General features: G+C 42.5%; 2 protein-coding genes across 14 annotated transcripts in view; one reads left to right on the forward strand and one right to left on the reverse strand.

Moving 5' to 3' along the window:
• Positions 1–8,450: 8,450 nt before the first annotated feature.
• anxa11a (annexin A11a) lies at positions 8,451–35,642 on the reverse strand. Its single transcript, XM_071393558.1, has 15 exons — positions 35,504–35,642; positions 20,341–20,582; positions 19,715–19,803; positions 18,934–19,149; positions 18,569–18,656; positions 15,386–15,480; positions 14,749–14,862; positions 14,457–14,547; positions 14,248–14,327; positions 12,376–12,432; positions 12,087–12,180; positions 11,235–11,330; positions 9,721–9,779; positions 9,368–9,490; positions 8,451–9,219 (listed from the first exon to the last, which is right to left on the reverse strand). Exons 2-15 carry the CDS (start codon positions 20,570–20,572, stop codon positions 9,160–9,162), a joined length of 1,494 nt encoding a protein of 497 aa, XP_071249659.1. The 5' UTR covers positions 20,573–20,582; positions 35,504–35,642; the 3' UTR covers positions 8,451–9,159.
• Positions 35,643–46,820: 11,178 nt separating this feature from the next.
• Positions 46,821–72,089, forward strand: part of washc2c (WASH complex subunit 2C) — a 34,226-nt gene continuing 8,957 nt past the window's right edge. For 7 of the 13 annotated variants that reach the window (XM_071393559.1, XM_071393567.1, XM_071393562.1 and 4 more), the window contains exons 1-21: positions 46,890–47,034; positions 47,663–47,806; positions 48,085–48,249; positions 48,842–48,937; positions 49,025–49,198; positions 51,728–51,821; positions 57,070–57,131; positions 57,286–57,339; positions 57,646–57,738; positions 57,960–58,062; positions 59,424–59,489; positions 60,138–60,262; positions 60,449–60,521; positions 60,829–60,882; positions 61,166–61,357; positions 68,646–68,818; positions 69,058–69,159; positions 69,317–69,409; positions 69,614–69,715; positions 69,807–69,908; positions 71,909–72,078. In XM_071393559.1, the coding sequence (XP_071249660.1) occupies positions 47,663–47,806; positions 48,085–48,249; positions 48,842–48,937; positions 49,025–49,198; positions 51,728–51,821; positions 57,070–57,131; positions 57,286–57,339; positions 57,646–57,738; positions 57,960–58,062; positions 59,424–59,489; positions 60,138–60,262; positions 60,449–60,521; positions 60,829–60,882; positions 61,166–61,357; positions 68,646–68,818; positions 69,058–69,159; positions 69,317–69,409; positions 69,614–69,715; positions 69,807–69,908; positions 71,909–72,078 (2,237 nt within the window). In that variant the 5' untranslated portion in view covers positions 46,890–47,034. Of the gene's footprint in view, positions 47,035–47,662; positions 47,807–48,084; positions 48,250–48,841; positions 48,938–49,024; positions 49,199–51,727; positions 51,822–57,069; positions 57,132–57,285; positions 57,340–57,645; positions 57,739–57,959; positions 58,063–59,423; positions 59,490–60,137; positions 60,263–60,448; positions 60,522–60,828; positions 60,883–61,165; positions 61,358–68,645; positions 68,819–69,057; positions 69,160–69,316; positions 69,410–69,613; positions 69,716–69,806; positions 69,909–71,908; positions 72,079–72,089 lie in introns of all 13 variants that reach the window. The other 6 variants (XM_071393565.1, XM_071393572.1, XM_071393564.1 and 3 more) reach the window with 5 other exon arrangements.

The raw sequence follows: 72,089 nt of genomic DNA on the forward strand, positions 1-72,089 counted from the left end.
AGCAATTTCCAAATGCCTGAAGGTACCACGTTCATCTGTACAAACAATAGTACGCAAGTATAAACACCATGGGACCACGGAGCCATCATACCACTCAGGAAGGAGACGCCTTCTGTCTCCTAGATATGAACGTACTTTGGTGTGAAAAGTGTAAATCAATCCCAGAACAACAGCAAAGGACCTTGTGAAGATGCTGGAGGAAACAGGTACAAAAGTATCTATATCCACAGTAAAACGAGTCCTATATCGACATAACCTGAAAGGCCACTCAGCAAGAGAGAAGCCACTGCTCCAAAACCGCCATAAAAAAACCAGACTACGGTTTGCAACTGCACATGGGACCAAGATTTTACTTTTTGGAGAAATGTCTTCTGGTCTGATGAAAGAAAAATATAACTGTTTGGCCATAATGACCATGGTTATGTTTGGAGGAAAAAGGGGGTAGCTTGCAAGCCGAAGAACACCATCCCAACCGTGAAGCACGGGGGTGGCAGCATCATGTTGTGGGGGTGCTTTGCTGCAGGAGGGACTGGTGCACTTCACAAAACAAATAGCATCATGAGGGAGGAAAAATATGTGGATATATTGAAGCAATATCTCAAGACATCAGTCAGGAAGTTAAAGCTTGGTTGCAAATGGGTTTTCCAAATGGACAATGACCTCATGCATACTTCCAAAGTTGTGGCAAAATGGCTTAAGGACAACAAAGTCAAGGTATTGGAGTGGCCATCACAAAGCCCTGACCTCAATCCTATAGAAAATTTGTTGGCAGAACTGAAAAAGCGTGTGCGAGCAAGGAGGCCTACAAACCTGACAGTTACACCAGCTCTGTCAAGAGGAATGGGCCAAAATTCACCCAACTTATTGTGGGAAGCTTGTGGAAGGCAACCTGTAACGTTTGACCAAAGTTAAACATTTTAAAAGCAATGCTACCAAATACTAATTGAGTGTATGTAAACTTCAGACCCACTGGGAATGTGATGAAAGAAATAAAAGCTGAAATAAATCATTCTCTCTACTATTATTTGGACATTTCACATTCTTAAAATAAAGTGGTGATCGTAACTGACCTAACACAGGGAATTTTTACTCGGATTAAATGTCAGGAATTGTGAAAACTTAGTTTAAATGTATCTGGCTAAGGTGTATGTAAACTTCCGACTTCAACTGCAGATACAATTAGTATTGTTTAAAAAAAAAAAAAAAAAAGTTTTGTGAAGGGAACAAACCTAAACTAAGCAAAAAAGAAACATCCTCTCACTGTCAACTGTGTTTATTTTCAGCAAACTTAACGTGTAAATATTTGTATGAACATAAGATTCAACAACTGAGACACAAACTAAACAAGTTCCACAGACATGTGACTAACAGAAATGAAATAATGTGTCCCTGAACAAAGGGGGGGTCAAAATCAAAAGTAACAGTCAGTATCTGTTGTGGCCACCAGCTGCATTAAGTACTGCAGTGCATTTCCTGCTCATGGACCACACCAGATTTGCCAGTTCTTGCTGTGAGATGTTACCCCACTCTTCCACCAAGGCACCTGCAAGTTCCCAGATATTTCTGGGGGGAATGACCCTAGCCCTCACTCTTCAATCAAACAGGTCCCAGACATGCTCAATGGAATTTAGATCCGGGCTCTTTGCTGGCCATGGCAGAACACTGATATTCATTTCTTGCAGGAAATCACGCACAGAACGAGCAGTATGGCTGGTGGAATTGTCATGCTGGACAGGGTCATGTCAGGATGAGCCTGCAGGAAGGGTACCACATGAGGGAGGAGGATGTCTTCCCTGTAACGCACAGCGTTGAGATTGCCTGCAATGACAACAAGCTCAGTCTGATGATGCTGTGACACACCGCCCCAGACCATGACGGACCCTCCACCTCCAAATCGATCCTGCTCCAGAGTACAGGCCTCGGTGTAACGATCATTCCTTCGACGATAAACGCGAATCCGACCATCACCCTTGCGACGGTGGGTTTGTGACCATAGGCGACGTTGTTGCCGGTGATGTATGGTGAGGACCTGCCTTACAACAGGCCTACAAGCCCTCAGTACAGCCTCTCTCAGCATATTGTGGACAGTCTGAGCACTGATGGAGGGATTGTGCGTTTCTGGTGTAACTCGGGCAGTTGTTGTTGCCATCCTGTACCTGTCCCGCAGGTGTGACGTTCAGATGTACCGATCCTATGCAGGTGTTGTTACACGTGGTCTGCCACTGCGAGGACGATCAGCTGTCCGTCCTGTCTCCCTGTAGCGCTGTCTTAGGCGTCTCACAGTTCCAACATTGCAATTTTTTGCCCTGGCCACATCTGCAGTCCTCATGCCTCCTTGCAGCATGCCTAAGGCACATTCACGCAGGTGAGCAGGGACCCTGGGCATCTTTCTTTTGGTGTTTTTCAGAGTCAGTAGAAAGGCCACTTTAGTGTCTTAAGTTTCATAACTGTGACCTTAATTGCCTACCGTCTGTAAGCTGTTAGTGTCTTAACGACCGTTCCACAGGTGCATGTTCATTAATTGTTTATGGTTCATTGAACAAGCATGGGAAACAGTGTTTAAACCCTTTACAATTAAGATCTGTGAAGTTATTTGGATTTTTACGAATTATCTTTGAAAGACAGGGCCCTGAAAAAGGGACATTTCTTTTTTTGCTGAGTTTATATTTTCTCAATTCCTGATGTAACACCAACCCTTGTCTTATTGCTTTGTATTCAGCCTAAAGTCTTCAGAAATGGTCTAAAATACATTTTTGCGCAGCAATATGTCTTTCCTTGCACTTCCAACACAGCTTATCCATTTATTTTGTGACCATATTACTTGCAACACTACAATAAGAGTTGAGAGGTTGGCTACTTTTTCCATTCACTTCACATCACATCCTCTACTTCTGAGGCACTCCAACGGAGAAGCATATGAGTGTCTTCCATTCCCTAATGCTATGAATAACTTCTGTATCATGGCCATCAGATACATCTTAGGTTTTAAGAATTCAGAGAATCCCTAGAATGCCCTGGAAGTCAAATAAATAGAAGATTCTAAGAACTCTGTGGATTTGTAAGAAATTCTAGAATGGATGCCCTGGCTTTCTCCTTGCCATGTATGGATTGTTGCTGGGCTGATGGTGTCTGTGTATGGAAGGTCATGTTAGCCTTCATTGACTGCACACTTTTACAGATATTCCGCAGGGCTGAAAATATTCAGCTAAGACCCTGGCTTCTCAATCTAAATATATCACCAGATTTCCCTGTATAAGTTTCTAAAAAAGGCTTAAAATCTGTTTCTCAGTAAGTGGTTTTAGGAATAATGCTGCACTACTCACACACAAATTCTGATTGCAGTAGAAAATATCAGTCTGTAAAAATAGACAGGATTAGTTATGAACAGATGCCTGAGGTTCTTTTCCAGCTACAGGGACAAAAAATCATCCCAAAACAATCAACTTCACAGGGATAATGCTTTTGTGACTGGCTGTGTGACTAATACCTATATATTTACATGGTAGTTAGTGTATATAGGAAGATAAAGTGTACGTACAATGTAGTTACACATTTTGGCTTTTTATCAACCGCTAATACAAACATGGTCTCTCAGTGAGCACGGTCTGTGAACTGCACTGAGCTACAAGGCATTATTGCCATCTAGGGGCCAGAATGAAAATAACATGTATGGCAGGTAAATATTGTATCATAAACATAATTCTAATCATATATGCACCAAATTAACATTGATCACATGTATTAACTATTGGCCTCTTGATTATGCCTGAACTCCATTCCCAGTGTCTTCTGTATTGGAGCAGAGTTTATTGACCAGTGTGAAGAAAAGGGTCAAGGGAAATGTCATTTTTTAAATTCACATTTATCATATCAAGCACCACCAACACATGTGAAAAGGGCAGTGTTTCCGATGACATCCGGTGTATCATATGATTTTAATCAACTAAGACCTTTGGCTACTTTTGTCTACTCATAGTTGATTAATAAAATCATGTGATGCACACCAGATGATGGCATCGTAAACACTTCTCCTCATTGATCTTTTTGACTACAAAAGAGAGGAACATGCCTTTTTCAAATATATTGATGTTGGGGTGCTCCTGGAGATGATGAATATGAATTTGAAAAATCATGTAATGTCCCTTCAAATGTGTGGGGTGAGTCATCCCTGAACAGGAGAATGATTTATCATGTGGAAGATAGTCAGTGGTAACGTCTGCAGGACCAGACCCCAGCCCAGTGGATAGAACCCTCATTAATAAAAACATACTCAGGTACAGCCTATGGATGAATTATGTGATGGCTTATGTGACCCCCCCCCTCCCCCCCTCTGCTACTTGGAACCCTACTAATCCACGACTGGTCTATCGACGTCACCGCATGAGGAGGCAAAAACAGTCTTTCCTCCATCGCGACGTCCCTCTAAGGCCCTTCTGCTAGCTTGCTAGCCCCGGCCTGCTAACTGCTAGCTTGCTAGCCCCGGCCTGCTAACTGTCTGAATCGCCGTGTCCCCAGCCAGCCCAACCACTCACTGGACCCATACGATCACTTGGCTACGCATGCCTCTCCCTAACATCAATATGCCTTGTCCATTACTGTCCTGGTTAGTGATTACTGTCTTATTTCACTGTAGAGCCTCTAGCCCTGCTCAATATGCCTTAAACAACAATGTTGTTCCACCTCCCACATATGCGATGACATCACCTGGTTTAAACATCTCTAGAGACTATATCTCTCTCATCATTACTCAATGCCTAGGTTAACCTCCAATGCACTCTCTTCCTACCATACCTTTGTCTGTATATTATGCCTTAAATCTATGCTATCGTGCCCAGAAATCTGCTCCTTTTACTATCTGTTCCGAACGTGCTAGACGGCCAGTTCTTATAGCCTTTAGCCGTACCCTTATTCTACTTCTCCTCTGTTCCTCTGGTGATGTAGAGGTTAATCCAGGACCTGCAGTGCCTAGCTCCACTCCTACTCCCCAGGTGCTCTCATTTGTTGACTTCTGTAACTGTAAAAGCCTTGGTTTCATGCATGTTAACATTAGAAGCCTACTCCCTAAGTTTGCTTTATTCACTGCTTTAGCACACTCTGCCAACCCGGATGTCTTAGCCGTGTCTGAATCCTGGCTTAGGAAAACCACCAAAACCCCTAAAATTTCCATCCCTAACTATAACATTTTCTGCCAAGATAGAACTGCCAAAGGGGGCGGTGTTGCAATCTACTTCAGAGATAGAGCTCTGCAGGCTGTCTTACTATCCAGGTCTGTACCCAAACAATTCGAGCTTCTACTTCTAAAAATGCAACTTTCCAGAAACAAGTCTCTCACCACTGCTGCTTGCTATAGACCACCCACTGCCCCCAGCTGTGCCCTGGACACCATATGTGAATTGATTGCCCCCCATCTATCTTCTGAGCTCGTGCTGCTAGGTGACCTAAACTGTGACATGCTTAACACCCCGGCCATCCTACAATCTAAGCTTGATGCTCTCAACCTCACACAAATTATCAATGAACCTACCAGGTACAACCCCAAATCCGTAAACATGGGCACCCTCATAGATATTATCCAAACCAACTCACCCTCCAAATACACCTCTGCTGTTTTCAACCAAGATCTCAGTGATCACTGCCTCATTGCCTGCATCCGTAATGGGTCTGCGGTCAAATGATCACCCCAAATCACTGTCAAACGCGCCCTAAAACACTTCAGCGAACAGGCCATTCTAATCGACCTGGCCGGGGTATCCTGGAATGACATTGACCTCATCCCGTCAGTAGAGGATGCCTGGTTATTCTTTAAAAGTGCCTTCCTCACCATCTTAAATAAGCATGCTCCATTCAAAAAATGTAGAACCAGGAATAGATATAGCCCTTGGTTCACTCCAGACCTGTCTGCCCTTGACCAGCACAAAAACATTGTGTGGCGTTCTGCATTAGCATTGAATAGCCCCCGTGATATGCAACTTTTCAGGGAAGTTAGGAACCAATATACACAGGCAGTTAGGAAAGCTAAGGCTAGCTTTTTCAAACAGAAATGTGCATCCTGTAGTACTAACTCAAAAAAGTTCTGGGACACTGTAAAGTCCATGGAGAATAAGAGCACCTCCTCCCAGCTGCCCACTGCACTGAGGCTAGGAAACACTGTCACCACCGATAAATCCACGATAATTGAGCATTTCAATAAGCATTTTTCTACAGCTGGCCATGCTTTCCAACTGGCTACCCATACCCCGGTCAACAGCCCTGCACCCCCCACAGCAACCCGCCCAATCCCCCACCATTTCTCCTTCACCCAAATTCAGATAGCTGATGTTCTGAAAGAGCTGCAAAATCTGGACCCCTACAAATCAGCCAGGCTAGACAATCTGGACCCTCTCTTTCTAAAATTATCTGCCGAAATTGTTGCAACCCCTATTACTAGCCTGTTCAACCTCTCTTTCGTATCGTCCCCTCTTCAAAGGGGGAGACACTCTAGACCCAAACTGCTACAGACCTATATCTATCCTACCCTACCTTTCTAAGGTCTTCGAAAGCCAAGTTAACAAACAGATTACCGACCATTTCGAATCCCACCGTACCTTCTCCGCTATGCAATCTGGTTTCATAGCTGGTCATGGGTGCACCTCAGCCACGCTCAAGGTCCTAAATGATATCATAACTGCCATCAATAAGAGACATTACTGTGCAGCCGTATTCATCGACCTGGCCAAGGCTTTCGACTCCGTCAATCACCACATTCTTATCGGCAGACTCAACAGCCTTGGTTTCTCAAATGACTGCCTTGCCTGATTCACCAACTACTTCTCTGACAGAGTTCAGTGTGTCAAATCGGAGGGCCTGTTGTCCGGACCTCTGGCAGTCTCTATGAGGGTGCCACAGGGTTCAATTTTCGGGCCGACTCTCTTCTCTGTATACATCAATGATGTCGCTCTTGCTGCTGGTGATTCTCTGATCCACCTCTACGCAGACGACACCATTCTGTATACTTCTGGCCCTTCTTTGGACACTGTGCTAACTAACCTCCAGACGAGCTTCAATGCATACAACTCTCCTTCCGCGGCCTCCAACTGCTCTTAAATGCAAGTAAAACTAAATGCATGCTCTTCAACCGATCACTGCCCACACCTGCTCGCCCGCCCAGCATCACTACTCTGGACGGTTCTGACTTAGAATATGGGACAACTACAAATACCTAGGTGTCTGGTTAGACTGTAAACTCTCCTTCCAGACTCACATTAAGCATCTCCAATCCAAAATTAAATCTAGAATCGGCTTCCTATTTCGCAACAAAGCATCCTTCACTCATGCTGCCAAATATACCCTCGTAAAACTGACCATCCTACCGATCCTCGACTTCGGCGATGTCATTTACAAAATAGCCCCCAACACTCTACTCAACAAATTGGATGCAGTCCATCACAGTGCCATCCGTTTTGTCACCAAAGCCCCATATACTACCCACCACTGCGACCTGTACTCTCTCGTTGGCTGGCCCTCACTTCATACTCGTCGCCAAACCCACTGGCTCCAGGTCATCTACAAATCTCTGATAGGTAAGGCCCCGCCTTATCTCAGCTCACTGGTCACCATAGCAGCACCCACCCGTAGCACGCGCTCCAGCAGATATATCTCTCTAGTAACCCCGAAAGCCAATTCCTCCTTTGGCCGCCTTTCCTTCCAGTTCTCTGCTGCCAATGACTGGAACGAATTGCAAAAATCACTGAAGCTGGAGACTCATATCTCCCTCACTAGCTTTAGGCACCAGCTGTCTGAGCAGCTCACAGATCACTGCACCTGTACATAGCCCATCTGAAAATAGCCCATCCAACTACCTCATCCCCAAACTCATTTATTTATTTATCTTGCTCCTTTGCACCCCTGTATCTCTACTTGCAAATTCATCTTCTGCACATCAATCACTCTAGGGTCTAATTGGTATATTGTAATTACTTCGCCACCATGGACTATTTATTGTCTTACCTCCCTTTTCTTACCTCATTTACACACACTGTATATAGATTTTCTTCAACTGTATTATTGACTGTATGTTTTGTTTATTCCATGTGTAACTGTGTTGTTGTATGTGTCGAACTGCTTTGCTTTATTCTTGGCCAGGTCACAGTTGTAAATGAGAACTTGTTCTCAACTTGCCTACCTGGCTAAATAAAGGTGAAATATATATTTTTTTAAATAAATATGACTTGTCTACAAAATCATATTGCTGTGACTGCTTTCAAATAAAGGTTATTGCAACTGGCACGGTTTTCTCCTTTGCTCACTGACTCCACAAATAACAGGCCAAGAACATCAGCCATTTGTTGAAAATGTCAGGGGCCTTGGGTCAGAAACAGGAAATAGTGCTCTTCCTTACCTCAAGACTAAAACACAGTATGATGCAACACAACATTAGCATGGATGAAATCCTCAGTAGGGGAAACAACAGCGGTTTTTCTCAACATTTATTTTCAGATGTAATATTAAATCAGAGCACCGTTACTGAAATGTGATGCAATGAGATTTTAGTTAGAAGTTAGATTGACAGATATGCTCAAAGAGATTGTAGCAAACAGCGGACAAAAAAACACAATGATAGTGTACACACACACCATATAAACACAAATATAAACTGAACATTTTGGTACTTTAGCTGCTAAGTATTCTGACTTCAGAGTCATGTATTTAACATTTTTCAACTAAACCAATTACTACTTAGTTAACTTTTACAATTACATATGCATAATATTGGCACAGGCTTGTTAAAATAAAATATATTGATTTAAATTCCAATTCTAATCTAATCAAAGTTGCACGTTGCACCTTTAGGGCATTTTTACCCTGACTAAGTTATAATATCCAGCACTGATATTACACTTATGGAAAAACATGTACTTTCTTGCTCATACAAAATATAGAAAAGGAACAGCTTTTATGATTGGAGGTTCTCATATCATAACATGTGCTAAAAGTTGCATTGAAGAAAATGGATGGCATGGCATGCTGTATTGCTGACTGTGGTGCATGCATAGATAGATAGATAGGAATATATATATATATATATATTACTATTATAGGCTAGTCAGTAAATGGGTATATATGTAAACATTGGAGATATAGTGTGGGGGACGTCCTGTAAAGAAAGCTGACATGGTTCCTCTAGTCGCTCCCTCCACACAGCTTTAACAGCAGTTTCTTATAGTCCCCTGAAGTGTCTCCCTGTCATAGACAACAACAAACACATCAACAAACTAGTCCAGAACATCATACTAGAATGCCTAACCTGCTCTATAGCAGTAGCATTACTGGAGGTACTGGTGTGTGTATGTGTGTTTGAATTTGTGTAGTGATGAGGAGAGATACTTACAGAGATGTCTGTGTAGAGCGACTTGCCAAATGTCTTGGCGTATTCCTGACGGATATCCAACATGTCCACCTCAGAACGGGTCACCATTATCCGAATCAGGGTTTTGTCCTTGGTCCCGGCCCCCTGAGAAAACACGCACACGCTGGACCTTAGCACTTATTTAAAGAGTACAGTTATCAGAAGCAATTACTGTAATAACAATGTAATTTCATTGGGACTGGGAAAGTGAAAATGTAGTGAGTGTAAACAGTGTTCACTTATCAGTCGTGGACAGTTTTGTTGTTCTGTATGTCCAGTATGTTGTAATCAGTCCAGACAGACAGACATACAGACAGAAACGGGGCGTGTCTTACCTTCATGGCCTTGTAAAGTCTCTCTGCAAAGTAAGCGGGTGTGTTCTTAATACACTTGACTGGAACACGGAGAGAGCAGAGGGTTAGAATTAACATTAGTAGGCGGGCGCTAGTCTTCGGAGGGAGAGACTGATAACATGGCCCAGTCTGTTTGTGCTACAATGCCAACTCCTAGTCAGTCATTGTCATGCCAAATGTTTAGCTTGAAAATGAAAGCTATTGAGTTTGCAAGAGCACAAACAGACTTGAGACACGGTGACTGATACCGTGTGTTGAAGGAAACTCTCAAAAACAAACAAAGCTAACGGTTAAAAATAATATGAAGGGATAAAAGTGAAAAGATTGTCAAGTCATATCTGAAACTGGAACTTGAAAATACTCTGAGTGTACAAAACATAACAAATATTGAGTTGCACCATCCCCTTTTGCCCGCAGAACAGTCTCAATTCGTCAGGGCATGGACTCTACAAGGTGTCGAAAGTGTTCCACTGGGCTGCTGGCCCATGTTGACACCAATGTTTCCAACAGTTGTGTCAAATTGGTTGGATGGCCTTTGGGTGGTGGACTATTCTTGATACACACGGGAAACTGTTAAGCGTGAAAAACCCAGCAGTGTTGCAGTTCTTGACACAAATTGATGTGCCTGGCACCTACTACCATACCCCTTTCAAAAGCCCTTAAATATTCCATCTTGGACATTTACCCTCTGAAGGGCACACATACACAATCCATGTCTCAATTGTCTCAAGGCCTAAAAATCCTTCTTTAACCTGTCTCCTCCCCTTCATCAAAACTGATTGAAGTGGATTTAACAGGAGACATCAATAAGGGATCACAGCTTTCACCTGGATTCACCTGGTCAGTCTATATCATGGAAAGAGTACATAATGTTTTGTATACTCAGTGTATATGAAAATATACGAATGTAGTTTGATAAACACAGTCAGAAGCGTGAAATACATTTTTAAACATCACATCAACATGACTTCTGTACGGACAAACATCATGCATAATGGAACAAGCAAACAACACATCATTACTATGAAGTGTGTATGGAGAGTGAGCATCTCTTGATACAAGGTCAGAGAACAACAACGATGTCATCCAGTCAAAATAATCTAAAAGCATGTTACTGTACCATTAACCGGAGCAACGATAGCCAAGTGAAGGAAAACAACAACAATTACTCATTCAGACAGCAACAGTGTGACAACTCACATATTGTTATAGCATCTTCTATAACATATTTTCACAATAAGAATGAGTAAGCTATGGGTGTTAACACATTCGGCTTAAAAAGAAATTCCCAGCTACTGTTAAGTCAAACCCCATACAGTAATTGGGTGGAACAATTGTTCAAGGTTTTATTGGGTAATCCCCTACACATACATCTGGGTATTCCACTCTGTGTGTGTGTTGTTATGGGTGTGACATAGAGTGTTAGTATGTGTTTGCGTAGAGACGTGTAGGTGTGACCTGCATGGGTGTGTGTTCACCAAAAGGTGTCCTCTTACCCACGGCCACCATTCCACTCTCCAGGTCTCCAGACATTTCTCTGTCGATGCTCTTCTCTAGATCTCTGCCACACATCTGCTGATACTCATGGAACACTGCACACATGCACGCACACGGGCACACACACACACACACACACACACACACGGATAAGGTAGTGGCAAAAGCTATGAATCAAGATGAGTGGACAGCACCAGACGACTGATATTTCATATACACTCAGTGGCCATCTAGTACCGGGTCAGACCCCTTTTGCCTCCAGAACAGCCTGAATTCCTTTTTTGTAGCTGATAGGAACGCAGTGTGGTCGTCTGCTGCAATAGCCCATCCGTGACAGGGATTGACGAGTTGTGCGTTCTGCACACCACTGTTGTACTGCACCGTTATTTGCCTGTTTGTGGCCAGCGTGCTAGCTTGCACGATTCTTGACATTCTCCTTCGACCTCTCATCAACAAGCTGTTTTCGCCCACAGGACTTCCGCTGACTGGATGTTTTTTGTTTGTCGCACAGTTCTCTGTCAACCCTAGACACTGTCGTGCGTGAAAAGCCCAGGAGGGCAGCCGTTTCTGAGATACTGGAACCGGTGCGCCTGACACTGAAGACCATACTACGCTCAAAGTCGTTTAGGTCACTAGTTATGCCCATTCTACCGTAGATTCGAACAGTAACTGAATGCTTCGATGCCTGTCTGCCTGCTTGCTTTATATAGCAAGCCACGGCCACGTTACTCACCGTCTGAAGGAGTGAACCATATTCGTGAACGGGTGGTGTACCTAATAAACTGGCAGTGTACATTTAATTGATATTTGACTTCTGTTGTCACAGTACCATTGCTCTACCCTGTAGTTACCTGCTCTGAGGTGGGGTTTGCTCCTGGCGCACAGGATGGCATTGAACTTGGACTCATCTGTTCCCACCTTGTTCTCTCCAGCAGCATACAGGGCCTGGACAGAGGGCACACAATACACACAGGCATCTTTCAATGAGTAGGTAGAGATTTAAAATATGCCGTGTAGGGTCCTGAGTTTTTCCTGCTCAAATTTAATGAAAAACACCTGTCCCTAAGTATGTTGAAGACACAATACAGTATGTAAATTAGACAACACAAGGTTCATTATAGATAAGAAATGGCAATTTACCTGGGCATCTTGTTTGGCTACAGAGATGTCCACTGTCTCTCTTTCATCTCGATTACCCTGAGAGCACAAACACAACACATAATCAGGGCCGGCTGCAGGCATAGGCAACATAAGCGAACGCTTAGGGACCCCGACTGGAACTGCTGAGAGTTAGAATGGTAGAATACTCAACGTGCAAGTTAGACATTTGGTTGTGCATCAGCAGTTTTTCTCTTGTTTTTTCAGTCACAGACAGTCACTCAATTAACCATGTCAGCTAAAAATGAGGTTAGTAAATTAGTCCAGCCAGTTATCTAAACCTTGTAGTGTTAATGGCTGAATACTGATCGAGCACGCAGGACCCTGACCTCCAGGGGGCCCCATTGATTTTGTTAGTCACTCTCACTCAGATATCACTAATAAGTTATGGCAAAATGTGTAGAATTGCAGGAAATTTGCTTTAAAACTTCAAAAAGGTATCTCTGCCTCATGGCACAATGAGTAGAATTGTATGAAATTTGTTACAAAACCGCACAAATGTATCTCTGAATTGCATGAGTAGAATTGCATGAAATGTGTTATAAAATTGCAAAAAGACCTCTCCGCCCCATGGCAAAATATGTATAACCTGAGAAAGCTTGCATTAAAACTGCAACATTTTCTCTACACCCCATGGCAAAATGTTTAGAGTTGCAGGAAATGTACTTTAAAATAGCATTTTTCTCTCTGCCGTCAAGAGAGGGGCACTCAATTATTTTGCCCGCTTGGTGGGGGGCCCCACAAGGAGACACGTTCTGTCTCCTAGAGATGAACGTACCTTGGTGCGAAAAGTGCAAATCAATCCCAGAACAACAGCAAAGGACCTTGTGAAGATGCTGGAGGAAACAGGTACAAAAATATCTATATCCACAGTACAACGAGTCCTATATCGACATATCCTGAAAGGCTGCTAAGCAAGGAAGAAGCCACTGCTCCAAAACCGCCATAAAAATTCCAGACTACAGTTTGCAACTGCACTTTGGGACAAAGATCTTACTTTTTGGAGAAATCTCCTCTGGTCTGATGAAATAAAAATAGAACTGTTTGCCATAATGACCATGGTTATGTTTGGAGGATTAAGGGGGAGGCTTGCAAGCCGAAGTACAGCATCATGTTGTGGGGGTGCTTTGCTGCAGGAGGGACTGGTGCACTTCACAAAACAGATAGCATCATGAGGTAGGAAAATTATGTGGATATATTGAAGCAACATCTCAAGACATCAGTCAGGAAGTTAAAGCTTGGTCGCAAATGGGTCTTCCAAATGGACAATGACCCCAAGCATACTTCCAAAGTTGTGGAAAATGGTTTAAGGACAACAAAGTCAAGGTATTGGAGTGGCCATCACAAAGCCCTGACCTCATCCTATAGAAGATTTGTGGGCAGAACTGAAAAAGCGTGTGCGAGCAAGAAGGCCTACAAACCTGACTCAGTTACACCAGCTCTGTCAGGAGGAATGGGCCAAAATTCACCCAACTTATTGTGGGAAGCTTGTGGAAGGCTACCCGAAACATTTGACCCAAGTTAAACAATTTAAAGGCAATGCTACCAAATACTAATTGAGTATGTAAACTTCTGACCCACTGGGAATGTGATGAAAGAAATAAAAGCTGAAATAAATAACTCTACTATTTTCATTTCACATTCTCATCTCACATTCTTAAAATAAAGTGGTGATCCTAACTGACCTAAGACAGGGAATTTTTTACTAGGATTCAATGTCAGGAATTGTGAAAAACTGAGTTTAAAAGTATTTGGCTAAGGTGTATGTAAACCTCTGACTTCAACTGTATGTACTGTATGTATATGTATTTCTAATGTATACATTATTCTACATCTATGGGACATAGGCTGTACCTGGGCCAGAGAGATGAGGAGTCTACGGAAGTGTCCTGAGGTGTCCCCACTAATGGCATCTTCCAGTGACTTCTTATTCTCTGAAATAACACACACAGCTTTCTTACACAGCACAGTACAGAGCAGTACACTTCTCATATTTATTTCAAAGGTTTTTACCTCAACGCTATCTGTAGTCCCTGTAGTGTGTGTCTACCTGAGGAACTTACCTGTTTTGTAGACCATGCTGATCTCTCTGATCTCTGCGTTGGAGCGAGAGGACAGGATCTCTATCAGACAAGCCTCGTCTGTCCCTGCACCCTGTCAGAACATACAGTAGAGAACAGTTGGTAGGTTTACGACATGAGTATTACTATTTCTCTGTTCATTAAACTAGTTTAGCTAGTTGTGTCAAACACAAAACAAAAACATTCCACTTGTTTGCACGTACGAACGCAAACACACACACACACGCTAAGAGAGAATATCCATGTCAGTGATTATAAAAACCCTTTCACAAACCTTAATGGCATCTTTGAGTTCGTATGCATCAAGCTGGGCTGGGGTCTTCAACATGGCCAGCACCAGCTTCTCAAAGTTCCCTGACAGCTCTGACTTCAGATCCTTAACCAGATCCTAGGAAGGTAAGGGGATACAAGCTTGGTATAATTCAATGCTAACCAAGTAATTCTTGAGTTGGGCTGGTGCTCAGCGGTACAGAGAACAAGCACTTTCACTGTTCTATAACTTGAATATCGGCACCGTCATTTTCTGTACTGCTTGAGTACTGGCACCTCTTTTAGAATATTGGCTGTAAAATATGATAAGTAACGGCAAATATATAGAAAGAGTACCGGCACCCAAAATGAGTGGCGGGACCTACTTCAGTCCACTTCAAGCATTAATGCTATCTGTGTTCAACTGCTGTGCCATGTGTGTTCCGGGTACTGCTATAATGGGGTCTGAGGGAATCAAGTCCTCCAGCTACGTCGTTTACTGGCAGAACCATCAGCTGCTGTTAGATATACCCTCTGACCCTCCCTGAGCCTCACTTATACAGATCATTGTATGATGCTGTAACACTCATTATATTCATTTGTTCCATAATAGCTCAACTTAGATAAATAAGGTATCACGTTTTTAAATGTAACTGTATTACCTTTCCGTAGGAAGTTTTGAAGGCCGCGAGCATGGGAACACGCTGTATGTTTGAGCGACTCCCTAGCAGGTCTATGATGGCCTGTTCATCAGTACCTGTAGAACAAGTTCCCTGTCAGAACACATATTCAAAACTGCCCATCCATTTCCCTTCATGAGTTTATAAAAAAAATTGTTTTACTAGTATAGCTCAGCAAATATCATTACCAGGTCTTCATACATAATTAAGTCATTCAAAGATTGAGGCTCAATGATAGAAGGCAATGTAATTGCTAGTGTTGAATTTACCTATCCTTTCCTTTCAGATCTACACAAGTGCGTATTGTATAAGGTTACTGACAAGGGGTTGTTTCTGGACAGGGCCTATTCTCTCGTGACATCTGGCCATTAAGCATGTAATATTTGTTTCTGGTTCCAAGATTAGATAGGGCTTAATGTATGCTCGGCCCTTATTTATGTGCTCTGACACCTGGAGTTGTTAGACAGGAGACAATGCCAGAGGACTAGTCAGCCCTTCCCCCCTCCGAGGGGCCAAAATGTTTCTCTCTGTTACAGTATTCAGAAGACTGACTATTGAATGTGATTGAATAATACTATAGTATCCATGTTTGGTATATATCTGAAACGTGTTCACTGAGGATAACTCTGATGCTAATTATGTGCATGTATGATCTCTGTGGTTATTTGTATCTGTACAGGGAGAAATCTGAATTACTATATGGAAAAAGGTTTTATGGTCCTCTCAGGAATTCTGTCATATTTACACTGGTCTCATCCCCCACAGAAGCATTTAAATGCTGTGACACCCTGCGGAGATTGGGCCTTGGTGGTCAGGTTACACTGTAAACTATGTATCGTTTGATTGATCAAAGGTGATTGGTTCTGGGTTGAAAGGATACACCTTCAGATGTTATAAATGAAATTAAATGCCTTTGTTCTGTCTCTTATCCTGTATCCAGTCCATGGAGGAAGGTTGTATGATCAATTCTCATTTCCTCAGCTTCTAGGCCTCTGGCTAGTAAGCATCTCCTTGTCCATGCTTTGCCTTGTAAGTTAACCTTAGAATCTACACTACCGGTCAAAAGTTTTAGAACACCTACTCATTCAAGGGCTTTTATTTATTTTTAATATTTTCTACATTGTAGAATAATAGTGAAGACATCAAAACTATGAAATAACACATATGGAATCATGTAGTAACCGAAAGTGTTAAACAAATCAAAATATATTTTATATTTGAGATTTTTCAAATAGCCACCCTTTGCCTTGATGACAGTTTGCACGCTCTTGGCATTCTCTCAATCAGCTTCATGAGATAGTCACCTGGAATGCTTTTCAATTAACAGGTGTGCCTCCTTAAAAGTTAATTTGTGGAATTTCTTTTCTTTTTAATGCGTTTGAGCCAATCAGTTGTGTTGTGACAAGGTAGGGGGGTATACAGAAAATATCCCTGGTAATAATAAAAGACCAAGTCCATATTATGGCAAGAACAGGTCAAATAAGCAAAGAGAAACAACAGTCCATCATTACTTTAAAACACGAAGGTCAGTCAACACGGAAAACTTAAAGAACTTTGAAAGTTCCTTCAAGTGCAGTTGTATAAACCATCAAGCGCTATGATGTCTCTCATGAGGACCGCCACAGGAATGGAAGACCCAGAGTTATCTCTGCTGCAGAGTATCATTTCATTAGAGTTACCTGCCTCAGAAATTGCAGCCCAAATAAATGCTTCACAGAGTTCAAGTAACAGACATCTCAACATCAACTGTTCAGAGGAGACTGCGTGAATCAGGCCTTCATGGTCGAATTGCTTCAAAGAAATCACTACTAAAGGACACCAATATGAAGAAGAGACTTGCTTGGGCCAAGAAATACGAGCAATGGACATTTGACCAGCGGAAATGTGTCCTTTGGTCTGGAGTCCAAATTGGAGATTTTTGGTTCCAACCGCTGTGTCTTTGTGAGACGCGGTGTGGGTGAACGGATGATCTCTGCATGTGTATTTCCCACCGTAAAGCATGAAGGAGGAGGTGATATGGTGTGGGGGTGCTTTTCTGGTGACACTGTCTGTGATTTATTTAGAATTCAAGGCATACTTAACCAGCATGGCTACCACAGCATTCTGCAGCGATACGCCATCCCATCTGGTTTGGGCTTAGTGGGACTATCATTTGTTTTTCAACAGGACAATAACCCAACACACTGTGGGCTGTGTTAGAGCTATTTTACCAAGAAGGAGAGTGATGGAGTGCTGCATCAGATGACCTGGCCTCCACAATCCCCCGACCTCAACCAAATTTAGATGGTTTGGGATGAATTGGACCTCAGAGTGAAGGAAAAGCAGCCAACAAGTGCTCAGCATATGTGGGAACTCCTTCAAGACTGTTGGAAAAGCATTCCAGGTGAAGCTGGTTGAGAGAATCCCAAGATTGTGCAAAGCTGTCATCAAGGCAAAGGGTGGCTATTTAAAAAAAATTGAATAGAAAATATATTTTGATTTGCTTAACACCGTTTTAGTTACTACATGATTCCATATGTGTTATTTCATAGTTTTGATGTCTTCACTATTATTCTACAATGTAGTAAATAGTAAAAAATAAAGAAAAACCTTTGAATGAGTAGCTTCCCATGACCATTCCTTAGTCAGCTAAACGCATTATACTCGATTGCACATGGTTTAACTATAGTATTTTGCATATGGCTAATTATCTTTATGATTCAGATAAACATTTTATTGGCCAATTGCTTAGTCTTATTACGAGTCGCATGTGAGGTATTTATAATATCATACACACTGTATATACAAATGTCAAATATTGCTGGCCAGTACACTAACTCAATCACTGGACCAATGTATAAAAGGTTAGGGGCTGTTTCTGGACAGGGTCTAACTCACTCACTAGACTCCAGTATAAGGGGCTAGGGGTTGTTTCTGGACAGGGTCTAACTCACTCACTAAACTCCAGTATAAAGGGCTAGGGGTTGTTTCTGGACAGGGTCTAACTCACTCACTAGACTCCAGTATAAGGGGCTAGGGGTTGTTTCTGGACAGGGTCTAACTCACTCACTAGACTCCAGTATAAGGGGCTAGGGGTTGTTTCTGGACAGGGTCTAACTCACTCACTAGACTCCAGTATAAAGGGCTAGGGGTTGTTTCTGGACAGGGTCTATTTAACCAACTCACCAAAGCCCTTCATGGCTTTCCTCAGAACCTCCACATCTCTCAGTGGGTCTGCTCCCGGATGATCCTTGATGCTTCCCCGGAATCCTCTCTGAAAGAAAAGGGAATTAATCCGGAATGTAACCTGATTGCTTTACACTGTCAGTGTTATTTACCAGTAAAAATCCTGGCAAAATCTCTTATAATTGACATCTCAAGAAGAGTAAGAAAAAAATAGAAGCCCAATCAATATTAGTGCAGAACATTTAGGTATTCAGTTTAAACCCTTGGATAAAGTATGGACCCTTAACCAGATGTATGCCTGTCCTAAAATGGTATTTTGAAGGACTATTGTCACAATAGGGTTAAATCTTCCCAGTGTATCTTACATTGATGGCAGGAGAGACTGGAATGGCTCCACCTCCAGGCATGGACGGGTTGGGCGACGGGGCTTGAGGGTACACTGGCATGGGCTGATTAGGTGCTGGTCCTCCTCCGTAACCAGGCATGGAGGGGTTGGGTGAGGGTGCCCGTGGGTAGCCAGGCATGGGCTGGCCTGGATAGCCCATGCCTGGGCCTTGAGGCTGGGGCATCTGTCCTCCTGGCTGGGGGTACATACCATAGGGCTGTTGGTTAGGGGGCTGGGGGGCAGGGTGGGGGTATCCACCAGAGGTGAACATGGCTGCGGAGATCGGGTTGGCATGTGATTGGAGCAGAAGTGGGCATCCAATAAAATGTGCAGGAAGCTGATTGGTTTCAATTAATCTGCAACCAAAGCTGTTTTGTAGATAATCAATTATGTATTATAGATGTTGATTAAACATCTGCTTTTGTTTTTTTAATAAAGAGAAAATAAAAGGCAATGCAAAAAAGAAATGATACAAAACATGGAGTTTTGAAGGATTACAACAGTGAAAGAGAAGGTTGCAGCAAATTATTATGTTTTTGAAGCACTATCTGAGCTAACAAACATACGCTACATTATTTTAGTCATGCGAGAGAGACTATTAAGGAAGGTTAACAAGAAAGCTGCAACATAGATAGATATGAGAAAAAGATGACCTGGGTAAAAAGTCTTATCGGTCAATAATTGGGTTGTGATTTCCATTATTGGCTGTGCAATTAAGGGGGGGGGGGGGGGGTTGTACTGTATTTTCATGCCAGACTTACCATGGCTGGGAGATTGCCTGCGTTGAATCCAGGGTTGGACAGATTATCAAGACCAAAGGTGGGGAAACCAGCACCACCTCCCCAACTATCTGTAACAGATGACATAGATGGGCATGCCACTAAACTGTTTATGGCAAATCACTGACAAATTGCTATGTACTATTACTACTGTTTTACAACAGTTTGGACAGTTTTGCTTTGATGTTGTGGTTGTATATGATTGTAGTCAACCAATCAAGTAATTGATTAATCAATCAATCAATACATCCTTCAATCAGCTGTTACCAGAAACCAAAGGATAATTGTTCTGTTTTAAATAGAAATAGAAAGTGCTTAAACTTCATACTAGAGAAGTTTTAACAAATATCTGGTATTGCTGCTAGGGCAGAGAGGTAAAGAAATGGGTCAGTATTAAATTGGCTTTGGACTAGCAATAAACACACTTGCCAATTCTAGTCAGCAGAGTGATACTCAGGGCACACAGAATGGGAGTACTATGTCAGTCACAAGTTGGTCTGTGAGTGTTGTCTCAGCACAGCGGAGGTTGTTAGGAGAATAAAACATATAAAACATGCTGCATGTGCATGTGCATATATTAGGCATGATCTGTTGTCCTGAGGCCTTACCTGCTGGGGGTATGGCTGGGTACCCTCCAGCTCCAGGCTGTGGTGGATAGCCACCTGCTTGAGGGGGATAGCCACCTGCCTGGGGTGGGTAACCTCCTGCCTGGGGTGGATAACCTCCTGCCTGGGGTGGATAACCTCCGGCTTGGGGTGGGTAACCTCCGGCTTGGGGTGGGTAACCTCCTGCCTGGGGTGGATAGCCTCCGGCTTGAGCGGGGTATCCTGGATAACTCATGGTTTATGGTCTGAAATAAGGAAAAATATCTAAATATAAGGCCTATTTTTTATATGTAAATGCATTCTGTTTGGAGTTTTTCTGTTCCGGGTTAGGTTATGATGACAGGAAAATGCAGTGGGCCACTCCCCTCTCCATGGAGTTTAGCTGGGGAGAAGAAACATGGCTAAATTCCTCAGGATGACCCATTAAGCAGGAACGAATCGTGGTTTCCTTGGCTGATGGTTTAATTTTTAACATGATCAATTTATGGGTAACTGTGTATAAATGGAACAACTACATACAAGAAATTGAGTATTTTCCTGAAGTTTACAAAAAATAAACTCAGAAATAATATTTTTGGGACACATACAGTGCCTTCAGAAAGTATTAATACCCCTTAACTTATTCCACATTTTGTTGTGTAACAGCTGGAATTCAAAATATATATTTTTTCTCACCCATCTACAGACAATACCCCATAATGACAAAGTGAAAACACTTTTTTTGACATTTCTGCACATTTCTTGAAAATTAAATACAAAAATCTCTCATTTACATAAGTATTCACACCCCTGAGTCAATACATGTTAGAATCACCTTTGGCAGCGATTACAGCTGTAAGTCTAAGATTTTCACACCTGGATTGTAAAATATTTGCATATTATTCTTTTTTTTATTTATTCTTCAAACTGTCAAGTTGGTTGTTGATCATTGCTAGATGGCCATTTTCAAGTCTTGCCATAGATTCTCAAGCCAATTTAAGTCAAAACTACAACTGCTGAAAGGTGAATTCCTCTCCCAGTATCTGTTGGAAAGCAGACTGAAACAGGTTTTTCTGAAGGATTTTGCCTGTGCTTAGTTCCATTCCGTTTCTTTTTATCCTAAAAAAACTCCCTAGTCCTTGCTTATGACAAGCATATCCTCCATAACATGATGCAGCCACCACCATGCTTGAAAATATGAAGAATGGTACTCAGTGATGCGTTGTGTTGAATTTGCCACAAACATAATGCTTTGTATTCAGGACTTAAAGTAAATTTCTTTGCCACATTATTTGCAGTTTTACTTTAGTTCCTTATTGCAAACAGGATACATGTTTTGGTATATTTTTTATTCTGTACAGGCTTCCTTCTTTTCACTCTGTCATTTAGGTTAGTATTGTTGAGTAATTACAATGTTGTAAAAAAAAAAAAATGTATCCCCTTTTCTCCCCAATTTTCGTGGTATCCAATCGCTAGTAATTACTATCTTGTCTCATCGCTACAACTCCCGTACGGGCTCGGGAGAGACAAAGGTCGAAAGCCACCCAATTTTCGTGGTATCCAATCGCTAGTAATTACTATCTTGTCTCATCGCTACAACTCCCGTACGGGCTCGGGAGAGACAAAGGTCGAAAGCCACGCGTCCCCCGAAGCACAACCCAACCAAGCCGCACTGCTTCTTAACACAGTGTCGGAAGAAACACCGTGCACCTGGCCCGCTTGGTTAGCGCACACTGCGCCCGGCCCGCCACAGGAGTCGCTGGAGCGCGATGAGACAAGGATATCCCTACCGGCCAAACCCTCCCTAACCCGGACGACGCTAGCCCAATTGTGCGTCGCCCCACGGACCTCCCGGTCGCGGCCGGCTGCGACAGAGCCTGGGCGCGAACCCAGAGACTCTGGTGGCGCAGCTAGCACTGCGATGCAGTGCCCTAGACCACTGCGCCACCCGGGAGGCTCAATGTTGTTAATTTGTCCTCAGTTTTCTCCTATCACAGCCATTGAACTCTGCAACTGTTTTAAAGTCACCATTGGCCTCATGGTGAAATCCCTGAGCGGTTTCCTTCGTCTCCACCAACTGAGTTAGGATGGACGCCTGTATCTTTGTAGTGACTTGGTGTATTGACACACCATCCAAAGTGTAATTATTAACTTCATGCTCAAAGGGATATTCAATGTCTGCTTTTTTTTGTTTTTACCCATCTACCAATAGGTGCCCTTCTTTGAGAGGCATTGGAAACCCTCCCTCATCTTTGTGGTTAAATCTGTGTTTGAAATTCACTGCTCGACTGAGGGACCTTACAGATAATTGTAAGGGGGGGTGGTCTGGGGGATTTACCCCAGAATATTTTAGATACATTTTTCCTACAATTCTACACTGTTTAACAGTGGGAATCCATTTTTATGAAGAGAACACAACAATTTAAATAAATTACACTATATATACAGGGTATGTGGACACCCCTTCAAATGAGTGGATTCGGCTATTTCAGTCACACCCGTTGCTGACAGGTGTTTAAAATCGAGCACACAGCCATGCAATCTCCATAGACAAACATTGGCAGTAAAATGGCCTTACTGAAGAGCTCAGTGACTTCCCACCTTTCCAACAAGTCAGTTCGTAAAATGTGTGCCCTGCTAGAGCTGCCCCAGTCAACTGTAAGTGCTGTTATCATGAAGTGGAAACGTCTAGGAGCAACAACAGCTCAGCTGCAAAGTGGTAGGCCACACAAGCTTGGTTGTTGAAGCGTTGGTTATACATTTATTGCATCTGAGCTCCTAGAATGTGCGGCTCTCCTTTTCTTTTTCAAGTGTTCTACTCCGCTAGCCAGCACCTCGCATAAACTGGTGTGCATTTCTTTCGTCTCCAGGACACACAAGCTCACAGAACGGGACAGTCGAGTGCTGAAGCGTCTGTCCTCAGTTGCAACACTCACTACAGAGTTCCAAACAGACTCTGGAAACAACATCAGCACAAGAACTGTTCATCGGGAGCTTCATAAAATTGGTTGCCATGGCTGAGCAGCCGCACACACAAGCCTAAAATCCCCATGCACAATGTCAAGAGTCAGCTGGAGGGGTGTAAAGCTCGCTGACATTGGACTCTGGAGCAGTGGAAACACCTTCTCTGGAGTGATGAATCACGCTTCACCATCTGGCAGTCCGACGGACAAATCTGGGTTTGGAGGATGCCAGTAGAACGCTACCTGCCCCAATGCATAGTGCCAACTGTGAAGTTTGGTGGAGGAGGAATAATGGTCTGGGGCTATTTTTCATGGTTCAGACTAGGCCCCTAAGTTCCAGTGAAGGGAAATCTTAACACTACAGCATACAATAACATTCTGGACGATTCTGTGCTTCCAACTTTGTAGCAACAGTTTGGGTTAGGCCCTTTCCCATTTCAGCATGACAATGTCCCCATGCACAATGCAAGGTCCATACAAAAATTATTTGTCAACAATTGGCTCAGCTTCTTCTGGGTTAGGGGAGGGTTTGGCCCGCCGGGATGTCCTTGTCCCATCGCGCTTCAGCAACTCCTTGTGGCATGCCGGGCGCATATAAGCTGACTTCCGTCGCCAGCTGTACGGTATTTCCTCTGACACATTGGTGCGGCTGACTTCTGGGTTAAGCGAGCAGTGTGTCAAGAAGCAGTGCGGTTTGGCAGGGTCGTGTTTCGGAGGATGCATGGCTCTCGACCTTCGCCTTTCCCGAGTCCGTACGGCAGTCGCAGCGATGGGACGAGACTGTAACTACCAATTGGATATCACAACAACAACAAATAATAATTAATAAATGATTTGTTGAGATTACTGTGGAAGAACTTGACTGGCCTGTACAGTGCCCGGACCTCAACCCTGGCTGAATGTAACAAAGTCCCGCGAGCAATGTTACAATATCTAGAGGAAAGCCTTCCCAGAAGTGTGGAGGCTGTTATAGCAGCAAGGGGGGACCAACTCCACATTAATGCCCATGTTTTTGGAATGAGATGTTCAACAAGAAGGTGTCCACATACTTTTGGTCATGTTGAAAACGTGTTTTGATGATGAGATGACTAATCTATTCCCTTCCCTGAAAATCCCACCCCCATTAATTAATTGACAGGTCTAAAACCCTACCAACCCTGTCACAAACATACCACCCCGTTCCCTGAAAATCCCACCCATCGTGATCAATTGACCAGTCTGAAACCCTACTGACTCTGTGACTCTCACAAATATCCTGCCCTTGCCCTGACAGTCCCACCAACAGTGATCAATTGACAGGCCAAACTGTTAAGAATGTGGCCAGGATAACGCATGACAATGAGGAAATTAAATTGGAAATGTGAGGAATAATATTGTTTTACCCAATAAGGATTTGAATTGTGTACTTGGTAGGTTAAAAAGCATTGTTAAATTGCACATTAAGTTTTCATATTCTTTCTATCACAAATAATGCTATCACAATTACAAATGTGAACTTTGATAGTGGTTCACACCAGTTACAAATGTGAACTGTCAACTTGAAAATGCAAACTGGAGCATTTAAATTTGGTCTTTGATTATGTTCACATAAAAATAATATAATGTATTATTATTATTATTGCACATGCTCTGCGGTTTTGAGGCCGGTTGAACGTACTGCCAAATTCTCTAAAATGACATGAACGCGGCTTATGGTGGATAAATGAACATTAAATTCTCTGGCAACAGCTCTGGCGGACAATCCTGCAGTCAGCATGCCCATTTAACTAAGTCAGTTAAGAACAAATTCTTATTTACAATGACGGCCTACAGGGGAACAGTGGGTTAACTGCCTTGTTCAGGGGCAGAACGACATATTTTTACCTTGTCAGCTCGGGGATTCAATCCAACAACCTTCCAGTTACTGGCCCAACGCTCTAACCACTAGGATACCTGCCGCCCCAGATTGCATGCTCCCTCAAAACTTGAGACATCTGTGGCATTGTGACAAAACTGCACATTTTTGAGTGGCCTTTTATTGTCCCCAGCACAAGGGGCACCTGTGTAATGATAATGTTTAATCAGCTTCTTGATATGTCACACCTGACAGGTGGATGGATTATTTTGGCAAAGAAGATGTAACGATTTTCGTCTGGAGAAGGAGAGGAGGACCAAGGTGCAGCGTGGTAAGTGGTCATATTTTTTAATAAAATACGAAAACACTTGACAAACAGCAAAAACGACAAATGAACAGTCCTGAAAGGTTAAACAAAACACTAAACAGGAAATAACCACCCACAAACAAAAGTGGGAAAACAGGCTACCTAAATATGGCTCCCAATCAGAGACAACGATAGACAGCTGCCTCTGATTGGGAACCACACCAGGCCAAACACACAGAAACAGAAAACCTAGACCTACAACATAGAATACCCAGACATAGAATACCCACCCACATCACACCCTGACCAAACTAAAAATAGAAACATACAAAGCAATCTACGATCAGGGCATGACAGAAGAAATGCTCAATAACAGAGATTTTAACAAACTTGTGCACAAAATTTGAGAGACATTTCTGAGATCTTTTATTTCAGCTCATGAAACATGGGACCAACACTTTACATGTTGCCTTTAGATTTTTGTTCAGTGTATATTGCCAAGTTATCATTAGCCTACTCATTGTGTAACTATTACTACTTGTATTACGTATTTTACTTTTCTATAATTCTCTATTTCTTTCTCCCTGCATGGTTGGGAACGGACGAAAGTAAGCATTTCACTGTTAGTCCACACCTGTTGTTTACAAAGCATAAACAGGAATACAATTTGATTTGTAACCGCGATTCGGCCATGGTGCACTGCTGAGCTCGCATATGGGGCTCAGCCAGGACCATTACCTTTGTAACTGCATAAAAACATTTTACCAATGTGATTTAACCGATTGAAGTTGGAAAATAGACGGCAAGAAATGCCGTATGGTGTTAAATGCCTGTAAACCGCTTGTGGAGGAAAATTACACTTTTATACTTTTTAAATATACCACAACGTTGTTGAATAGTAGTTTCTGATTGGCTAGAAGGGAATTCAATAATGGACATTGAAAACCAGATAACGGGACAGTTGGAAAGGTTATCGGGACACCTTGCAATCATGAAGCAATATGCGCCTACACATACATGCAGACCTTACTTACACATACATGCATACCTTACTTGCTACAACGTTATAGAAAGCTAAACCAACAACTACACAAGCTGAAATTATATACATTGTAAACGCCGGTCCAACGAGGAACAAAAACGTATCGATTTGTTTTTGCAGAGACCATCGATTGATGACCTAACGTGGTGAGTGATGAACATGAATGTCTCTGGTCCCTCAAGTGATGAACATGAATGTCTCTGGTCCCTCAAGTGGCTCTATGCTGTCAAATCCTTCCACATGTTTCTAGTTTGACCAGCTGTTTTCAGGAACGGGCGTCCTCCATTATTGCCAAGGCAATGTACAGAACGTCGACGTTTATGCCTTACATTTCATATTGCTTCTAGGCTAGCATTTGATTTCCAACAGTGATGGTTTGTATAAACTTTGCTCTCTGCCTGTCTGACCTCGGAAACAATATTTCACTTTTGAAATTCGATCTCGCCCCAGTAACGTTACAGAGAATGCTGTGCCCGAACGAGATAAACTTTTCTGATTCAGGTGAAATCATGCAACAATATTATCATATATGCAATTGAATGTAAATAAAAACCTATGAAAACAGACAAAAATTGAGCGTTTACTGCCTTTCCAGCTGTAGAGTTTGTAACTTTAGTTGGCTAAGTGAGAAGACGTTAGCCAGCCTGCTGCATAGCAACCAATGATTTTGCACAGATTAAAGTATTTGTTTTTTTTGTCCACAGATGGAAGGATGAAATAGTATAGATTTGCAGCCAACATTGCATAACGCATTACAGGCATCACAAGCATAGCTATGTAAATTATGTGACAGTGAAGCTTTTGTGATTGGACAGTAAGCATTCTGGCGATTGACAGAAAGCAGGACGCACTACAGGCATTACAAGCATAGTTATGTAAATTAAGTGACTTTTGCATTCTAGGCATTGTTCTTGACCCTGATTCAAACGGGCTATTTTGGCACAGTGTTTCAGAGGCTATAAGTCGGTGCTACCCCTGCTCCGGAGCTGGGCCAGCTAACCCTGGGTTGGTGCTAGCCCACTTTAGAATGTGCAAGTGTGAACACTCGCTTAACCCCGGGCTAAAATCTCCCTTTGGCAATGGAGGCTCTTAGCCCTTGGCTGGTAAAGTGTGAACACGCCTTGAATTTGCTCGTGGTGCACACAGTTCAAATTATATGTAACACCATTGGACCAACACCATAGGACATGAAACAATTATACACATTTAACAGCAGCACAACAAAATACATAATTGTATTTTGCAGTTGCCGTTTCAATTTAAACACCAGTGGTGCATCTAGTGATTTCTAACTGCACTGAACCAAATCAGTGGTGCACTGGAGCAAAGCAAAACTTTGAGTGGGCAAAAACATTAATCTTGAGGTGACTGGGGAGTGGGTGCAAAATACAATCTGTTGATTGTTATATCATATATAAAATTCACATATCTATTTTAATACAGACTAGCTCAAAACATTGCTAATAATTGAAAATGACAAATTACCCAATGGATCATGATCATTTTCTGGTAAAAAATGTGGAATGCCAGAACATACGTTTGCACCCCTATTTTGAAAGTGTGGTGTTTGCTGCATTGCTCAGACACCTACAGTGGCAATAAAAAGTATGTGAACCCTTTGGAATTATCTGGATTTCTGCATAAATTGGTCATAAAATTAGATCTGTTCTTCATCTAAGTCACAACAACTGACAAACACAGTCTGCTTAAACTAATAACACACAAATTATATTGAATACATCATTTAAACATTCACAGTGTAGGTTGGAAAAAGTATGTGAACCCCAAGGCTAATGACTTCTCCAAAAGATAATTGGAGTCAGGAGTCAGCTAACCTGGAGTACAATCATTGAGACGAGATTGGAGATGTTGGTTAGAGCTGCTCTGCCCTATAAAAAACCCTCACAAAATGTGAGTTTGCTATTCACAAGAAGCATTGCCTGATGTGAACCATGCCTCGAACTAAATATATCTCAGAAGACCCAAGAATAAGAATTGTTGACTTGCATAAAGCTGGAAAGGTTTACACAAGTATCTCTAAAAGCCTTGATGTTCATCAGTCCACGGTAAGACAAATTGTCTATAAATGGAGAAAGTTCAGCACTGTTGTTACTCTCCCTAGGAGTGGCTTTCCTGCAAAGAAGACTGCAAGAACACAGCACAGAATGCTCAATGAGGTTTAAGAAGAATCCTAGAGTGTCAGCTAAAGACTTACAGAAATTCCTGGAACATGCTAACATCTCTGTTGACGAGTCTATGATACGTAAAACACTAAACAAGAATGGTGTTCATGGGAGGAAACCACGAAAGAAGCCACTGCTGTCCAAAAAAAACATTGCTGCACGTTTGAAGTTCGCAAAATAACATCTAGATGTTCCACAGCGCTACTGGCAAAATATTCTGTGGAGAGATGAAACTAAAGTTGAGTTGTTTGGAAGGAACACACAACGTGTGGAGAAAAAAAAGGCACAGCACACCAACATCAAAGTCTCATCCCAACTGTAAAGTATGGTGAAAGGGGCATCATGGTTTGGGACTGCTTTGCTGCCACAGGGCCTGGACAGCTTGCTATCATTGACAGAAAAACAAATTCCTAAGTTTATCAAGACATTTTGCAGGAGAATGTTATTGTATGTGTCCACCAATTGAAGCTCAAAGAAGTTGGGTGATGCAACAGGACAATGACCCAAAACACAGAATTAAATGAACAACAGAATGGCTTCAACAGAAGAAAATATGCCTTCTGGAGTGGCCCAATCAGAGTCCTGACCTCAACCCGATTGAGATGCTGTGGCATGACCTCAAGATAGTGGTTCACACCAGACATCCCAAGAATATTGCTGAACTGAAACAGTTTTGTGGATGGTTCAAAATTCCCCTTCCTAAGAAGGGCTTTATACATACATTTGATTTGATTTTAAGTTATAGAATGTTCAGATAGTCATATCTGTACTACACCATACATTTATGTCTGTCAGATAGAATAGGGAATCATGTCAGCTCTATTCATTCTATTTCATGTCACTGACTACACCCAAGGTGTGCTAACATAAAAAGCACATTCAGTACAAAGTTCAGCAGGGGTGTCAAACTAATTTTATAGTATAATATTTATGGATTTAAGGACTACATAACTGTTATTACACCGTCACCCATTTAATCTACATTCTTAGAAAAAAAGTGCTATCTATAACAAAAAGGGTATTTTGGCTGTTCCCATAGGAGAACCTTTTAATTAACCCCTTTTGGGTTCCATGTAGAACCCTTTCCACAGAGGGTTCTACATGAAACCCAAGAGTTCAACTTGGACCCAAAAAGGGTTCTACCAGGAACCAAAAAGGGTTCTCTTTTGGGGACAGTCACAGAACCATTTTTGTCTAGGAGTGTACCGTACGCACACAAGTCTTAGACCACAGCCTAAAATGAAACTAAGAGAGAAAGCCAAAGTCCAAACACCAAAGACTCAAGCAATCAACCATGCTTCTCATTTATCTAACCTATCTACAACTAATACTAATTTCAACACATTAATACTAATTTCAATGCATTTCTCTTTCTCCTATCAGTGGCCTGAGGCCTATACATTTCAAGTAAACAAGCACCAGTGTAATACAGGAGTGAAATTGTGACACAAAGACATCAACATAAGAAACCAAAGCATTTGACCAGGACACAAGCTCAGCATACTCACCAAAGCCCATAGGCTATTAACATCCTGTATAATAATCAAACCACAAATCAATATGGCAAATACAGCCTAAATTAAGAAACAGGCTACCAACTGGAACACAATCGCTCTGATACATTAGAATGAAATGTGGCACCTTTCTATTGATCAAACGTAAGGAACGTTACACATGTATACAGATCGGTGTATAAATAGAAGTAGCCATATGAGATCCATATGTGTAAGGCCCTGTAAAGCACACAAATGTTTGCTGGACGAATGGGAGTAGGACTTGTGCTGAAGTGTGTGGGCATATTCCTCATGTTCAATATAGAGGTTGACCGATTTAAATCGGCATGGCCGATTTAATTAGGGCCGATTTCAAGTTTTCATAACAAATCGGTAATCGGCCTTTTTGGATGCCGATTACATTGCAATCCACGAGGAGACTGCGTGACAGGCTGACCACCTGTTACGCGAGTGCAGCATCAAAAGGGCCTTGTGGCTGCAAGGAGCCAAGGTAAGTTGCTCGCTAGCATTAAACTTATCTTATAAAAAAAACTATCAATCTAAACATAATAACTACACATGGTTGATGATATTACTAGGTTAACTAGCTTGTTCTGCGTTGCATATAATCAATGCGTTGCCTTTTAATTTATCATCGAATCACAGCCTACTTCAAGTTGATGATCAAAAGCGCATTTGCAAAAAAAGCACAATCGTTGCAAACAAGTACCTAACCATAAACATCAATACCTTTCTTAAAATCAATTCACAAGGATATTTTTTTTAAACCCTTATATGTAGTTAAAATTAATTCATGTTAGCAGGCAATATTAACTCGGGAAATTGTGTCACTTCTCTTGCGTTCAGTGCAAGCAGAGTCAGGGTATATGCAGGAGTTTGGGCCGCCTGGCTCGTTGCGAAATGTTGAAAGTCCATTTATTCCTAACAAAGACCGTAATGAATTTGCCAGAATTTAACATAATTATGACATAACATTGAAGGTTGTGCAATGTAACAGCAATATTTAGACTTAGGGTTTCCACCCGTTCTATAAAATACGGAACGGTTCTGTATTTCACTGAAAGAATAAACTTTGTGTTTTCGATAATTATAGTTTCCGGATTTGACCATATTAATGACCAAAGGCTCGTATTTCTGTGTGTTTATTATAATTAAGTATATGATTTGATATTTGATAGAGCAGTCTGACTGAGCGGTGGTAGGCAGCAGCAGGCTCGTAAGCATTCATTCAACAGCAGCTCTTAGCAATGCTGGGATGCACAGCGCATTTTATGACTTCAAGCCTATCAACTCCCGAGATTAGGCTGGCAATACTAAAGTGCCGATAATAACATCCAATAGTCAAAGGTATATGAAATACAAATGGTATAGAGATAAATAGTCCTATAATTCCTATAATAACTACAACCTAAAACTTCTCAACTGGGAATATTGAAGACTCATGTTAAAAGTAACCACCAGCTTTCATATGGCCAAGCTTTCCACCTGGCTACCCCTACCCCGGTCAACAGCACTGCACCCCCCACAGCAACTCGCCCAAGCCGTTCCCATTTCTCCTCTTCCCAAATCCAGTCAGCTGATGTTTTGAAAGAGCTGAAAATTCTGGACCCCTACAAATCAGCCTGGCTAGACAATCTGGACCCTTTCTTTCTAAAATTATCTGCCGAAATTGTTGCAACCCCTATTACTAGCCTGTTCAACCTCTCTTTCGTGTCGTCTGAGATTCCCAAAGATTGGAAAGCAGCTGCAGTCATCCCCCTCTCCAAAGGGGTTTACACTCTTGACCCAAACTGCTACAGACCTATATCTATCCTACCCTGCCTTTCTGAGATCTTCGAAAGCCAAGTCAACAAACAGATTACCGGCCATTTCGAATCCCACCGTACCTTCTCCGCTATGCAATCTGGTTTCAGAGCTGGTCATGGGTGCACCTCAGCCACGCTCAAGGTCCTAAACGATATCATAACTGCCATCAATAAGAGACATTACTGTGCAGCCGTATTCATCGACCTGGCCAAGGCTTTCGACTCTGTCAATCACCACATTCTTATCGGCAGACTCAACAGCCTTGGTTTCTCAAATGACTGCCTTGCCTGATTCACCAACTACTTCTCTGACAGAGTTCAGTGTGTCAAATCGGAGGGCCTGTTGTCCGGACCTCTGGCAGTCTCTATGGGGGTGCCACAGGGTTCAATTCTTGGACCGACTCTCTTCTCTGTATACATCAATGATGTCGCTCTTGCTGCTGGTGAGTCTCTGATCCACCTCTACGCAGACGACACCATTCTGTATACTTCTGGCCCTTCTTTGGACACTGTGTTAACTAACCTCCAGACGAGCTTCAATGCATACAACTCTCCTTCCGTGGCCTCCAATTGCTCTTAAATACAAGTAAAACTAAATGCATGCTCTTCAACCGATCGCTGCCTGCACCTGCCCGCCCGTCCAACATCACTACTCTGGACGGTTCTGACTTAGAATATGTGGACAACTACAAATACCTAAGTGTCTGGTTAGACTGTAAACTCTCCTTCCAGACTCACATCAAACATCTCCAATCCAAAGTTAAATCTAGAATTGGCTTCCTATTTCGCAACAAAGCATCCTTCACTCATGCTGCCAAACATACCCTTGTAAAACTGACCATCCTACCGATCCTCAACTTCGGCGATATCATTTACAAAATAGCCTCCAATACCCTACTCAACAGATTGCATGCAGTCTATCACAGTGCCATCCGTTTTGTCACCAAAGCCCCATATACTACCCACCAATGCGACCTGTACGCTCTCGTTGGCTGGCCCTCGCTTCATACTCGTCGCCAAACCGACTGGCTCCAGGTCATCTACAAGACCATGCTAGGTAAAGTCCCCCCTTATCTCAGCTCGCTGGTCACCATAGCAGCACCCACCCGTAGCACGCGCTCCAGCAGGTGTACCTCTCTGGTCACCCCCAAAACCAATTCTTCCTTTGGCCGCCTCTCCTTCCAGTTCTCTGCTGCCAATGACTGGAATGAACTACAAAAATCTCTTTAACTGGAAACACTTATCTCCCTCACTAGCTTTAAGCACCAGCTGTCAGAGCAGCTCACAGATTACTGCACCTGTACATAGCCCATCTATAATTTAGCCCAAACAACTACCTCTCCTCCTACTGTATTTATTTATCTTGCTTCTTTGCACCCAAGTATTTCTACATGCACATTCATCTTCTGCACATTCTACCATTCCAGTGTTTAATTGCTATATTGTAATTACTTTGCCACCATGGCCTATTTATTGCCTTACCTACCTTATCCTACCTCATTTGCACATGCTGTATATAGACTTTTTCTACTGTATTATTGATTGTATGTTTGATTATTCCAGGTGTGTTGTTGTATGTGTCGAACTAGTTTGCTTTATCTTGGCCAGGTTGCAGTTGCAAATAAGAACTTGTTCTCAACTAGCCTACCTGGTTAAATAAAGGTTAAATAAAAATGTTTAAAAACTACCTTTCAACATGGAATAAATAAGAGAATAGCCTAGGCCGGCGCTTATAATAAAGCTTTGGGAATAGCCTATGTAACAGTATAGCTTCCGTCCTTCTCTTAGCCCCTACCTGAGCTTAAACCAGGAACCCTCTACACACATCGACGACAGTCACCCTCGAAGCACCGTTACCCTTAGCCCCACAAAAGCCGCCGAGCAAGGGAAACAACTACTTCAAGGTCTCAGAGCGAGTGACGTCACCAATTGAAACGTTATTAGCGCGCACCCCGCTAACTAGCTAGCCATATCACACCGGTTACATTCACCCCCCTTTTGACCTCCTCCTTTTCCACAGCAACCAGTGATCCGGGTCAACAGCATCAACGTAACATTATAGCTCTCGCCCCTACCTGGGCAATGGGTAACGATGCTTCAAAGGTGACTGTTGTCTATGTGTGCAGAGGGACCCTGGTTCGAGCCCAGGTTGGGGCGAGAAGAGGGACGGAAGTGAAACTGTTACACCTACACTGCACTGTGACCGAATGACAGCAACTCAAGATAGACTGAAGCAAAATAGTGTTTATATTTTATAAGTCAATACCGAAACCATGCGAAAATAAAGTTACACCACTAGACTTTTTATGCATAAAGTAGCCAGGTTAACTTTATTTCACACTTTAAGTTGTAATTTTGCTACATTGTCAAGGTTCCGCACTAGGCCTACTAACGTAAACTCACCCCATTCCGTACAAATGTCCGCAACCGCTACATTCAAACGAGGCTACAAAGAAAACTAATGGGACTGTAGCGACTGTGTTGACTTCAAAATCGGGGGTGTGAACTAGGTTTCTATTCAAGCGTTGATCGACATGGTAATGGCTCTATAGTATTGGAGAAAAGTTGAAAAAACGGACCCTCCGTTACATCGTGACGTGTCATGTCGTAACATACAGTACGCATAAAGCAACTATTTCTGTCTTACAATCTCTCTCCACCAGGTGTAGCACTTCTCTCATCGTTTAAAAACAAGAAATGGACAGTGACTGGGGTAAGAGGGATACCTAGTAATTTTTTGCGTCATCATTGCATGCGATCATCATTCTCAAAGCCGCTGTTTACTTCTAAGATCACTTTAGCACCGCCCTAAAAACCCAATTCAAATTCAACACAAACCTTCAAATAGGTATGTAATGACACATTATATAAACTCTTGATAGTGTTTTATTTACATTTTAGAGGCGATAAGGTGATAAGTTGGACAGATCGAGTGAAAAAAAGCAATTTTCCCACACAACATCTCTCCTTCTCACTATCACGCATTAGTTTCGCTTTCCCACCCGCCATTTTTAAAAAGACCTGACGGGGCTCATTGCCTGCTTGAATTATGCAGAAACGGGCAGCGTTTAGGTCATGTAATTGATAATGTTGGAAAGGGGAGAAATTGTGCTTTACAATGGTATTGACATTACAGTTGATCTGGAAGTATTACGTTTTTGGGGCGCTAAAATAAGGGCAATTGTACGGACCAAGGCGATGTACGAGTTTACGTGAGTTTACGTTAATCGGAAGAAGAAAAGCAAATTTACCGAAGCTGCCTGTCGTTGTCAGGCAAATTACTCAAACATACATTTCAAGTTCTATAACTAACCATAGGCCTAGCCTACTTTATCATGTTCTCAGTGCAATGAGACATTTTGTTATATTGTGTATAGCCTTCGCGCAAGAAGGCTCGCTAGTAGAGAAATTAATGTATCCAAGCGATGTGTCAAAAACCCGAAAAATGTATTATGCACTATCGCTACTGGAAACGATCGATATATTATAGCTAGTTCAGCTTCGATTTAAGCAAAACATGCATTTAGTTTGTCACTTACTTTTGGTTTGCTAGACGTCTCTTCCTGCCCGCGCTGGTCTATCTTTCAAGCTCAGTCCCTGTATGTATATAACGAAGGTGGGTGGGACTCCTCATACTTTCCAACGCAGTCTCTCATTAATTACTGCACAGTGGTAACACTGGTGCACTATTGAATGTACAAACGTATGACAGTGACGTGTTAGGTGAATCATCGAGATAGGGAAAAAGTGACAAATGACACATTTGCTCAGTCATATGCATATGATGCAATGAGAGGCCACCAGAGAAGAGACGCCGCCTCAGCAAGAGGGTTGACAAACATGTCGAGTAGTTTTGATATCGCGTGTTTGTCTTCAGTTTTTGCTAGAATTTGACTACGATAGCTTCTTGTCATGGCCGGAAATTAATCTCTTTAATTTCTACCAGACACTTTTTTTTTTAAATCTGCCACTTATGAAATCTGTTATACGCTTTATAATTGTAAACACGGAGTCAGTGGTAGGCTACTTGACATTATAAATATGGTACATATTGTGTAACCTTAATCCATGATTATTCTTAAAGTATAATAATATTAATAGGTTATTCTTCTATCTGCCATGGTGGCAAGTGACCGGAAATGTTTGCCTGCCACATCTAACATTTACCCTATATTTGGCAAGTGTTAATTTCATTCCCTGTTCTAGCTAATAGATAGAATATTTATTTAGAAAATATTAAACCTAGTCTATGTATCCCACTGGGTTTAGAGTGCTTATTTACAGTAGAGAATAGTCTGATAAACACTTTAAGGCACAGGGAGTTTAAAATGTTTCTGAAAGCATCCCAAATGACTGTATTTGCTTTTCCAGATCCTTACCAAATAATCTCATGAACTAATCATCTATATTCATATTCAACTAATCACCTGCAGATGAGCCTGGTGTGGTGGAGGTTTCTGAGGAGCCAGGTCCTATTTCAAAGACCCTCCATGATGCCCAAACACAGCGGTCAGACCCAGCAATGGAGGACCACAACTACTCCAAAGGACCTATCATTACATGTGGCATGACGACTGCACCAGCCCGAGAGGTCCCCGTCTGTTACAAATGTTACATTGAAAGATGCAGACTGTTTGCTGAACACAGGGATTCCACTACTAGAATTCAACACTCGTGTCTTGCTTACAAGTTTTTGCCCCCACATCATCAACGATGCCAGTTGTAGACCAAATTCTGTTGACACTAATGAAACTTAGACAGAACTTTGTTGTAGCTGATTAAGCAAGACTCTTCAAAAGGTCACCCGGTCAGTTCTGTAAAATCATGAAATTCTGGATAGATGTCATTGCTAAGCACACAAAGGATATCATTCCATGGCTGCCTTGTGAGACAAAGGCTACTAAGCCACAAGTTTTTCAGGAACATGACTGCGCAGAAAGTGTTTTGCAGAAGGCTTAAAATCTGGACTCAAGAACTGAATCTTAGTCACTACTATAACATGCGCTGAGAGTCAGAAAGCAAGTTCAGGGGGGGAGTGTTTGAATAAAATAAACAGACCATAATGCAAACCAAGAACAACACACAGACAAGAAACAGAAACAATGACAGCTGGTGAAGAAACCAAATGGATTGACATATATAGGGCAGGTAATCAAGGAAGTGATGGAGTCCAGGTGATTCTGACGATGGTGACAGGTGTGCGCCATAACGAGCGGCCTGGTGACCTAGAGGCCAGAGAGGGAGCACACATGGCAACTACTATGCCAGTAATGCTGTAAAATATATTGTTGCAACTGCTCCATCAGGAATGGTTGTGTTCATTTTAGAGGCTTATGGTGGGAAATGTAGCGATAGGTTCATAACACAGAACTCAGGGTTTCTCGACCATTTGCGTGCTGGAGATGAGGTGATGGGGGACCGTGGCTTCACAATTAGGGACTTGCTAGAGGAACGTAATGTACGCTTGGTCTTACAAGCATTTACACGGAAGCAATGCCAGTTGACAAATGAGCAGGTTACTCGCGCACGACGCATTGTTAATGTCCGAAATTCAAGTGCAACGAGCAATAAGGCGTCTTACGGTGTACAAGATTCTCTCACAAACTGTGCCTATTAGTTTGGTCCCTAAATTTGCCAACATACTTAAAATTTGTGCAGCTCTTGTAAATCTGAGAGGAGAGCTTATTTCTAGCAAATAGACACAATGTCTAACACAATCAACATGACAAACATGCACTGATCATTTATGTATTACAAAAATGTACATCACTTTATTCCTATTAATGAACTGCAAAGTATCAGCATTTGTAACATTCTCTTATTCCAACTGTTACCTGTATTTGTTTTATATCATTGTTTTGTCAGCTCACACAACTGCCTGTACCAACTTGCCTATATTAACTGGTTCTGTCCTATGAAAAATAAACTGGTGAGAGATCATTACACTGTGTTTGTGTAGGTATATCTCTTAATAAATTAATTATCTAATATATTAGTATCTTATGTATCATTTAATATATATATTTATTAAAACAGTACTTCTTGAAGTAAGTCCACGCTCAAACTAATTGAATTGTGTATGCTCAGCATATTCAATCTACTGCTCACCCCCATTTACTTAAAGAGATCAGGTACTTTGGGCAGAGATGTATCTTCTTTTCAGCCAACCGAGGTAGCATGTGTAAAAAGTAGAACTTCTGCAGCTGTTGCACATGTGCAACTGTGTAGTCTTTATCAAATGGAATGTACACTTCTATGTGCTTGCTTGGTGTCCAGACAACCAGCTTGCAGCTCTGTAGGCCCAGGCACATCATGGTCACTTGTGTCTGAAAGAAGGAATAAAGCACATTGCCACACAATTCTGATTAGTATGAGTTTACAATACAATGTTCAATACTTGTAATAATACAGCTAATCATCTATTTTCTTAAACATTTTTACCCACCTGAAGGTAGTATCAATTTTTTCCATTGGGACGAATTAGGTACTGTCCACCATCCAAGCTTTTGATGTCACCATTTGGCCGACTCAGAAATTCTGTAAGAGATGTGGAACTCTTGAAGGGGCACTTGATCTCAAGGAGCTGTGTTGCATCAAGGATCCTATCTGGGCTGGCTCCCAACCAAGGATGGGCAGGGTGCACCACCAGGCCTCTGTTCTCCACAACATGCCCTCTGCTCTCCAGGAGTGTGATGACATTGACCTCATTTTCTTTGCCATGCTTTGTTGCTGTATTGCCAGTGAAGGTTGGGTACAAATGCTCATATACACATTTTTTGGGGATCTGGTGTTTCGTTTGGGGTTCTCGTTTTGCTGTGCTGGCTGTTAGACACAGCCTCCAAGCATCATGCCATAGCTGTGAAGCACTTTGGGTCTTGGTTTCCTTCATCAATGTAACTGCTTGTACGGGGGATAATTTGATGTAGGCCTCATAAAACATTGTGCACTTCCTACAGGTTAGTGTTGTGCTGTGCTCAGTATGACAGTGTGTTCGTGTAGGCTGAATCATGTTGGCGTGGGCCTGCTTTGCTGCTGTTGTCTACATCTGCAACTTAGCTGAAGAAGACCATTTGATCCAAACCTCTATTTGAGTACCCGTTGTTCTGCACTTTCATGTCATTTTTGGTCGTTACTTTCCTGACCTTCCACAGAATTGCTGCAGCATGACTACAAGAGCGTCCTGGCCCTGCAATACATGAGCAACCCACTGTCTGTATGACACCTGTCGTTGATGCGAGTACCCACGCCTTGTGATGAGATGTGCGCAGGCTTTGACTCGGCTCTATGTCTGCTTTTAGGTAGACAAGGTCGTCTCCAGCATCCTTCAATAACACACAACCGACTTTGTTACTGTGTAGATATTAGTACGCCTCCGAAATTTTTAAGTTGCTCATCACCTTACCATCGCAAGCTACTGATTCAACAAAGTAAGTAAATATGCTACCGTACGTGATACGAGGTCACCTCATCACGTCACCTTCCCAACCAACCATCAATTACGGAGGGTAAAGGTAGGCTAATGTTACCCTTCTTGATCTCCGTCAGGTTGTGTTCCCACATCATTATTAGTTTGGCAAGCTGTTCATGAATGAATGAAGAAACCATTTGTTTACTTCGAGCCGGAAATAATGCCCATAATTCGCGCAAGGCATCATGGGACACGGGAAACTCGGATAAGCAGATGACCGGCCCCTAGTAACATCCCTAGCAACCTATCAGGACACAGGTCAGGGAGAGTTTGAGAGGCAGATTTATGGTACACCTAGACACTCAGGCTCTGGTTATGGGGGATGGGAGTGGAGTGTGCAGCTCAGGGTTGTGAGGTGCTTATAACAGTCACTGGCAGGGAATTTGTAACAATAGCATTGTGAATTATTTTGTTTAAGCTACTCTGGAATAGGCCTATTTCATTCACAGTGGAATTGAAGATCTACTATAGACTACAGCGTAGCCTAGAGGACAATGTAAAGGTAGACTCAGCAAAATGATGTTGCCATGAGCAGCACCGCAGATATTGGGATAAGCGAGATGCAAGACTTCGCTCCCACACTGTCACACACAGTATCTGCACATGTGCATGGGTTCGCTTAGAGCGTGGTAGGTACGGGTCCAAAACAATGAGAGAGTTTAGACTCGCGCTTCAACGCTCTTAGTTGTTTTGGAAATTGACCCACTATGCTGTTTATTTTGAGCCCCTACGTCAGTCATATCGCTGAGTCTACCTTTAATGATGACAAACAATTTATCAAACAGAATTTTGTTACAAAAAAAATAGGACCGGTTGTACTATTTAATGGTTTTGATATAATGATTTATTTCAGAAATTCTGACATAGATAAAGATGTAGTATATTTAATTCAACTGCTAATAATACTAGGTAAATTTCATATTCACAAATGCAAATGGTCTAATTCAAAACCTAACTTTCTTCATATAATGAAGAAATAAATGAATTTAAACAATATGGCACTACTTTAATTAAAATGAAAAACAAAAACGCAATTAAAACTTGTATTATTAATGAATATGATTTGTTTGTTTAGGATTCCTTGAAAGGTAAATAGTTTGTATGTATGCTTGTTTGCATGTGACTATTCCTCTTTTGTTTGTTGATATTTGTTAATAAAACATATATTTTTTTAAATGACAAACATAACACAATGAAGAATTTGTTCAGTAAATGTGTAAGTGTAGGTTATTATGCTGATTATTCAGGTTATTCTCAGCTGGTTATTTAGAATAGGCCAGGTCAGCTTTTATTTTATGAAAAGAAAGCTTTGTGTTTATTTTGTGTTTATTACAAAAGTATTACATAGGTTATACATGAGGCATACCATCAGGCTTATATTGGCGAACACATTGGGAGGGATCTTAGACCATTCCACCATACAGAATCTTTCCAGATGATATCCTATGTCTGCACTTAAGGACTGCCCTATTTGATTCAAACCACAGGTTTTTAATGGGGTTCAAGTCCAGAGACAGATGGCATTGTGAATTGTTGATTTTGTGGTCAATTAAACATTTACTTTTTGATGTGTGCTTGGGGTTATTGTCTTGCTGGAAGATCCACTTGCGGCCAAGTTTCAACCTCCTGGAAGAGGCAATCAGGTTTTTGGCAAAAATGTGCTTGTACTGGGAAAAGTTAAGGATGCCATTGACCTTGATAAGTGCCCCAGGACCAATGGAAGCAAAATAGCCCCTTTAACATCAAAGATCCACCACCATATTTTGCAGTAGGTATGGGGTCATTTTCTGCATATGCATCCTTCTTTCGACGCCAAACCCACAGGTGTGCGTGGCCAAAGAGCTCTATTTTTGTGTCATCTGACCACAGTGCCGGTTCCATTTCAAGTGCCAATGCCGTTCAGCAAACTCCAGGCGTTTACATTTGTTGGATGACATGAAAATAAAGCTCTTTGGCCATGCACACCAGTATGGGGCTATTTTGCTTCCACGAGTCTTGGAGCCCTTGTTAAGGTCAACTACGTCAATAATTTTACCCAGTACCAGGATATCAATGTTAATTTTGACAACAATAACTATGCCAGAAAATATTTTTATGACTATGATTTATTTATTTGTATTTATTTTTTTACCTTTATTTATGATAAAGGCAAAACTCTGATAACAAGACAAGGTGCCTTGGGGAAAAAAATATAACTATTACAAATACTTTTCATTTTAGTCAACGAAAATGTGACGAGACGAGAATTCCACGTGAGACTATTGGACATTTAATTTGGCATGAACCTCCTTTTCATCTGTTTTGTTCATGCATGCAGAATATTTCATGCAATCCTCTCATTGGCAGAATTGACATCTTTCAGGCGGTCACTTCAGTCACCCCTCAATCTTTTGAACTGATGCGAAGCCAGGGCACTTCACTAACTAATAGGATATTCCTGCAATACAATAACCCCAAGCACACATCAAAACCCACAAAGAAATGGTTAATTGACAACAATTTTTTTTTTTTGCAATGGCCATCTCAGTCTTTGTACTTGAACCCCATTGAAAACCTGTGGGTTGAATTGAAGAGGGCAGTCCACAAGCGCAGACAAAAGATATCAAGGATCTGAAAATATTCTGTATGGAGGAATGGTCAAAGATCCTTCCCAATGTGTTATCTAATCTCATAAAACATTTTAGAAAAAGGCTCAGTGCCGTTATCCTCACAAAGGGAGGGTGCCCAAGTATCGAAAACAGTGGTGCCAATAATTTTGACCCCTAGCTTGTTGAGAATTGTTTTCATTAATTGTTAAATAAACAATTTTTCTTTCAAATAATGTCATTTTACATTTTTGGGGAGCATACAATTAGGTCAGTATTTGTTTTATTTATTTTATACGGTCTTTTTTGTTCATCTTTATCAAGGGTGGCAATAACTTTGGTTGTGACTGTACGTTATCCACTGAGCTATACATAAAATGAAATCAAATTCTGAAATTATACCTATAGGGGACCACATCAGAGGCATACTTACTTGGTTTTGATCAGTTCAATTGCTGTTTTAAAGCTAAATTAATGTAATTCTACATATTTTGCCATGGGGCAGAGAGGGAAATGTGCAGTTTTATAGCTAAGGGAGCGGTCGAAATGTACACAATTGTTACCCGGAGGAAAATGGTGGAGGGTCATGCTTTTTCAATTTCAGTCAGGGGGAGGGAATATCATTTTTTTATTTAGTCCAGGGGAGGGTAATGTAATCGATGAAATGTCATATTGCTCAGTGTTTGAGAATTAGTTGCTTATTATATCTCGATGTGTGACCAATGCTGCCCCTCATCCCTGACTCTCTGCTGGGCATACAATATCAAGTGCGCCTAGTGTGGTCTCAATCAAATGATCAATAGCCTATACTATAGGCCTAGGCTCTATGAAGATCATGCTCGGAGAAGCACAGGGCAAAGTTATATTTCTAAGAAAATGTACTTTCCTGAGTTTTTGTACTGCTGGGATAGTGTAAAACTAGGATATACTGCATTACACACTGCAATGAATAGTCAATCTCAATCATGAGCCCTGGCTAGCCCTGCCCTTACTAATGTAGGCCTAAAGCCTTTTGTGCTGCCTAACCAATGGCTGTGCTGTGTAAGGTGGCACTTCAGGAAGCGAGTCAAAGGCTTCTTCCAAAATATATTTTTTACTTGTACAAAAAAATCAGTCAGGAACAAGCCAGATAGTCTAAAAATCATTTAGGCTATATTATTATTATTTCAAGGCCATAGCCTGCCATTTAAGAAATAAATTGTGAAGCATTTGTGTCACGCCACAGGCTGGCAGGAGCGCTCAGCATTTCAACAACACATCAATAGCATTTATGCATTTATTTTTAATGCTTTTATTTAACCTTTATTTAACTAGGCAACATGCCTATACATTTTGCCTTCAGGCTGTATAAAATGAAATGTAAAAAAACAACAACATTTTATTAAATACTGAAGCAAAAAATCCTTATTAGGCTATACAGTCATTTTAAAATGCCTTTGAAATCACTTTTAGAAAAACAAGTTTGGCCAGTCTGTTTTGAGGATCATGTGATGAGCCTTGTTTGTTCATTTAGCCTAGCAGATGATCTTATATCCCCATGCCCACAGTCAACACAAATCTATTTTGTAAGAACAATATCATGGAATAAAATAGAATAAATTTGAGAATTATAGTTTCCCAAATGAAAAAAAGTACAAGTGCATATAGGCCTACTGTCACACCCTGACCGTAGAGATCCTTTTTATGTCTCTATTTTGGTTGGTCAGGGCGTTAGTTTGGGTGGGCATTCTATGTCTGGTGTTCTATGTTGTCCTTGTTTTGTATTTCTATGTGTTTGGCCTGGTATGGTTCCCAATCAGAGGCAGCTGTCTATCGTTGTCTCTGATTGAGAACCATACTTAGGTAGCCTGTTCCCATCTGTGTTTGTGGGTGGTTGTTTTCTGTTTTGTGTGTATTCCTTACAGGACTGTTTCTTTTCGTTCTCGCGCTTTGTTGTATTTTGTTCATTCAGTGTTCAGTTTATTTAATAACATTAAATATGAACACTTACCACGCTGCACCTTGGTCTTCTCCTTCTCCCGACGACGTTCGTTACACCTACCTGATGATATGCAGCTGCTGTTGTAAAAAATGAATGGCATTTTCTCGAATTCATTGATGATCAGATACTTCAGTTGTAACTGGTTCTGTTGCGCTCAATTTTTACAGTTGATAGACAACTTTAGCACTGTTCCAAACCAAGACTATCCTCTTTTTTAACAATAGCCTGTATAGAAATCTAAATATCACTTGTGCTCATTACACAGGTGCACCATGTGCTGGGGACAATAAAAGACCACTCTAAAATGTGCAGTTTTGTCACACAACACAATGCCACAGAGGTCTCAAGTTTTGAGGGAGCATGCAATTGGCATGCTGACTGCAGGAATGTCCACCAGAGCTGTTGCCAGAGAATTGAATGTTAATTTCTCTATCATAAGCCACCTCCAACGTCACTTTATGGAATTTGGCAGTACGTCCAACCGGCCTCACAACAGTAGACCATGTGTAACCACACCAGCCCAGGACCTCCACATCTGTCTTCTTCCCCTGTGGACTTGTCTGAGACCAGCCACCCGGGCAGCTGATGAAACTGTGGGTTTGCACAACCGAATAATTTCTTCACAAACTGTCAGAAACTGTCTCAGGGAAGCTCACTTGTGTGCTCGTCGTCCTCACCAGGTTCTTGATCTGACTGCAGTTCGGCATTGTCACCGACTTCAGTGAGCAAATGCTCACCTTCGATGGCCACTGGCACACTGGAGAAGTGTCCTCTGATCATCGTTGTCAGTGATCACCGTTGTGTCGTCGGAAAACTTAAAGATTGTGTTGGAGTCGTGCGTTGGCTACGCAGTCATGGGTGAACAGAGAGTACAGGATCGGACTAAGCACGCACCCCTGAGTGGCCCCCGTGTTGAGGATCAGCATGGCAGATGTGTTGTTGCCTAACCTTACCACCTGGGGGTGTGTTTCAAATAAGGGCTGTGTTTTGTGTAGGCTTACCCTGGTGTGACATTTTGATAACCATGTAAATCTCTCTTGGACAAGGTAACTTTTATCATTATATTCAGCTCTATTTACTCTCAGATTCAAAAATGCTAATTAGAGTCAAAGTAGACATCATGCAAAACTACAAATCCCTGCTGACACCTTTGCTAACAGATATTGTGTCAATTTAAAATGTGAACAAGACAGTTCACATTATTGTCAATTTACAGAAACTGAGCCAATTTATTAATTACTATATTTAAATAACATTAGATAGTTAATCCAAAGATTCTTAACTTTACCTCGATTCGACAGTCGTGTCCAGATCATCATGGCATTTGAATATTGTATATGGGCTACTAACAGCTTCCTACACTTAGTTTTATTTTCTTACAGTATACATATCTCCCCGGCATATTACATAATTTATGCAGTAGCATACAATATATTTTTGGACTCACCTTGTTGTGCTGTGTTCACTTTTTTTGTTGTTGTTACTTTTACACCTTTTTCTCTCCAATTTTGTGGTATCCAATTGGTAGTTACAGTCTTGTCTCATCGCTGCAACTCCCGTACAAACTCGGGAGAGGCGAAGGTCGAGAGCCGTGTGTCCTCCGAAACACAACCCAGCCAATGTGTCGGGGGAAACACCGTACACCTGGCGACCGTGTCAGTGTGCATTGCGCCCGGTACGCCACAGGAGTCACTGGAGCGCGATGAGACAAGAACATTCCTGCCAGCCAAACCCTGCCCTAACCTAGACGACGCTCGACCAATTGTGCTCCGCCCCATGTGTCTCCCAGTCGCGTCAGAGGCTGGACGCAAACCAGGATCTCTAGTGGCACAGTTAGACCACTGCGCCACTCGGGAGGCCCCGTGTTGTGCTCACTTGAACAGGAAGGTGGCACGGTGGTCCTTCGTGGGCAAATTCTGTCATCAAACTGTCATCAAAGTCTGGCATTCTCTGGATTTATGGTGCTTTCAAGACAACTGGGAACTCGGAAACAAACAAGGTTGAATCATAATGTCAGTGATCTTTAGGTCGGAGCTCTAGAAAGAGGCCCTAGTTCCTGACTTGGAATTCCGAGTTGGATGACCTTCAAAACGTATTTTCCCAGTCGGAGCTGGGATTTCCCAAGTCTGAGATTTCCCAATTCCGAGTTTCCAGTTGTTTTGTACGCAGAAGAAGTCATGCTGGATTGACAGCATGACCAATGTTGAATGTTTCTCCTTTTAATCTTGAAAAAGAGACCCTTAAACCCAGACTTGGACCACACACGCACTCCACTGAATAGCAGGATAGTGATTGTTTTGCAATGCTTGCAGTTAGCCACTGATTCCTTCCAAACCACTCATTGTTGAATTTGCGATTTCCAATTTATTGTGTAATGTCCAATGGCTCTATAATTTATCTTCATATGACAAGGATTGAAAAGGATTTGCCAGTAGATTATCGACTTGATTCATAATGATGACTGCTGACTTGCTAGCTAAGATTTTGAAAGTGTGTATGTTGACATGATCAGTCCAATCAAAGCTAGGTAGATATAACGTGATTTGACGTAATTTTATCTGTGGCCAATGACCTTGAGCCTTCTTGGATTATTATATATATTTTTTTACAGTACACTGCTAGCTATGAATTCTATCTGATGGTGTTTGCATGTTTAGGTAAAAAGACAAATAATGTCCCGTTCGGAACACTGACAAGTAGAGAGCTTTTTTTGTTCAATCTGATTGGGTGGGCTTGGCTCCCCGGTGGGTGACCCAGGCCCACCCGTGCCTACGTGGCTGTTGTGTATTATTTACATCCACCATAATGTATTGATCACGTTAGAGAATGTTATGCGGTATTGCGTTGGTGTTGCCCCGCCACATTAGTCAGGTGACTGCGGTCAGCTGATTGTCTCCAGACAGACAGAACATGGCCGACCTGTCAGAAGCCCAATGAGGAAACGGTCGAGTTTAGCATAATCGATTCTCTTTTCACGTCGTTTGGTTTGGGCTCATATTTTACTATCGTGGACAACATTTGCCAACAGTAACTAAGGTGAGTTTAATAAGAAGATCCATGTAAGTGCGAGAGTAGGCTCTCAATTAATCACTGCCTAGCTAACGTTAGCTAGCTAACTGTTAGCTCGTGTGATTACACATATAGAAGGGTTTATACATATCTTTGACTTTAACAAGCCAGTCTCAGGCGGTACATAAACATTCACTCAACTAACTATCTAACTAGCATTCCAAAGAACATTTTGCGAAAGCTTTTGACTTCCAAATGAAACCTTGCACTGCTGTGTTCGTAGTTTGCTAACTAGCTAATCTGGATTGCATGCAAGAAAGAGGCCGGTGGTGGCAGCTCATTTAGCTTGCATTTGCCAATGCATGCCTGTCGCTTATAAATTATAATTTGGGGTTATTTTCGACAGATCAGGGATGTAATCTATTCATTACGTCTTGCAACGGAAACCGTTTATCGTTTAAGAACCGAACGAAACGGGGAAGGACCTAACTGAATTTATCCAATAGAAACTTTAGTTTTCCGTTTGGAGTAAACCGTTTCCAACAGGCGAAACTTTTTGCAACAGAATCGGTTTTTGCAATTGCCACGCTGAACCCCCGTTTGAAATGTTTTCTCCTGTTTATTACCATTGAACAAGCCCCACATATTGTTTCAGATGAGCGGGTTGCCGGATGGCATGGCGAATGTCCCCAGCCAGAGCAACCACGCCGGGGAGGATGGCCAGGTGTGGGAGAGACCCTGGACACTGGAAGAAATGCGACAGACCAGCGCCAACTGGTCCCTGGCTGCAGACTCAGGGGTAGGCTAATTGGCATTTGTTTATGGCTTTAATTTAGGCTAGTATCTCCTGAGTTATTATTCAGTCTCTGATTACCTGCCTGTTTTGTCTGCATTCAGCAATGTGTAATCCTCTTAATCTACATATTATGGGTAGAGGAATCACACAGCATTGTAAACATAATCTCTTCCATGCGAATGCATTACTAACTATTTATCTTAGGGCCGAGCTTGTGGACAATCAGATACACTATTGAATAGATGAAGATGAAACTGATGTTGGTATCACCTCCTCCACAGCTCTTCCTGTTCCTGCAAGACTTCTCCCAGAGAATGCTGTCAAAGACTCATGAGATAGAGAAGCAGCTGGATGGACTGATCAGGGACACAAAGGCCACAGACTGCTGCCTGCATACCGTTTTCAACGACTTCCTCATGCTTTCCAACACACAGTTCATTGAAAACGTATGTTGTGGTGTGAACAGGAAATACCATGGTTGTGTTCGTTAGATAATTTTAACGGAAGAAAATGGACTGAAACAGAGAGTCTTGTCATGGGACCGTGTTCACAAAGCTTCTGAGTAGGAGTACTGATCTAGGATCAGTTTAGCTTTTTAGTTCATAATGATTAAGGGTAATTTGACAGATCCAAGATCAGCACTCCTACTCTAAGATGCTTTGTTACAGATTTTTTCGTTAATTTTACTATGGTGTGCCTAAATGAACACAACCCATATCTTGTTCCTCTGTTGAGCTAGGTGCCCCTCTTCTTTAGATGATGGTTGTGCTGTGTTTGACATTTTCCAGACCTTTTGAAATTTAACAAGCTTTTAACCTAATTAAGAAAATATTAATCGTGTTACATGGTAAAGAAAATGTGAAAGTCATCCCCCTGGGACTATGAGGAACTGAGTCCTCTTGTATTTAATCATGTGGTTACTGATGGTGGCTCCGCTGTTTGCTGACTATATCACAGAGGGTGTTATGTTTGATAGATTCTAACTCATTATTGTATTGATTGTGTGATGTTACTGATCTTTTTATTTGTTTACCTCAGAGAGTGTATGATGAGGAGGTGGAGGAGCCAGTGCCAAAGGCTGAGACCTTGGAGAGACAACCTGAACTGGTAAATAATCTACCTGTTCCTTCCCGGGTATGTCGTTTTTTGTGATGTCACAGGTCTACACATAACATCTTAATTTCCTCCCTTGGGTTAATGTTAAATTCAATTCCCCCTCAGGAGAAGACTCGTGAGCAGAAGGAAGCTGAGCTTATCCCTAAGGTCCAGGAAGCAGTGAACTTCGGTCTGAGGGTGCTAGACTCTGCCTTTGAACAATTGGACATCAAAGCAGGAAACTCTGACTCGGAGGACGAGGAGGCCACAGACAGAGTGGAGCCAATACTAGAGCCCAAGGTGAGGGTGGAATCATCTGGAAACATACAGGATTACAGATGAAATTCAAGTTACTTATGCCTGCAGATATCATGTTAGGATTAATACTAGGGGTGTAATACGTGTATTCGTACCAAACCGTTTGGTACAGGGACCTTGGTTCAGTCCTCACTGTAAACCCGAATTAATACTTAAAAAAAGACCTAGGCCTACCTATTCCTTCCCTACCTAACCTATGCCTATGCTATGTTGTATGCCTCTTGAGTAAATCTGAGCTGAAAAAAAATGTCACGCTATTCTGTTAAAACCACTAGTCTATGGGCACGTTGTAATCAAAATGAATGTCTTAATTGGCGCATTTCAAACTGTCCTTTTGTGAGGCACAGCCGGAAACTTGTTCTGTATGATGGCTAATGGTGGGGTTGACAAAACAGGAGGATTCTCCATCGTTTCCAGTTTGGGAACGTTCTGGCCTTCCCGTAGATTACAACGGCGATGGACAGAGAGTCTGTCGCCACAGCTCAACGAGAATGGTCTATGTAGCTGCCATCACCTCAAACATGTTGACACATTTATGCGAACTTCAACCCAGTATTCCTACCACCGGAGCAAAATAACAACACAACTTTGTCTTCCCTCTGTGTTCAAGCAGCTGATTCTGACCTGTCCAAAGAAATTACAAGGGCGATTAGGTATGTTTATTTCCATGAATATGCGGCCATTCTCGGTGGTTGAGAAGAATAGGGGGTTGTAACACCTCGTGAAAGTGCTCGAGCCACATTACGAACTTCCAGCTCTTACACCCATTTCATCAAACAGGTAGTACCCACTCTATATAAGAAAGCTAAAGCAGAAGTTGTCAAAGAATTGGCCAATGCACCCAGTGTTCCGCTTACTACAGATGGATGGACCTCCAGGGCTACAGAGAGCTACTTAACAGTGACAGCCTCCTGACGCCAGAGTGGGAAATGAGAAGGACCGTGCTACAGATACACCCCCTTTATGAGAGTCACACAAGTGTGCAGTTTTCTCTTTGTTAGAAAACATTATAGCATAGGCCTATACAATGTCTGAGCCATGTTTACATATTGATTTCACACACATATTGCACTTTATTTTAGTGTTGTTGATGAGCAATCGTGTGTTTACAGTTAAGAAAATACAACGTGTGGTATTCCTGATTTGTGCTCTTATAAGCATTATAAACTGGGTGGTTTGAGCCCTGAGTGCTGATTGGCTGACAGTGGTATATCAGACCGTATACCACATGTATGACAAAACATTTCTTGTTACTGCTTTAATTACATTGGTAACCAGTTTATAATAGCAATAATGCACCTCCGGGATTTGTGTTATATGACCAATATACCACAGCTCGAGTTTAAGAACAGCCCTTAGCAGTGGTATGTTGGCTATATACCACACCCCCTGGTGCCTTATTGCTTAATTATATGACTCATAATCATACTTTTGGCCATTTAGTGTATGTTAACACTGCTTCAAATTAGTGGATTCGGCTACACCCTTTGCTGACAGGTGTATAAAACCGAGCACACAGCCATGCATTCTCCATAGACAAACATTGGCTCGTACTGAAGAGCTCAGTGCCTTTCAACGTGACACCGTCATAGGATGCCACCTTTCCAACTAGTCAGTTCGTAAAATTTCTGCACTGCTAGAACTGCCCCAGTTAACTGTAAGTGCTGTTATTGTGAAGTTGAAACGTCTAGGAGCACCATGCGCAATGCCAAGCGTTGGCTGGAGTGGTATAAAGCTCGCCGCCATTGGATTTTGGAGCAGTCAACCCGTTCTCTGAAGTGATAAATCTGGCATTCCAACTGACGAATTTAGGTTTGGCGGATGCCAGGACAACGCTACCTGCTGCAATGCTTAGTGCCAACTGTAAAGTTCGGTGGAGGAGGAATAATGGTCTGGGGCTGTTTTTCATGGTTCGGGCTAGGCCCTTCAGTTCCAGTGAAGGGAAATCTTAACGCTACAGCAATGTTCCAACATGTAGCGGAAAGCCTTCCTAGAAGAGTGGAGGCTGTTGAAGCAGCAAAGGGGGACTAACTCCATATCAATGCCCATGAATTTGGAATGAGATGTTCTTGGCCATGTAGTGTATATGTAATCAGGAATACCAATACTTTGTATTTTCGTAAGTCAACAAAAATTAACTACAGTAACTGTTGGCATTTCCGAAACCGAATCAATCCGTGTCCCCAAAACTGCAATACGTACCGAAACTGTGGGTTTGGTTAACAGTTACACCCCTAATTAATACCTATCCAGTACATCTAAGGGAGGATTGGCACTCCTCTGAGTCTGGTTCCTCTCAAGTTTTCTTCCCTGGCTAATCTTTCCTTGCCACTCTGCTTCTGATTTCTCTTTTGGGTCTAGGTCGTAATAACTACTTTGTGACAATTGTTGATGTAAAAGGGGTGTTTTTGAGTAACATTTGAATGGTTCTGCCCGTGTTGACCAATGTTATCTCTGTCTGCTTTCTCCCCCCTCTTTCTTTCTCCAACCCACCTCTCGCTGTGTCTGTAGGACCTGTATGTGGACAGGCCGTTACCGTATCTTATTGGCTCACAACTTTTTATGGAGCAAGACGACGTAGGACTGGGAGACCTTTCCAGTGAAGGTAGGTCACTTCAACTCTGTTCTTAATATACTATTTCTACTGAAAGAAAGACTGTATTTTCTTAGCATGTGTTTATATTGTTAGTGTTCAATACTCTCTTCCAAGCATAGTGTTTCTTGTGTAACATTAATGTTTCTCATGTATTTTTTTGTAATGAAAAGAAATCTGCACACTCCGGATCAATGCACAATTTTCTATTTATTTAGGCTGCGCTTTTGGTCGTCAGACCTTCATCAGAGCATACAAAACACATGACAGAGACCACATATAGGCAACGTGCGTCAATGCAATCAGACATGATGAGCAAAACCTGTGTACGCAAACGCCAGGAGGCACATCAGTAATCAGTTATCTCAGGAAAAGTCTGACTTCGAGACAGTTTATATTTTTTCGTTTCAGTATATTTTTGACAATTCCTTTTTTTTAATGTGTTTTTTCATAATGCATAAACACTTAATACACATTTCTTTTTTTCTTTTCTTTTTTAATACCAGGAAAAGCCTCAGGCTAAAAAAAGTAATAAATGACAGGAACCACATAAAGCCAGGGGTTAGGGGGAAACATATTAAATAATGGCCCTCATGTCAAAATCATCAGTAAGCCTTGATGGATGTGTTTGAGTCCAAAAGAGTTCCCTTTTGCACTGTGTTTTCTCAGTGTTCAAGTCACATTTTATTTGTTACATGATTTGTTAACAACAGGTGTAGACTAACAGTGAAGTGCTTACTTGCCAACATTGCAGAGAGAAATAATAGAAAGTAAAACATATAATACATACACAATGAGTAATGATAACTTGACTATATAGTGACAGATATTAAACAATAGCAGCAGCATATGTGATGAGAAAAAAAAAAGGTAAATGCAGCTAGTCTGGGTAGCTATTTGGTTAACTATTTAACTAACTATTTAGCAGTCTTATGGCTTGAGGGTAAAAGCTGTTCAGGGTCCTGTTGGTTCCAGACTTGGTGCACTGGTGCCGCTTGCCGTGCTGTAGCAGAGAGAACAGTCTATGACAAGGGTGGCTGGAGTCTTCAACAATTGTTAGGGTCTTCCTCTGACATTGCCTGGTATAGAGGTCCTGGATGGCAGGGAGCTCGGCCCCAGTAATGTACTAGGCTGTATGCACTACCCTCTGTTGGAGGGCAGTACTCAGATTTCCATACCGTGCCTGTGCCATCCTGGGATATACAGTAATAACAGTAGTGCACACAAGGGGCTCACTTTTATTTTGCAAAGGTAAAAATATTAAGTATATATACTTACCAGAATGCTCACAAAAGTACTACGGAACCACCATAGTGGATGCTAGGTAAATGCTAACGAGCGCATACAATCATTCACTACTAAGACAGACAATCCAGCTAATGGAAGTATCTCAAAACGCAGTTTGCAGCATGCACAAAACAAATATTAGACAGCAGGGATCTTAATCCAGGAAGATTGATTTTGCAAGCTAATGTTAGTCACTTAGCTAACATTAAAGTTTTTTTTCTGGTTGTGCAGCTATAGACTTTTATCTGAGGGCCCCTGCCAAATATTTTCAGCCTCATGAAGGGGAAGAGGTGTTGTCATGCCCTCTTCACTACATTGTTGGTGTGTGTCGACCATGATAGACCCTTAGTTATGTGCACACTGAGGAACTTGAAGCTCTCGACCCGCTCCACTACAGCCTCGTAGATGTGAATCCGTTTGCTGTAGTCTACGATCAGCTTCTTTGTCTTGCTGATATTGAGGGAGAGGTTGTTGTTCTGGCACCACACCGTCGTTGGTGATCAGGCCTACCACCGTTGTGTCGTCTACAAACTTAAGGATGGTGTTGGAGTCGTGCATGTGCAAATCAATCGTGGGTGAACAGGGAGTACAGGAGGGGACTAAGCACGCACCCCTGAGGGTCAGAGTGGCGGATGTGTTGCTGCCTACCCACCACCTGGGGGCGGCCGTCAGGAAGTCAAGGATCCAGTTGCAGAGGGATGTGTCCAGTCCTAGGGTCCTTAGTTAATTGAGCTTGGAGGGCACAATGGTGTTGACTACAGCTCAGCATTCAATGAACAGCTTTTTACATAGGTGTTCCTCTTTTCCAAGTGGGAGAGGGCAGTGTGTGATGCAATCTCTATTGCACTATCTGTGCATCTATTGTGGCAGTATGCGAATTGGAGTGGGTCCAGGGTGTCTAGGATGATGGTATTGATTTGAGCCATGACCAGCCTTTCAAAGCATTTCATGGCTACAGATGTGAGTGCTACGGGACAGTAGTCATTTAGGCAGGTTACTTTTGTCCCTTTGCTCAAGAACACTATGGTAGTCTGCTTGAAACATGTACAGTTGAAGTCAGAAGTTTACATACACCTTAGACAATTACATTTAAACTCAGTTTTTCACAATTCCTGACATTTAATCCTAGTTCAAATTACCTGTCTTAGGTCAGTTACATCACCACTTTATTTTAAGAATGTGAAATGTCAGAATAATAGTAGAGAGAATCATTTATATCAGCTTTTATTTCTTTCATCACATTCCCAGTTGGTCAAAGTTTACATACACTCAATTAGTATTCGGTAGCATTGCCTTTAAATTGTTTAACTTGGGTCAAACGTTTCAGGGAGCCTTCCACAAGCTTCCCACAACAAGTTGGGTGAATTTTGGCCCATTCCTCCTGACAGAGCTGGTGTAACTGAGTCAGGTTTGTAGGCCTCCTTGCTCGCACACGCTTTTTCAATTCTTCCCACAGATTTTCTATAGGGTTGAGGTCAGGACTTTGTGATGGGCACTCCAATACCTTGACTTTGTTGTCCTTAAGCCATTTTGCCACAACTTTGGAAGTATGCTTGGGGTCATTGTCCATTTGGAAGACCCATTTGCGACCAAGCTTTAACTTCCTGACTGATGTCTTGAGATGTTGCTTCAATATATCCACATCATTTTCCTCCCTCATGATGTCATCTATTTTGTGAAGTGACACTGTCCCAACCGGCAGCAAAGCACCCCCACAACATGATGCTGCCACCCCGTGCTTCACGGTTGGGATGGTGTTCTTCAGCTTGCAAGCCTCCCCCTTTTTCCTCCAAACATAACAATGGTCATTATGGCCAAACAGTTATATTTTTCTTTCATCAGACCAGAGGACATTTCTCCAAAAAGTACGATCTTTGTCCCCATGTGCAGTTGCAAACCGTAGTCTTGCTTTTTTATGGTGGTTTTGGAGCAGTGGCTTCTCCCTTGCTGTGCGGCCTTTCAGGTTGTCGATATAGGACTCATTTTACTGTGGTTATAGATACTTTTGTACCCGTTTCCTCCAGCATCTTCACAAGGTCCTTTGCTGTTGTCCTGGGATTGATTTGCACTTTTCGCACCAAGGTACATTCATCTCTAGGAGACAGAACGCGTCTCCTTCTTGAGCGGTATGATGGCTGTGTGGTCCCATGGTGTTTATACTTGCGTACTATTGTTTGTACAGATGAATGTGGTACCTTCAGGCATTTGGAAATTACTCCCAAGGATGAACCAGACTTGTGGAGGTCTACAATTTTTTGTCTGAGGTCTTGGCTGATTTCTTTTGATTTTCCCATGATGTCAAGCAAAGAGGCACTGAGTTTGAAGGTAGGCCTTGAAATACATCCACAGGTACACCTCCAATTGAGTCAAATTATGTCAATTAGCCTATCAGGAGCTTCTAAAACCATGTTATAATTTTCTGGATTTTCCCAAGCTGTTTAAAGGCACAGTCAACTTAGTGTATGTAAACTTCTGACCCACTGGATTTGTGATACAGTGAATTATAAGTGAAATAATCTGTCTGTAAACAATTGTTGGAAAAATGAATTGTCTTGCACAAAGTAGATGTCCTAACCAACTTGCCAAAACTATAGTTTGTTAACAAGAAATTTGTGGAGTGGTTGTAAAAGGATTTTTAATGACTCCAACTTAAGTGTATGTGAACTTCCAACTTCAACTGTACATCAGACATGAGTCAGGGAGAAATAAAAAAATATATCAGTGAAGCCACTTGCCAGCTGGTCAGCGAATGCTCTGAGTACACGTCCTGGTAATCCATATGGTCCTGCGGCCTTGTGAATGTTAACCTGTTTAACGGTCTTACCTACATTGGCTTGATCACAAAGTCGCCCGGAACAGCTGGTGCTCTCATGCATGGTTCAGTGTTGCTTTCCTCGAAGTGAGCATAGAAAGCATTTATCTCGTCACGTAGGTTTGCGTAACTGGGCAGCTCGTGGGTGTGTTTCCCTGTAATCCACATTCGACGAGCGTCAGAGCCGGTCTTAGTCCTGTATTGATGCTTTTCCTGTTTGATGGTTCGTTGAAGGCATAGTGGGGTTTCTTATAAGCATGCAAATTAGCGCTGCCACTATCAAGGAGCAGGAAACTATCTTCTCTGGGTGAAAGTTAAACTTTTTTAATACCCTGAAAACGTAAAGGCACTGAACATTTTGTTCAAGTGGCAGGCAACAGGGTAATTGTCATCATTACGCCTTATGGTGCTCTTATGCTCACTAATTATTTTCTTAAAGGGATACTTCAGGATTTTGGCAATGAAGCCCTTTGTCTACTTTCTCAGAGTCAGATGAACTCGTCAATAAAAAATGTATGGCCATATCACATGGGCAACGTAAGATGCAATTAACATTCATAGTGTTACATGAAATAAAGCCTTTAACTTTAAACCTTTTACCAGACCGAGGGTGTCTAAAGTCAGAGCTTTTTACTTTACTTTGTGCGCAATTGCCACAGGGATGATTGCCATTTCTGAGAGGTGCAAGGAGGGTTTGTTTGGAGCCAGAGTTAATGCTTGCTTTAGCAAGTTTTTATTGCTGAAGTTTGAACATTGTTTATAAACATAAAGAGGGAATTTTTTTAAATAGTTGACTCAGGGTAGGATCAGATGTAAGTAGATGCCAGTGCTGCATCACTTAATGTTTGATCATATATGCTTTAGGGGTAAATGTGGTTCTACATGTAACAAAGCAGTTCTCACACTTTTGCCCAGCAACTCTTGGCACAGTTTGGAGAGTGCATCACAATACGCTTCCTCCACGTACTGGGAAGCAGGGGTTGGAAATGAAATTGTATTATTTATTTTTCCGTTCTACATGTCCGAGCAGTAAAATAAAGTTCTGAACCGGTTCAAACCCCCCAAAAGTACTGTTTTTTTTATCGTTGGGAAGAGTAACCTCTGTCGAAGAACCTCTGTCATGTATTTTTTGTGAAACTGTTGTGTTTTTTTACTATACAGAAATATCAATCGACAGCGATCGGGACAGTGTTATCGACAGCGAAGATGGCAAAGATGCTGATGTAAGACTTTTTTTCTCTACTCATCCAGAAAGAAACAATGTTTTTCAGAGAGTGAAGTTGGCATCATTTTTAATCTTAATCCAAACGAGGTAAAAATACAGAAAATTCTATTTGATTCAGATAATTGTATTATCCCTGTGGTGTTTGTGAACAGCAGTCAGACGAAGACTTTGACCAGGACGAGGAGGGGCCAAGCAGCATTAAGAAGGTGAGGACAATTTCACTCTTGACTGTCAGGGTCAACGTTCAAACCCAGAGTTGGTGGATATCTTTGTGAACAATTCTGACAAGGGATGATTAGGGTATTTTCCAATTTAATCAAAGACGAAACAACAGAAAAGTGTGTGATTGATTGAATCCTACCTACTCTGGACACTGGCCATAAGAATGCTATTGTTTATGGTGACGATGGTAATGATGACATTTTAGTCATTTAGAAGACGCTCTTATCTTAGTCAGGAATGTAAATGCAATTTGCAACAGCATGGATGACATTGAATGATTTCCTCTGCAGAAGTCGTCCATGTTGAGTGATGACGACGAGGGGGAAGAATCAGACATATTCGGAGAATCGGACAAAGATGACGACGACGATGAGTGCATAACGGTATGCTTGTGATTTAATGTTTTCCTGCTGGATAATGATACTAACATTATTACAAACAGGTCATTTATTAAATATTACTACCTTTATTTATCCAGTTAAGTCAACATTGCTAATACTTTATATGTATGACTTAAGTGAATATAACATGTTAGTTAATAGCATGTTTACATGTCCCCTTGCATGAATATTAAATGTTCTATTCCACCTCTCTTTTACGTAAGTCTTTGTGTCACATTCAGAACACAGGACCATCATCCTTTGCTGATGAGCTGGCCGCCAGAATCAAAGGGGAACCTATCAGCAAGCCGGAGGGAGATCGCACATGTAAGTTGACTTGATATAACCTGCATGGCTGCAGGAAGATGTTTAGGGGTGGGGTTGCAGAGAGATTGTTTTCCCTGTGCTGCTGACTACTATTTTTGTCTGATCATACAGGAGTAATAAAGGTCCAATGCGCACATTTTTTTATATTTTTATAATAAATTATGATTTCAGGGAGTACTTCCCAGAGCTATGATGACCTGTATTGCAAACTGTTCAACACTGAAGTTGGGCGGTATCCAGATTTTCATACCATTTCTGTACCATACCGGGGCATACAATATTACCGAATGTAACATATCTTAAATGTATTTTATTTAGAATTTTAACGCACAAAACAATTTAGGCAACAAGAGGGGATTGAAAGTCTCTGCTGTAACCAATAAGCTTAATCTTGACATATAGCCGCTTAGCTAGCAAGCCAAATGCATAGCTGGAGCCATGAGCTGGATATCATTTATTTGACACATCTTAGATTTCCTTTAGTTCTACTTTTTTATAGATTAAAGCAATGGCGTATATGCCGCCCTCCTCCTATACCCGCAAAGTAGAATTTGAATGATTTTAGGGGCAAGGCCATCTGCCAGGGCTATAGAGACTCTACCTGTTGGAAAATTGTATTTTGACCTGTCCTGTTTTAGGGTATGGTGTGTTAACATGTTAATTCATATTCACATCGAAGCACATTGCTATTTGATAGGGAGCCAGAGGCTGTAGAGACTCTACTTGTTGGAAAAATGACGGCGCTTTGGTGGAGTGCCGCTGCGTCTCTCCAACAGCAGCATTGGAGAGGCGCGCTGGGCATGGACAAGATAGATATCTTGGTCAGTTTAGCTCGGAAAAAACTGCCCTTGTCAATCTGCCGCTCTAATCCTGCCTGATGGGCGGGCCGGCCCTGCACACACTCCCTGTTTCTGTATGATCTTCTCTACTAGCCTGGGTACCAGTGTGTTTCTGCTATAGATAACTTATTGCCTTGCCCAACCTGTTTCCTTTTTATGTCAGATGGTCCAGCACCATCCTCAGACAATTGCTTAAATTTTTGCTGTAATTCTCAATTCATGCTGAAAATACAGGATAAAATCTTGCTATGTTATGTGATTGCGCAAAACACCAGGCCCTAATTTGTCTACAGAAACTGTTTGGCACTTGAAGAAAAATCTGCCTAAAGTCAATCATCTTTCCTCCCTGTTTGAATCGTATCATCACTGTTTGCTCCATATAGACTTGAAGATATGTTTTCAGTGTATGTAGGCCATACATCAAATGTGATGCGAATTACAAGAGTACATAGATGTTTCACTTCATATTATTGTTCTGCATGTGCATGCTCATGTTTCCTTTCCCATGTCACCTCTATGAAGCGTTATCGTCTGCCTCTAAGAAGAAGAGTCAAACAAAGAAAGAGCCCAAGCCTGAGAGGCCACAGGGTAGGACATTCGTTCACTCACTTATGTAAAGGAGGGTTTCCGTTACTTTGCGTCGTGAACAAGCACCTAATCTCACACTCTATGCATCCAATTACACTGAGTATACCAAACATTAGGAACACTTTCCTAATATTGCGTTTCACCCCCCCCCCCTTTGCCCTCATTCATCGTGGCATGGACTCTACAAGGTGACAAAAGCGTTCCACAGGGGTGCTGGCTCATGTTGACTCCAATGCCTGGTACCAACTGGCATACCCTGTTCAAAGGCACTTAAATCCTTTGTCTTGCCCATTCACCCTCTGAATGGCTTAAAAATCCTTCTTTAACCTGTTTCCTCCCTTTCATCTATACTGATTAATTAATTGGATTTAACTAGTGACATCAATAAGGGATCATAGCTTTCATCTGGATACACCTGTTTAGTCTGTCATGGAAAGAGCAGGTGTTCTGAATGTTTGTACACTCAGTGTATGTGGTCCCTGCTAACACTTCAGTCAGAATAACATCAGTGGAGGTAGTCTCGCTTCAAAGTAACTGAATTAGATATAATTTTATAAGTAATTTTATAATAAAATGACATTCCATTTATTTGTTTTATTTATTTGTATGTTTCTTGTAGACACAAGACCTGATTCTTTGTTGTTGTAGCTATTGAAGATGACAGTGAGGAGTTGTTTGGGCCGCCGAAGATGGAGGACGAGGACTTCTCTCCGTTCGGAGGGAAAGGAGGCCTCTTCAGCGGAGGGAGAGGACTGTTTGATGATGACGATGAAGTATGCTAACCTGAATGCCTTTTTGTAGCTTCCATATCTTAATTTTTAAATGTGACTTACCAATTGTAATTTCATTTAATATGATAGAACAAAATCTATCTGGCTTGTTAAAGGCTCCCAAAGAGTATTTTTTAAATTTGTTTTGTCTGAATCCATAGCAGACCTAATGATATGTTTGTTGTCCAGGGAGATCTGTTCTCTGATGCACCTGAACAGCCTGTAGCAGAGGAGAAGACCAGGAACACAGCTCACGCCACAGGTAATAATGGCCCTACAACTAACCGTTGAAACACCAAGGCCGTTTTTGTTTAGGGCACTTTGTAGCAAAATGTTTTGTAAACGAACATTTCTTGTTGGGGAAGTTCAAATAGTAGCTTCCCCTTTCTCTCAGTTTGGGCATGTTATTAATTGAGAATGTTGTTAATTTTGTACAATGACTGACTGTGGTCACGGTTTCTAATTTAGTTGTCGTGGGTTACCGTGTACATTTTTAGATGCTTTTTCCTGGACAGTATTGAGACTTGGACCTGTTTACAGAACTTGTATTTCTCTTATTTTTCTGCCAGAACCTGTCAAGTCTGCTAAGAAGATTCCTTCAGTGGCTGTGTCAATATTCCCAGGTAACAGAAACATGCCCCAAGAACAGCAAAGGCGACATTGATTATAAGATAGTAATAACTGTAGGACACTTTTGGGGGGCTTGAGGACATAATGCCTCTATAGATTCACTCTTACCCTTTTGAAATGGAATTGGAATTTATTCAGTGGAATGGAATTTGTTCAAATCAAGCTAAATACTGCTACATAACATGACTACACACAGTTGACTACATGTTGACAATTCTGTAATGGTATTGAGAAGATCATCCTCTGAGTCTGTCCTGTCCTCCTCTTTTCCCATAGAGAACAGCCTGTTTGGCATTCCCAATAACCCTGCTTCAGTGGAGGGCAGAGAGAACGGCAGTCTATCCAAATCCAACAAGACCCAGACATCAGCCCCTAGAAAGACCTCTTTAGGGGGAGGAGGAGGGGGGCTGTTCGATGACGATGAAGAGGATGACTTCTTCACTGGCAAAAGCCTTAAGTCCAGCTCAGGTAGGCTACTGTTTGACTGACTTAAATCAACGATTGTAAAATATCAGTAAGAATCGCAAGTACATAATTTACTCTTAGGCATGTGAATCTCAAGTTAAGAGTCAGCCTATTTTCACCCTATTTTCATTCATGCAATGAGTTTCACATCTAACATTTTGCCTCACTACATTTACATTTGAGTCATTTAGCAGACGCTCTTATCCAGAGCAACTTAGTTAGTGCATTCGTCTTATGTGGTTGTCCCACATACCTATCTTATCTCAGTCATAGTAAGTACATTTTTCCTCAAAGTAGCTATCAACAAAGTCAGAGCTAGTAAGGAGGAAAAAAGTGAAGTGCGAGTGTTAGTTCACAAAAGGCCTTTGGGAGGGACCAGAGGTGGCAGAATGGAGTACTCTGGTTGGGGTGTAGGTTTTGAGCATAGCGAGCTTTGAATGGAAGCCAGTGGAGTGTGCGGAGGAGGGGAGTGACATGGGAGAACTTGAGAAGGTTGAACACCAGGCGTGCTACAGAATTCTGGATCATTTGTAGGGGTTTGATGGCATAAGCAGGGATCCCAGCCAACAACGAATTGCAGTAGTCCAGACAGGATATGACATGTGCCTGGATTAGGACCTGCGCCGCTTCCTGTGTGAGGTAGGGTCGTACATTACAGATGTTGTAGAGCATGAACCTGCAGGAGTGAGTCACTGCTTTGATGTTTGCAGAGAACCGTGGGGTTGTCAACAGTGATGGAGAGGTCTTGGAGTGGGCAGGCCTTCCCTGGATTGAAGAGCAGTTCTGTCTTGTTGAGCTTGAGGTAGTGGGTAGAGATCCAAGATGGGATATCTGCCAGGCACACAGATGTGTGTCACCACCTGGGTGTCAGAAGGAGGGGGAAAGAGAAAAGTAGTTGAGTGTCACCCACATAGCAATGATAGGAGAGACCATGTAAGGATATGATGGTGCCGAGTGACTTCGTGTATAGAGAGAGGAGGAGAGAGCCTTGATCTGAGCCCTGGGGGACACCAGTAGTGAGAGTACGTGGTGCAGAAACACATCCTCTCCACGTCACCTGATAGGAACGGCCTGGCAGGTGGGAAGCAATCCACGAGTGTGCCGAGTCTGAGACACCCAGCCCTGAGGGTGGAGAGGAGGATATGATAGTTCAGTGTCGAAGACAGTGGATAGATCTAGGAGGATGAGAACAGAGGAGAGGGTCAGCTTTGGGAGTGCGGAGAGCCTCTGTGATACAGAGGAGAGCAGTCTCTGAGTGACCCGTCTTGAAGCCTGACTGGTTAGGGTCAAGAAGATCGTTCTGAGAGAGATAGCGAGAGAGTTGGTCAGAGACAGCACGCTCAAGTGTTTTTGAAAGAAAAGTAAGAAGTGATATCGATCTGTAGTTTTTGATAAGTGTTGGTTTCTTGAGTGGATCGACTCTTGACATTTTGAAGTCAGAGGGGACGCAGCCAGTGGTCAGGGATCAGGGAAGTTAGGAATGGGAGAAGGTCTGGAGGAGGGGATGGGGTCAAGCGGGCAGGTTCTTGGGCAGCCAGACAGATTAGTAGGCTAACAGTCTCTAGTAAAGATGAGGTCAAGAGTATTGCCTGCCTTGAGTGGCAGGGGACTGGGAAATGGTGAGATCAAAAGAGCCAAGTAGGGGAAAGAAATGAATTGATGGCAGACATCGGGAGGTAGAAGTCACTTAGTACGAAAAGCGGTTAGCAATTGTCAGGAAATGTGCTTATCACAATGTTAAACTCATTGAGGAACTCACAATGTTAAGCTTGAGTGGACAAGTGACAGTGACCGCATGGAATTCACATGAGGAGCTAGACAACTGAGTCAGGGAGGGCTACTTATTTGTGGAGATTCTCTTTTCTGTCTCGGACTATGACAGAACACGTAGGCAGAGAGGAGCTGGAGTAGCAGTGTTCGCTGGGGTGATCCATGTCTCCGTCATGGCCAAAACGTTTAGGGACTGAAGAGCAGCATAGACTGAGATGAACTCAGCGTTCTTGACCACAGATCGGCAGTTCCAAACGCTGAGACCAAGAATTCTACATAGGTTGTGAGTGCAGTGTACACCAAATTTAGAAAGGTTGCAAGCAAGGGGTGGGGAGCATCTGTAAAAAGCCTACAGGGAGAGGAGCGAGCAGGTATAGAAAACACGCACAAAGTTGAAAAAACCTACAAAATAGCTAAATTTGATTATCTTTAAATATACTGAACAAAAATATAAACACAACATGTAAAGTCGTGATCACGTTTCATGAGCTGAAAAAAAAGATCCCAGAAATGTTCCATACGCACAAAAAGCTTACTGTATTTCTGTAAAATGTGCACAGATTGGTTTACATCCCTGTTAGTGAGCATTTCTCCTTTGACAAGATAATCGATCCACCTGACAGGTGTGGAATATCAAGAAGCTGATTTAAACCGCATGATCATTACACAGGTGCACCTTGTGCTGGGGACAGAAGGCCACTCAAATGTGCACTTTTGTCACACAAGACAATGCAACAAATGTCTCAAGTTTTGAGAGAGCATGCGATTGGCATGCTGACTGCAAGAATGTCCACCCGAGCTGTTGCCACAGAATAACATTTTCATTTCTCTACCATAAGCAGCCTCCAACATCATTTAACCTCTCTAGGGTATGTGGGACGGTAGCGTCCCACCTCTTCAACAGCCAGTGAAACTGCAGGGCGCCAAATTCAAAACAACAGAAATCCCGTAATTAAAATTCCTCAAACATACATGTATTTTACACCATTTTAAAGATACACTTGTTGTAAATCCAGCCACAGTGTCCGATTTCAAAAAGGCTTTACGACGAAAGCAAACCAAACAATTATGTTAGGTGAGTGCCTATTCACAGAATAACACAAAAAGCAGAAATATAGATAAAATGAATCACTAACCTTTGATGATCTTCATCAGATGACACTCATAGGACTTCATGTTACACAATACAAGTATGTTTTGTTAGGTAAAGTTCATATTTATATCCAAAAATCTGAGTTTACATTGGCGCCTTACGTTCAGAAGTCACAAAACATCCTTTGATTTTGCAGAGAGCCACATCAATTTACAGGAATACTCATAATAAACATTGCCAAAAAAGATACAACAGTTATGCATGGAATTTTAGATGCACTTCTCCTTAATGCAACCGCTGTGTCAGATTTCAAAAAAGCTTTACGAAAAAAGCAAACCATGCAATAATCTGAGTCAGCGCTCAGAGCCCAATCAAGACACAAATATAGCCGCCATATTATGCAGTCAACAGAAGTCAGAAGAACATTATAAACATTCACTTCCTTTGATGATCTTCATCAGAATGCACTCCCAGGAGTCCCAGTTCCACAATAAATGTTTGTTTTGTTCGATAATGTCCATCATTTATGTCCAAATTCCTCCTTGTTGTTCTAGCGTTCAGTACACTTTCCAAACTCACGACGCGCGGGCAGGTCCAGCGGAAAGTACAGACGAAAAGTTAAAGTTATATTACAGTCCGTAAAAACATGACAAACGAAGTATTGAATCAATCTTTAGGATGTTTTTAACATAATTCTTCAATAATGTTCCAACCGGTGTATTCCTGTGTCTTCAGAATTGCGATGGAACAGAGCTCGCTCTCACGTGAACGCGCATGGTCATCTCATGGCAGACCTGACTCAATCCTCTCTCCTTCGGCCCCACTAAACAGTAGAGGCATCAGACAAGGTTCTAACGACTGTTGACATCTAGTGGAAGCCTTAGGAAGTGCAACATTACCAATATCCCACTGTATCTTCAATAGGAGCTGAGTTGAAAATCGACCAACCTCAGATTTCCCACTTCCTGGTTGGATTTTTTCTCAGGTTTTTGCCTGCCTGATGAGTTATGTTATACTCACAGACATCATTCAAACAGTTTTAGAAACTTCAGAGTGTGTTCTATCCAAATCTACTAATAATATGCATATTCTAGCTTTTATGGCTTTGTAGCAGGCTATTTACTCTGGGCATGCTTTTCACAAGGACGTGAAAATACTGCCCCATACCCCAAAGAAGTAAAGACAATTTGGCAGTAGGTTCAACCGGCCCTATAACTTCAGCCCACGTGTAACCACTCCAGCCCAGGACCTCCACGTCTGGCTTCTTCACATGCGGGATTGTCTGAGACCAGCCACACGGGCAGCTGAAACTGTGGGTTTGCACAAACTCTCAGAAACCGTCTCAGGGAAGCTTAACTGCGTGCTCGTCATCCTCACCATGGTCTTGACCAGATGGCAGTTCGGCGTCGTAACCGACTTCAATGGGAAAATGCTCACCTTCGATGGCCACTGGTACGCTGGAGAAGTGTGCTCTTCACGGATGAATCACAGTTCCAACTATAATGGGCAGATGGTAGACAGCGCGCATGACGTTGTGTGTGCGAGCGGTTTGCTGATATCAACCTTGTGAACAGAGTGCCCCATGGTGGGGTTATGGTATGGGCAGGCATAAGCTATGGACACCGAACACAATTGCATTTTGTCTTTGGCAAGTTGAATGCACAGATATACCGTGATGAGATCCTGAGACCCATTGTCGTGCCATTCATCCGCCGCTATCACCTCATGTTTCAGCATGATAATGCATGGCCCAATGTCACAAGGATCTGTACACAATTCCTGGAAGCTGAAAATGTGCCAGTTCTTTAATGGCCTGCATACTCACCAGATTTGTCACCAATTGAGCATGTTTGGGATTCTCTGGATCAACGTGTATGACTGTGTTCCAGTTCTACCAATATCCAGCAACTTTGCACAGCCATTGGAATAAGACGGACCACATTCCATAGACCACAATCAACAGCCTGATCAAATCTATGCGAAGATATCCACGCTGCTTGTGGTCAAACCAGATACTGACTGGTTTTGTGATCCACGCCCCTATTTATTTTTTTAGGGTATCTGTGACCAATTCCCAGTCATGTGAAATCCATAGATTAGGGCCTAATTTATTTATTTTAATTGACTGATTTCCTTATGAACTGTAACTCAGTACATTTACATTACATTTAAGTCATTTAGCAGACGCTCTTATCCAGAGCGACTTACAAATTGGTGCATTCACCTTATGATATCCAGTGGAACAACCACTTTACAATAGTGCATCTAACTCTTTTAAGGGGGGGGGGGGTTAGAAGGATTACTTTATCCTATCCTAGGTATTCCTTAAAGAGGTGGGGTTTCAGGTGTCTCCGGAAGGTGGTGATTGACTCCGCTGACCTGGCGTCGTGAGGGAGTTTGTTCCACCATTGGGGTGCCAGAGCAGCGAACAGTTTTGACTGGGCTGAGCGGGAACTGTACTTCCTCAGAGGTAGGGAGGCGAGCAGGCCAGAGGTGGATGAACGCAGTGCCCTTGTTTGGGTGTAGGGCCTGATCAGAGCCTGAAGGTACGGAGGTGCCGTTCCCCTCACAGCTCCGTAGGCAAGCACCATGGTCTTGTAGCGGATGCGAGCTTCAACTGGAAGCCAGTGGAGAGAGCGGAGGAGCGGGGTGACGTGAGAGAACTTGGGAAGGTTGAACACCAGACGGGCTGCGGCGTTCTGGATGAGTTGTAGGGGTTTAATGGCACAGGCAGGGAGCCCAGCCAACAGCGAGTTGCAGTAATCCAGACGGGAGATGACAAGTGCCTGGATTAGGACCTGCGCCGCTTCCTGTGTGAGGCAGGGTCGTACTCTGCGAATGTTGTAGAGCATGAACCTACAGGAACGGGTCACCGCCTTGATGTTAGTTGAGAACGATAGGGTGTTGTCCAGGATCACGCCAAGGTTCTTAGCACTCTGGGAGGAGGACACAATGGAGTTGTCAACCGTGATGGCGAGATCATGGAACGGGCAGTCCTTCCCCGGGAGGAAGAGCAGCTCCGTCTTGCCGAGGTTCAGCTTGAGGTGGTGATCCGTCATCCACACTGATATGTCTGCCAGACATGCAGAGATGCGATTCGCCACCTGGTTATCAGAGGGGGGAAAGGAGAAGATTAATTGTGTGTCGTCTGCATAGCAATGATAGGAGAGGCCATGTGAGGATATGACAGAGCCAAGTGACTTGGTGTATAGCGAGAATAGGAGAGGGCCTAGAACAGAGCCCTGGGGGACACCAGTGGTGAGAGCACGTGGTGCGGAGACAGATTCTCGCCACGCCACCTGGTAGGAGCGACCTGTCAGGTAGGACGCAATCCAAGCGTGGGCTGCGCCGGAAATGCCCAACTCGGAGAGGGTGGAGAGGAGGATCTGATGGTTCACAGTATCAAAGGCAGCCGATAGGTCTAGAAGGATGAGAGCAGAGGAGAGAGAGTTAGCTTTAGCAGTGCGGAGCGCCTCCGTGACACAGAGAAGAGCAGTCTCAGTTGAATGACTAGTCTTGAAACCTGACTGATTTGGATCAAGAAGGTCATTCTGAGAGAGATAGCAGGAGAGCTGGCCAAGGACGGCACGTTCAAGAGTTTTGGAGAGAAAAGAAAGAAGGGATACTGGTCTGTAGTTGTTGACATCGGAGGGATCGAGTGTAGGTTTTTTCAGAAGGGGTGCAAATCTTTGAAATTTTTGCATGTTGTGTTTTTATATTTTTGTTCAGTATAAATATGGTTCTGCAAAGTATGCATCCTTTTCAGGCTCGTAGCTGTCCGATTCAGACATGTTTTGATTGAATGATTTTGGGTGGTGTAGAGCTTGAATGCTGTGTCTGCACTGCGCTTGCCTCGAGAACCATAATTTGTAGGTGTGACTACGCGAAAACAGGAAGTAAGCACAATTGAAGTTATACACATTTATGCTCGTAATAGTGAAAATAGCTAAGTGTTTTGATATTGATATGCATGTATAGCCCACAAGACGTGAGATGGCTGTAGAGTTTCTTGTGGGGACGTATTGAAGCACGTTATTTTGGTGAGTCTGGCCACTAATACTACTATATGGCTCATGCAAGCAACTAAGCCAGCCAGAGAAATCTCAGGAATGAACTCAGACCAAACCAACTGTCTGGATGATGCTTCAAAACTAAAAGTAAGTGGAAATCTAAACTGAAATATCCCTTTAATAGTGGTTGGTGTCAACAATCAGCTGCAAGTTGTCAGCAGTTCACAAACCTAGTAGGCTACTGAGAAGACAGACAGCACTTAAAGCAGATGGCCCTAGCTAGCAAAAAGACAGTACTAGAACAGTTTAAGACCAAAATTATACTTATCACTCCTGGAGATATCAGGAGTCATCTAGCTATAGATTGAAGCACAAAAACTGTATTCAGCGCAAGCACTAATGTGTTACCTGTGTTCAGCTGGACAGAAGAAATCCAAGCAAAAGAAGACAGTGGATCTGTTTGGAGGAGATGATGAAGATGAGGATGGTGACATCTTTAGTGAGAGCTCTGTCGCCCCGCCCACTCTACAGAGCAGGAAGGAGGTGGTGAAGGAGGAGGAAGAAGAGGTGAAACAGGCTCCTCAGAAAAAGGTGAATATACACACGTGTACATTGTGTTTCCATATTAACAAGTGTTGATTGACTCATGATTTTAGAGTGATTACAATAATGGATTTAGGGCACTTGGTTATCATGATTATAAGTTTCTTACTTACAGTAGTGTTGATGAGTTGTGCTGTTGATGATTTTTGGTTTTGGTAATGAATTATGCTGATGGTTGTTGGTAATAGTGATGAGTTGTGGTAATGATGGTTGTGTGTTGTGTTTAGATGCCAGCAGGAGGCGTCTCCATGTTTGGTCCTGGTACCAAGAGCCTACTAACTGAGGCACTGAAGAAACGACAGCCCTCCACCAGCGAAGAGTCAGAGGAGGTGGGACTCCTCTTTCATCTACCCATCTCTCTCATCCATCTCTATCTATATTTATCTATCTACAATCTCTCTCTCTTATATCTCCCTCACTCTTTCTTCCTAACTCTCTCTTTGTTTCTCTTGCGCTCCTTTTCTTCCCCCATGTTGTTCATTACAGAACGGCCCTCCTCCAGACGTGGTGAAAACCCCTACTAAGCAGACAGAAAAACCCCAGGCGGAGAGTCTGTTCTCTGACGATGAGGACTCACAGGTGTGCTTCTTCTTTTTTTTAACACTCATTCTCAAGTATGCATCCATTTCCTGAAGGTTGTTGATGGAGGTACTTCTCATGCTTATCAATTACATCAATATCTACATGAGCCGTACAATTAATGCTTAGAACGTTAGGTTGATCATAAAGCATGGTCTTGTTTTACAGATGTAACTTCACCTTTCTCTGTCCCTGTCTTTCTAGATATTTCAAACCATCCCTAAGAGTCAGTCTAAACCTGAACCCACAACCCAGAGCAAATCCAGCAAAGCTCCTCTGTCCATCTTCGATGACGAGGAGGAAGAAGTGAGAAAATGAGCCTGACCTATTTCGGTCCCAAAAATATTATAATTTGTAACCTCGTCTTCATATCTAACCCCTTTCTTGCATCATGCAGGATCTGTTTGCGTCTGCGAAGAAGTCTAAACCAAGCCAAGCTAAAGCCGCCACTCCAAAAGTCAAGAAGCCTGTCTCTAGCTCCCTCTTCAGTGATGACGAGGTAATGGGAGGGAAGGGAACCTTGCTACATAATCTTCAGCCTGTCAGAAAATAACCCTTAGCCCCCTCCTTTAGCCACTACCCCTTTGGTATTCACAGATCTGAAATACCTGGAGAGGTAAGCAATGTGGTGATGGCTCTGCCATCCAATGGGCTTAGGACCGCTTCAGATAGGGCTTGAAAACTGTTACGGACTACAAAGGGAAACCCAGAAGCGAGCTGCCCAGTGACGCGAGCTTACCAGATGAGCTAAATGCCTTTTATGCTCGCTTCGAGGCGAGCAACACTGAAGCATGCACGAGAGCACCAGCTGTTCTGGATGACTGTGTGATAATGCTCTCGGTAGCTGATGTGAACAAAACCTTTAAACAGGTCAACATTCACAAAGCCGCTGGGCCAGACGGATTACCAGGACGTGTACTCAAAGCATGCGCGGACCAACTTTCAGGTGTCTTCACTGACATTTTCAACCTCTCCCTGACCGAGTCTGTAATACCTACATGTTTCAAGCAGACCACCATAGTCCCTGTGCCCAAGGAAGAGAAGGTAACCTGCTTAAATGATTACCGCCCCGTGGCACTCACGTCGGTAGCCATGAAATGCTTTGAAAGGCTGGTCATGGCTCACATCAACAGCATCCTCCCAGACACGCTAGACCCACTCCAATTCTCTGTGACTAAACACCTCCCTCCTCAACTGGGTCCTGGACTCCCTAACGGGCTGCCCCCCAGGTGGTAAGGATGGGTAACAACACGTCTGCCACGCTGATCCTTAACACTGGGGCCCCTCAGGGGTGTGTACTTAGTCCCCCCCTGTATTCCCTGTTCACCCACGACTGTGTGGCCAAACAAGACTCCAACATCATCAAGTTTGCTGACGACACAACAGTGGTAGGCTTGATCACCGACAACAATGAGACGGCCAATAGGGAGGAGGTCTAAAAACTGGCAGTGTGGTGCCAGGACGACTTCTCCCTCAATGTGAGCAAGACAAAGGAGCTGATCGTGGACTACAGGAAAAGGAGGGCCAAACAGGCCCCCATTAACATCGACGGGGCTGTCGTGGAGCAGGTCGAGAGTTTCAAGTTCCTTGGGGTCCACATCACCAACGAACTATCATGGTTGAAACATACCAAGACAGTCGTGAAGAGGGCACGACAAAACCTTTATCCTCTCAGGAAACTAAAAAGATTTGGCATTGGTCCTGAGATCCTCAAACGGTTCTACAGCTGCACCATCGGGCGCATCCTGACCGGTTGCATCACCGCCTGGTATGGCAACTGCTCGGCATCTGACCGTAAGGTGCAACAGAGGGTAGTGCGAACGGCCCAGTACATCACTGGGGCCAAGCTTACTGCCATCCAGGACCTATGTAATAGGAGGTGTCAGAGGAAAGCCCATAACATTGTCAGAGACTCCAGTCACCCAAGTTATAGACTGTTTTCTCTGCTACCGCACGGCAAGCGGTACCGGAAGGACCAAAAGGACGGAAGGACCAAAAGGCTCCTCAACAGCTTCTACCCCCAAGCCATTAGACTGCTGAAGACTCATCAAATCGCCACCTTACAATTTACATATTCACTGTTTTGTTTGTTACCTATGCATAGTCACTTTGCCCCCACCTACATGTAGAGATTACCTCAACTAGCCTGTACCCCCACACACTGACTCGGTACCGGCGCCCCCTGCATATAGCCTCGTAATGTTATTCTTATTGTGTTACTTTCTATTATTACTTTTATTTTAATCTACTTGGTAAATATTTTCTTCTTTAACTGCACTGTTGGTTAAGGGCTTGTAAGTAAGCATTTCATGGTGAAGTCTACACTTGTTGTATTCGGCGCATGTGACAAAGTTTGATTTAATATAGCTTACACCCATCCTATTCCAACAAATCTGCAGACACCAGAAAGGTAGATTTTGAACCAGGCTTACTTGTGAAGGTTGTTTCTATTACTTCAACATATATCTATTTAACCCTTTTGTATTCTTTCTGTATTAGGACCAGTGGATGGGCTCCAAGCCTAGTGCTGGTAAGACAGAGGGTAAGACTGGAGGGATGAAGTCCAGTACTAGTGCCCCATCTAGTCTACCCAGTGTCAAAGCAGTTCCTAAAGACAGCCTGTTCGATGAGGATGATGATGATCTCTTTGCTGCTACCAAGGAGTCGAGGTAAACGTCAT

Source organism: Salvelinus alpinus, chromosome 3, assembly GCF_045679555.1.
Source record: "Salvelinus alpinus chromosome 3, SLU_Salpinus.1, whole genome shotgun sequence".
Classification (NCBI taxonomy): Eukaryota; Metazoa; Chordata; class Actinopteri; order Salmoniformes; family Salmonidae; genus Salvelinus; species Salvelinus alpinus.

Excerpts from the sequence above, each read along its gene's own strand:
- anxa11a (XM_071393558.1), bottom strand. The coding sequence starts at position 20,572 with ATGAGTTATCCAGGATACCCCGCTCAAGCCGGAGGCTATCCACCCCAG. Across the intron at positions 14,863-15,385 it reads TCAAAACTTCCTACGGAAAG|GATCTGGTTAAGGATCTGAA; the intron begins GTAATACAGTTA and ends TTACCTTCCTAG. Across the intron at positions 9,220-9,367 it reads CGCTCTACACAGACATCTCT|GGAGACACTTCAGGGGACTA; the intron begins GTAAGTATCTCT and ends TGTCTATGACAG.